At 37.4% G+C, this 72,089-nt stretch overlaps 1 protein-coding gene across 1 annotated transcript; it reads right to left on the reverse strand.

Annotated features, from left to right (window-relative positions):
• Positions 1-10,334: 10,334 nt before the first annotated feature.
• On the reverse strand, positions 10,335-37,410 carry LOC149779241 (uncharacterized). Its single transcript, XM_089939821.1, has 6 exons — positions 37,320-37,410; positions 34,009-34,131; positions 28,933-28,981; positions 23,607-24,582; positions 23,051-23,083; positions 10,335-17,591 (listed from the first exon to the last, which is right to left on the reverse strand). Exons 4-6 carry the CDS (start codon positions 23,959-23,961, stop codon positions 14,608-14,610), a joined length of 3,372 nt encoding a protein of 1,123 aa, XP_089795947.1. The 5' UTR covers positions 23,962-24,582; positions 28,933-28,981; positions 34,009-34,131; positions 37,320-37,410; the 3' UTR covers positions 10,335-14,607.
• Between the last annotated feature and the right edge of the window lie 34,679 nt (positions 37,411-72,089).

A 72,089-nucleotide genomic window follows, 5' to 3' on the forward strand; every position in this document is an offset into this window, starting at 1 on the left:
GATGTCGGCAGGAAAATATTTGAGACGCTCAGAATGCTTGGAAACATCGAAGTGGAAGATGGGATACAAATTAGTGAAATCTTCCAGTGAAATCTGCCTGCATCAATGTCCTGATACTTCTGCATGGCTTTGATCAACATCATGTACGCGCAATAAAACTTTTTATACCTACATCGAAGTTGCATTTGAGCTCTTTCTTTCTAGATATTATCTGGAGTTGATGTGGATGTTAATGCGAGACAGATTACGATGTTAGAACACATGCTTGTTTCCTTCTTTATCTCTGCGCTGATCTCTTGGCCGGCATCTGTGAGAACATGTCGAGCTGCGAATCCTACGTTGTAGGTAGAGGTACGTGCCTGTGTCAGCGTGGATTACATAGCGTTTCTCACCGCAGTCGATCATGCAGAGTTTGCTCTCGTATCAGCCAAAAGATACATATCTGCGCAGGCTGCCGCTGGTCTGTACGCGATAATAATAGCGGTTTCTGCCTCTGTCAGGGCAGCGACATTGACTGGTGGTGTACCAGTGCGAAATGCGTTACTCACATCAGCTCCCGTGTTGGTATCTCTGAACAAACACGTGCTGCAGGCGCACGTTTGCACGTAGTCATCGCTGAAGATCATAAGATTTAGGATCGTGCTGGTTTGGGGTAAGTAGCCATTGATTTATTCCACGGTTTGATTAGTCAGCCGGTACTGCATATATTTGAATAACGACGACCCGTTTTGTTGCTGCGTGATTTGTGCACTTGTTATATAGTTTCCACTTGGCGTAGGTTATATTTTCTTACGGGTTTCCAGAAAGGCTTTATAAAGAAGCACGTGCACTTCTTTGTCACGCGTCTATAATTTTTAATGCTTGATCGCATTGAGATTGGTGATGTTCGGGTCCTGGTATTCGATATACTCGTACTCGGTGGTAGAATTGTCCTAAGGGGTGTCATCGTTCAGCCGAAGGTAATTGGAAGTAAAACTCGAAAATATCACGTCCCTATGCTATAATGGTGTTATGATGTTGTTACAAAAAAAAAACGCTCTTATTAAAAATCGTTCTATTATTTTTGCCCAAAAATGTTTTGAGAATACTTTTTAAAATGTCTTACCATAATCTTTCAAAATCCATAACCGGACATGATGGCGCCAAGAGATGGTATTGTCAGTGTACGTCAAGATCCTTTAAATTCATTCTGATTTTGTTCTGTGTACCGTCGCAATTTTCTTAAGAGCATGTTTGTCCTGCTTAGAAAGATCGGACATCTGAGTTTCCTGCACAGTCACTGCAGGAATGATTTTGTTGATGGATATTTTTTGTCCCTCTCTCGTTTCAGCGGCGGAGACCACACCAGTTTCTTCAGTCTATACCGCTTTGAAGGCAAATGGAATTGCTTTCGCTGCAATACCGGGAAGAGCTGCTCGCACCAAGGAAAACAGCGTGGATAAAAATCCGCCCATGATTTTACGTCGTTGTAAGCATGGTCACCTCATTGCTACTATTTTATCTGTGAATATTTTTTGTCATAGATTTAAGGTGGCGCTCGGTGTCGACGGTTTCAAGATGCCTTAAGACGAACGCGAAGGTAATAGGTGATTATTTCTTTGTTATTATCGTCAGCATTACCAGACTGATCTGTGAGCCACACAGTAATTTACGATATGCTTACTTGTTTAAGATTGTTATTTTAAATGCTGTGGAGTAAATCATGTTGGAAGCCAAACCTACCGACAACAACGATCCATGAAAAATCGAACAGTTGATAAGGAGACAGTTCACGTCAGTGATGTTGACGGGAAGATCATCCTCGTACGTTTCTTGCCGCTTAAGACAATGCCTGCTGAAAACCATAGAATCGATATGATTGTATTAGGAATGTCAAAACCCACGCGATAACCGCTAGAGAGAGTGATTCTGGTTCTCAGCGTGGAACAGTTAGGTTCAAACTGTAGCCACTTTAAATCGGGTCCTCGTACAGAATCAGTTAATGATCCGACGTTACCAGTTAGTTCTCCAAAAGATGATTGAGGATATCCACCATCTCGTTATTGATCTCCACTCAGATATTTCCCGCTTGTTTGGAAGCAATCAGCAATTTTATAAGCTAGACGATCTCGGCTGGATTTTTGTAGTAGCGGATGTTGTTAGTAAGAGCGACACCGATTCCGCTTGCTTCTGTTTCAGGTTCATCCTCTTCCCTTGGTCCTTTGAGCCATGATTTAAGTCTATCTGTTACACCTGCTCGTTGTTGTTGTGATTTTTGTGCAGGCTGGTGTTGTTCAAAAAAGATCTATACTTATTTTTTCTGAAATCAAGATTACCTTGAAGATCTTTGTTTAATTTATTTAATAATCAACCAATGTACTCGCTCTAATTACTTCCTCCTCATCTTCATCTTCATTCTTAAGGTTTGCAATAAGTCTGCCATAACTATTTACTTTAGTTAATGTTAAACTGCTGCGTGCCGCCAAAATGTCGAAACAAGATTTATTAGTATTTACTTGCCTTTTTAAATATTTTGTCATGGTTGGAGCATTTTCATGATGGAAATCAACTAGACATTTTAATGTCGAATCAATGAATAGCCAATGTCATTCGTAATTGTCTTCAAAGCTTCTTCAGGCATATCATGTCAAAAAGTGCTTTGCTTGATAATGCTTTCCTCCTCCTCGTACAACATTCTTAATATTTCCTTGGTCGCTTCATCCTCTTTATACATTTCCGTTAACTTTGATTCATAAGTTTCTCTTGTTTCCTTATCTTCTCAACTGTGTGTTTCTTCTTGCTTGTTTCTTCATTTCCATCAGTCTGGCTTCGTCCCTTTTTTCATTTCCTACAGTCATGCTTCTTTCTCTTTTTTTCTTCTTCTCTAGTATGGCTTTAAATTTCTCCTCTTTCTTTACATCTTTTCTTTCTTCACTATCTTCTTCTTCCTACTTGTTTTAGTTTTAGGTTTGTGTACAATTCACCTGAGTCGATCTTATCTGCAAACCATGTGTTACACTTCCTTCGGTACGCTCATCAGGTCAAGCAGCAGCTATTCTGGGAATCAGGGTGAGCTGGACAAAAAGGCATACCGAGCCGATTACCTTGTACAGAACGACATCGATGGAAAACGAAAACTTTTACTAACTTCTCATCACATGCCCGATCACATAAAACACAGGCGATATCGTACTCACAGTTGAACTCGTTTGGTGGCACAAAGTTATCTACCACTGGAGGAATGCTCACTTGAAGTCTAACCGTGATGACTGGAAATAAAATTGTAGTGAAGGATTATCCACCGACAACAAACAACGAGATAGCCACAATAATGTACTGGGATGCGCGCTGTTCGATATACAGTCCTGGGCACATTTCAACATTCACACGAAATAATGGAAACCGGTGTTTAGTTTCTGTATCAGCATCATAAAAAGTTTCAGGCTATCACCAGGTTTATTATGTTTTCTCCAATCACCTGGTGGGCCACGACTGGAGAAACATCCAAATTTTTCGCTTCAGGTTCAGTTACCTGCTGCATGAGCCATCTCGAAATTTCAAGTGCGTGGGCGCAGCTCTGCAACACAGCGCATTCTCACTTGGATGTTAGATGTAGTAAAACCGGATAGCACTGCTAATGCAGTTTACGACGGTACCTGTCCCATTGATGCCACAAGGCTTGAATTTTACATATCAGCAACAAACATGAAGTATTCCCAGTTTAAATTTACTGCACTCACGGCAGAACCTTCTAATCATGGGTTAAATTTTTATCAAATGTTTACACTGGATGATCTAAGTCGATTATTTTAGCAGTATCCAGCTAATATATGTTTCACCATAGCAGAAATTGTCCGAGTAGCTATTAAAATTTACCAGTTATTGTTCAAAGATTCTTATAGGCAGGATGCGTGGTATGCTGGCAGTGACAATCACGGGCTCAAGCAGACCAGGGGATTTATGCAGACATCAACCAGGTGAGAAATATGTGTACGTTATCAGTAGAAAATGCATACGAACAGTCGAAACACAATGAGATAAAACTGTCTCCTATTTTAGTTGGACATTTGCAACAATAGCAGCCCATAGATGCAATAGACAAGCATTTTGCCGTATACAAATTTTGTAACGATATAGAATCTGGCAAAAAGCTTAGAAGGAATTGTTGAAACGATTATCCAGGAACTACATCCAAGTATCATTGATACTTTTGTGGAAACCGAATACATTAAACGACGACGATTTGGTCCAAACGAGACAATAAAGCACACAGAAAATTATGTAATGCCATCGACAAAATAAATAAAAAAAGTTTCAAGATGCTGGAAAAGAGTACGAGAACGTCGAGGTGATCATGAATGTGTTGGCGTTCGACGACAAAGATGCTACTGATGATGAAGCGGCATCTGCTACACCTGTGTTAGATAAGAAAAAGGCAATAAAGGCGTTATTTTATATGATGATATACGTCGAACATGGTAAAGTTGATTCAAATCTGGCTGTTAAGGCATACAATCACCGTGACAATTTTCAGCAGGAAGAGATTAAAAACAAACTGGAGAATGTTTTCAGGGAGGGTGATGCCATTCCCAGAGGGAAAATTATTAATCCATCAGTGGCATCTCAGGAGCTGCTTGACAACATTATTGATCAAAAAACCTACCTGCGTAAGTATAGGTCTATGCTTGTGTCTACTTGTCTGCTTTATGCTATTGCTCCTGAGATTATAATAACTTACGAAAAAGTTAACAGAAACGTGGACTAAATAGCTACTGCTTTTTATCACCTTTACAAATACCACGGTGATGCCATATATGATCACCCAGGTTTCTCCTATGTATTTGTGGGTAGATCGCATAGGTATTTAGGGCATGTTAACCCGGAAGCGACTCCCGACATGTCAGCAGACCTTGTTAAATTATGAGTGAAACAAAAACGATACAGTGATCATGGCACAGCTTAAACCAGATCACCTAAAAGAGCTCCCGAACAGAACTATTAAAGTAGATCAAACGCACATACAATTTTCAAACGAGCATCTTTCACTGCTTGAACTGCTACGGCATAGTTTAGTCGACGCACAGGCATAGAAAGTTAAAACGAATCATCGACTTCAATCACATCAACGAGAAATTGTCGGTGGAACAGCGTCACGAGCTAGAATCTGATTATCGCTGTTACCATCAAAACGTGTATGTGTACAAGCACGCATAACGATGACACAAGCGCCTACTGAGATCCATCTCATTGACACCAATCCTCGCGACCATCGCCGCTTTAGTCTCCATGGGTGCGATGACCAATCCGATGATGCTAATTCTGTCCTGAGCCGGACTGGCCTTACAAACGTTGATAAAACGCATCGAGCCACGACTGGAAACTAAAATCTATACCACCAAGCAGGCCATGCTGTCATATCAGACAATGATTGATAAAATAAGCTCGTTTCTTTGTGGACCCCCTTTGGCATGCAATTGCTCATCGGCGAGATGAGAACCGTCGGCTATCTCATCGTGGACATGATGAGAAACCAGTGCAGGTTGACATCGCTGAGCCGATTGGAAAAAGTCTACGATAAAAGGTATGTCTATGCTTACTTGAAGAGTTCAAGAACTGTGTCTATACTGACATTGAAACACTATTTTGACGAGCAAACGATCGAAACCTTGGAAAATGCTGATCGTACTTACGAGCATTCTTTAGCTCATAACGTTTCTTTTGTAAATAAGTCTTCCAATCAGCAGTCTTCTGGCAGAAAAGTATTTCAGCCCAATACAAGCCCTTCTAAATCTCAGACTGGCACAACTTTTAAAAATCAAAATTCAGATAAGATTTATCAAAAGTCCTTATCTCTTCCTACGTGTAACTATTGGAAGAAGAAAGGACACGTTATTTCTGTTTACTACAAATTGAAAAATAAGCATCAGAATCAAGACAGACCAATTATAAATGCTCTTATTTCTAAGAGCTCAAGGTCATGTATTGAAAGCAATACATTTGTCTGGTTTAATAAACCTCAGTCTGGTTTTATTATGGAGAATTATGAACCGTTCATGTCGAAGGGTTCTATACCACTCTTGGGTGATTCGGCCAATCCCATCCCTATTAAAATTTTAAGGAACACAGGAGCTTCTCAGAGCCTTTAAATTATCAGGTACTTTGCCTATTTCCGAGAAGTCTTCTTCTAATGACAGTGTTCCTATTCATGGAGTAGAGTGAGGCTTTGTTAATGTTTCTTTCCATTGTGTTAATTTGTCATTAGCAATAGTCTCAGAAACCGTGAAAGTAGGAAAAGTGTCTGCTTTACCCGTTAAGGGCATCCATTTATTACAAGGCAACGACCTAGCTGGAGATAAGGTTATGGTTAATCCACTTGTAACTGACAAATCTTGTTTGGATCAAAAGGTTGATCCTATTGAAAAAGAATACTCTAATGAATACCCATCTTGTGCAATTACTAGAGCGATGGTAATGAAAACAGTTGAGAATGATGTTGATAAGGAAAGTATTGCTTTAGTTGACGCATGTTTTTGTCAAGCTTTTGATGAGGTCACTTCTTGTTTGCATCAATCAAAAGGTATTGATCACAGTATTCCTCTTTTAACTACTCATTCTCTTGATTCTAATCAAGGTGACAAATGACAATCATTTCTCGTTCAAAGAGGAAACAGTCTCCTATTTGTCTGAAAGGGTCATTAGTGAAACTGAAGCCACTGAAATACCTGTCTGTTATTTCATTAAAAATGGAATTCATATGAGAAAATGGAGACCTCACTTTATACCTGCTGGTACGAGTGGTCAGTGAACTATCAAACTGCAGTGTCAAATCATACAGACAAGAAAGTCTTAGTCTGGCCCTTGCAACTCCTTTGGCTGGTCGTTTAGGGATTAATAAGACTTATCACAAGATCTTGACTCACTTCTACCAGCCAGATAGGAAAAGTGATGTTTGTAAATACTGTAGATCTTGTCATACTTGTCAAATGGTAGGAAAACCCAATCAAAAGATACCGAAGGCTCATCTGCAAAATATTCATGCATTTGACGAACCATTTAGCAGAATAATGATAGCATGTGTTGGTCCCTTACCTAAGACCATGTCAGATGACCAATACCTGCTGACCATAATGTGTGCGTCGACAAGGTTTCCAGAGGCATTTCCTTTGAGGAATATTAAATCTAAAACAATAGTAAAAGCTTTCATAAAGTTTTTTACTCAATTTGGCCTTCCCAAATCTGTCCAATCTGATAAAGGGTCAAATTTCATGTCTGGAATAATCCAGGAAGTTTTGTACGAGTCACCCGCAGAGCCAAGGGGCTTAAGAAAGATTTCATCAGGCTTTGAAAAATATGATTCGATCATATTGTTTTGATTCGGGTAAAGATTGGAATGAAGGCATTAATTTACTAATGTTTGCTGTGAAGGAATCAGTTCAAAAATCTTTAAGATTCAATCCCTTTGAACTTGTTTTTGGATTCAGTGTGCGTGGACCGTTGAAGTTGTTGAAAGAGAAACTTTTTTCCAATGAAGATACTGAAATTTAATCTTCTCGATTATGTTTCCAATTTTAAGTACAGGTTGTCAAAGGCTTGTGAGGTTGGAAGAGCAAATGTGAAAATCCACTCAATAAACAGTGAAATTTATTTATGATAAAAACTCAAAGGAAAGGAGTTTCAGCATGGTGATAGAGCTCTTGCCCAGACCACAAAATCTTCTTCAGGACAAGGAACATAGTCCCTACACTGTTGAAAAGAAAGTAAATGATTTAAATTGCATCACAAATACTCCTGCGAGGCAAAAACAAATACAACTTTGCTACACAAACATGTTTAAATAGTATATTGAGAGAGATAGCTAGGATAAACATGCAATTATTTTAGTTGTACCTGTCCCACTCAGTGAAGATTTAAGTGAAGGAATACCATCGGACACTACTGATATTGGAGTGACAAATCTTCGGAATTCAGAACTTATGAATGATCTGGATCAGAAATTCAGTATTTGCTGGAAAATAATTTCATAGCGCCCATTGAAAGTGATTGGAGTTCACCATGTTCTGAAACCAGATAAAACTTTCCGTATGTGCACTGATTATAGAAAGGTGAACAGTGTGATTAAAACGGATTCATTTCCATTGCCAAGAAACGATGACTGCATTGATACATTCGAAAATGACAAGTGTATCACTAAATTTGACCTTCTGAAATGATTTTAGCAAATTCCACTGACGGAAAGAGCAAAGGAAATTACGGCATTCGTGACTCCATATGGACTTTATCAATATAAAGTGATGCCGTTTATGATGAAAGGTTCGCCTAGTACTTTTCAACATTGAATGAACATGATTATATCTGGTCTAGATAATTGTGATGCTTATACGTCGATCATGTCCTCATCTACAACGACACCTGGAAATATCATTTAGCGACAATTCGGAAATTCATTGACAGACTCACTGATGCAAGTTTTACAATTAATTTATCTGTGAGTGAGTTCGGCCGTGCTTGTGTAAAATTTCTAGGACATATTGTGTGACATGGGCATACTAAGCTCAAGGCTATCTCTGAATTCCCTGTGCCTGTTAGTAAAATGGGACTGATGCGATTCTTAGGTATGGTTGGATGCTATCGGGAATTTTGTTTCAATTTTTCCCTAATTGCTGAACCCCTGATAAATTTGTTGAGCGAGAGAAACAAGTTTCTTTGGACTGAAAAATGTCAGGAGGCTTTTGATAAGCTAAAAGCGTGCCAGTTCTTACAACTCCTAATTTCTACCAATAATTTAAATTGTCTGTTGATGCAAGTGATGTTGGGGTTGGAGCAGTATTAATTCAAGACGACGAAAATGGTGTTCATTATCCAGTGTGCTATTTTTCAAAGAAATTTAATCAGCGCTAAAAATTATTCAACAATCGAGAAGGAATGTTTGGCTTTGATATTATCATTACAAAATTTTGAAGTTTACATTAGTTCAGCTCATTCTTCGATTATTGTGTTTAGTGATCACAACCCCGTTACTTTCATCGGCAAGACGAAAAATGAAAATCAAAGACTACTAAGATAAAGTTTGCTGTTACAGGAATATAATATTGACATCAGGAACATCATGGTGAAGGATAATTTAATGCCAGATACACTTTACTAGCAGATGCACTTTCCCGTGTATAGAAATGTATTAATTCATGTATATTTTATTTAATTCATAAGAGTTCATCTTATGTTTTTCTTTAAACCTCATATATAACTAATCTATGGTAAAAAGAAACCTTTACTATATAAATCTTTCTTTTTCTTTATGGGGGAATTGTTATGTATATTTGATTTAATTTATCTTTGATTTAAATTAATTATTTGTTTGTAAGTTCTAAAATAAAATTATTCCATTACATGCTATTGTAATGTAATTTTATTTACTGAATTTTTTTTTCGTAAACACATAATATATACTAATAATAGAAACTTTTGTATCTAATGCTGACCTAATTCCTGACCTTTATTAATAAATCAGTGAGTTGAAGTAAACAACTTTTTATAAAAAATTTTCCCACAGGAAAAATCATTAGTTTTAGTTGAGGCCATACTGAGAGTACGTGATGTTATGCACGTAAAAAGCTTATATATTGTTCTATAAACATGATCATGTGACCCTCAAACTTGAATCTGTTTTGCGCCCTAAATTAGTGTTGAACTAGTTTCTGTAGACAATTTAGTGAGTTGGCCTATACATTATTGACACTTAAGGTGTTTTCTTGTGACCAGTTTGAGTTGAAATTCTGTTGTATGGAATTATTAATTTTTTTTCCTGGAAATATTTAAGTGCCCATACAGAATTCGTGGAGAAAGACATTTATTGCAATTTTATTCGGAATTTAAAACTGGAATAATATTTTCTGTGGTTCAACAAGGAACTGCTGACACATCAGGACAACACTCACTATTGCATACGTCATCGTCTTCCCTCTTAAATTTTTTATCAGGACTGAAACTCAGATTCATTTCGAACATTTTATTACTAGGACTTCTATTTTGTTAATTATTGGATTATTTTTCGATATGATTCATAATACCATAAGTTTTTTTTGTTCTCATTTTTACCTTGTTTTTCTAGGTAAATAAATTGTTTGTTAAATTTTACAAAGCTTGTTGTTTCACTCTTTTTGTGTTACTTTTTCAAAGAGCCTAAAACGTAACTATCAGGAAAAGCAAGCCAAATGTGTCAAAAGCCTATCACCGGTCAAATCTCCAATATGGAACACTACAGTCACTACAATGATATCTACGCTACTGTAACGTAATCGAGCTAACACACTTTGGGACTGAATTGGTACTTAAGAAATAAAAAACACGTATGCAAGTGACAATAAAAACAGGTATTATTCTCTCACACTAAAGATGAAGTAACATAACATCAAAATAAATACAAAGGTACATAATATGGATCCAATGAAAAACTGTGATGAAGAACAGATAATAATTTGAAATGTTCAGTAATTATAAAGTTGTCTCAGATAATTAAACACTACTATGCTTTCTGTCCCTATGGTCAACCAATATACTGACCTTTCCCTATAAAGTCAAACCCTAATGGCGTTCTTATAGTCAAACACTATAATGAAATTATCTTAGTCAAACACTATGACCTTAAAGTCAAACACTATAATGACATTTCTCTTAGTCAAACACTACGACCTTCTTATAGACAAACACTATAATGAAATTCTTATAGTCAAACACTATAATGACATTTCTCTTAGTCAAACACTATGACCCTCTTATAGTCAAACTATAATGACATTCTTATAGTCAAACACTATAATGACATTTCTCTTGTATGACCAATGTTTACTTGACATTTCATATGCCCATTTAAATCACTCCCCGGCTCGGTCACTTCAACCATCCAGACTTCTCGCGCACATATACGTTGGCACTTTAATGGCGGTCTTTCATGACTATTGCTGAGGCCTCTGGCTACACCTAGTCAGTCCGCACACAGTTGTCCATACCTAGACACTCATACCTAGTTATCCACAACTAGTAATCCACGCCTAGTTATCCACACCTAGTTGGCTGAATATGAAAAGAAACAACTTTCCAAATAGTCTGCTTTATGTGTATCGAGATTAAAATATCTGAGCATTTCAAATGGATTAATACTAACACACTCAAATATTCCTTATGTACGACTATGACGTTCGAATGGCATACAAAAAATAGAAATATGATATACTAAAACTAATACATACATAATACGTCTTCAATATTAGTTATAATAATAGCGACAAGATGACCTACCAACAGGAGTATTGCATATATGTTCAAATCCCTTTTAATAATCCGAATCGTACCATCTCTAGCTACCAAATTACATAAGCCATACACTCTTGATGAATTAAACTACAAGTACGATAAAACAACGCAAACGTATAATACAACATTGAACGTGTTTTGCGAAACTGAACATTAATTAAAAAGAGTTGATTAAAAATAATATAACTCGCCCAACTCGTTGGCTCAAACTAAGACCTAATGGCGATCCCGCCCCGACAGCTAAATACATAAAGAGCTTCCCTCTAATGGCTGTGTCAGTCAAGATCCCTAAGTAATATATGTAAAGTCGGACGCGTTAACATATAGTACGCACGTGCCGTGCAAGTAATGATGGCGTCATGCAATGCAAAGAAAAAGTATATTTACAAAATACTATGGCGCGCGAAACACGTCAAATACTGAAATTTATGGTGGTCTAAGCAAGCCATATCAGGTATTTCGTAACAGCTACTACTCCATGAGAACTTTACGATCACAACATCGCATATCTACCATGTTCATCAATAAAAATAGGACTTTCTTGCATTGATGATTAGCGTTACTCCACCGATGGTATTCACACACTCGCACACGGACAGTATCACGCGAAAAAGTAAACCACATACAAGGAAACACTCTTTATCACGCAGTGAGTCAGAAAGCCCAGCATTATATAGACTAAGTTAATATGGGTCAGTGCGCAACATGATACACAACCACATTATCATGAAACTAATTATCATATTATCATGTCTCTCTAGCACTAGCCGAATTTCTAACTCAAGTCATGACATAACCAGACCTCCTAGACAAACTACATCATCCCAATGTGTGCTGTAAATAACAAGATGAACAATGTCGGTCGACGCAAGCAGATTGTCTCAGTTAAATGAATTTACAACTTATTACACAAATGAAAAGACATCACGTCATGTCTTAACAACATTACTTGCAAACTAGCGATTCACTGACAGACATAAAAAATCAATTCTTAGTGTACATGATACACATTATTTAAGACAGATAAATTAGTTCTCACAATTTATATCACAGTAATGTATGCAATTCCTACAACACGTGATTTCTATTACATACAATGACTAAATTTGAACACATTCATATCAATGAAATATTGTATGAAATTCTTGCAATAAATGATTCATATAACATTTAAGACCAATGAATGCAAAATTAACTTCTGAACTCAAAATTATTTCTTAATTTCCTTGGAGTCCTTCAGATATCCCTTTTGGCAGAAAAAAACCTTGGACTGCAGAATTTCACAAGGGAAATTACTGATAACATTGAATTTCGCCTGGGAAATAGCCTCTCCCAGCTTAGCCAATCAGGATTAATTTTCTCTAGCTGCCAAAATTTCAACACTTCCATGGAAGCCAGAATAATTCTCTCTAGTCCATCTTTATTAATAACTATTCCTGGAGAATTTCATTCAATGACAACTTTTTCAAATGGCTCAAGATTGTTTCTGGCTAGTCTCAACTTTGTCATTTTCCGCTACATAATCTCATTTTAACAGTGGCTTCTTCTATTTGTCTGATCGTTATCCGAATGAACTCTAATTAAAAGTCAATCATGCCCCCAACCAAAAGAGATTAACCATCTGAAACTATCAATTTGTTGTGAAACTAGCCCATAATCAATCGTAATAGTTACAAGTTATGCTGACCAAGAAAAAAATGTGTTGCAAATCTACAATATGTTGCACATTTTGCAATAAATATAACTTATTTAATTCAAGGTTTATGTCAAATAACAGCCACAGTCTGGCTGAAAAATACTGTGCAATATATTTTGATGTATCTTAACATAATTTATAAACAATATTTTACTTGTTTGTGTCTACAGGCATTGTCAAAAGATACTGTATCACGTTGACAAAAGTAAAGTTTCATGGAGTGTATATCACAATATAAAAGAGAATAGCAATACAGGCTTCAGAATTTGTGTTCGACTTTGATGACCATGAAATTTCAGCAAGGACAATATCTCTCATTAGATCAAAGCGAACATAACAAACATGGTTACACAATTACTGTCTACTACATTGGCATATATATTCAATCTATTACATACATGCTTTTTCTAAGAAGCTACTAAGTGTAAAGGTGTTAACAATGCTATAACACTACTATTGCATTGGACAATATTCTATTTTAGCGAAAAAGCTGGTGTAATTTACCCCTCACCCACAAATTAATCTTACCCTTGTTGATTCTATTACATCTTTGACCTTTGATGATTATTAGGACTGCCATTTGAGTCCCTTATCAGCAATTGCTAATTATGGTGATGATGCAAATGAAAATGCAACAGAATACAACAGATTAATCTTCTATTTGTCATTGGCACAGTGCAACTTTTGAAATGTATACTTGCAGAAATCCTTCACTACTGCTTTATGTTGAACAAATGATAGTTCAAGAACGTGTCCTGCGCTTGTTATTTGATACCAATGACATATCCATGACTGTTAATTCTGTCACATCGTGAGATTTAACATACTAAGTATACTAAGTTTCTACAATTTAGAACAGTGTGTCATCTTACACTTGTGGAGTTCTGTATTGTACATCTTAAGAGCATAGTAATCAAACGATTTCCTCCAACTTCTTAAGTCTCCCATTTTGATAAGCATCTCTGTATCAAGAATGGGATGGTGCAGTTATAAATAGACTCGGTTAATATATATATATATATATATATATATATATATATATATATATATATATATATATATATATATATATATATATATATATATATATATATATATATATATATATATATATATATATATATAAAGGATTCCACAACTTGAGTGTAAAACATGTAAAGAAAATAATTGTTTTTATCATGTACGTTTGACCAAGTGCCAAGGTTTGAGAAGATTTATTAGACTCATATACCATTCTCTGTGCCAGTTAACTGAATACAATATCAAAACAATAACTGAACATTGTTACTCCGGTAATATTCAAGACTATTGGTTTATTCACAGCAGAAAGATCTAATAGACAGGTGTGGAGGCTTGTTTTGCTCATCGTAAGTTTCCAACGTCGTAGATTGTGTCTGTGTATTGCCCAAATGATTGCAATTACTGGACAGCATCACCTCTGACTAATCATGGACTAGTTAAGGGGAAATGGCAACGTGTAGGCGATAGAGGTAAGGAACGGAATATATAGTTGAATATGAATGCTGCTATGTGCATTGTGCACATAGTGTGTAAGTGTATCATGTTTGTACAAATACACATGTTCCGTTATGTGAGCATCTCAAAGGAGATTAGTTCTTCAGTTAATTATGCCACCATCTTAAGATATAGTAAAATAGTATTAGTATTGCCATCACGATAAATAGTAATATGAGCAACACAGGTCTATCAAGCATTGCTGGTAACATCAAAATCAACATAGACGGTAGCAGTAGTGGCCATATTGGCATAGCTCCGACTTGACATCGGCACGAAATCGCAACATAACTGTCACTCAAGGTAAATATACGTCTCCTCAGCGGACTGAATATTCTCTCCCAAATACCGGACCCTGACATATCCAGTTCTGTTAGTTCTGTCATATTAGAAATATCTAATTGACAATTGTGGAGGTATGTGTTGCATATCTTAAGTGTCTTCAGCTTGGTACAGTTTGTCAGCGTCCTGCGTAACACACCACAACACCTACTGGACAGTTTTACCACTGACATGTCCAAGATCATTAGTTCTGTCATGTTAGAGAGATCTAACAGACAGTTGTGGAGATCTGCATGGTGTATCATAAGTCTCTCGAGTTTTGTACATTGTGTCAGCGTACTGAATAAAACATCACAACACATACTGGTCAGCGTTACCTCTGAAATGTTCAAGACTCTTAGTTCTATCATATTAGAAATATCTAAACGACAATTGTAGATGTTTGTATTATGTATCTTGAGTGTCTCTAGCTTTGTACAGTTTACCAGCGTAGTACCTAATACATCACAGCACCTACTGGACAGTGTTACCTTTAACATGTCCAGGACTGTTAGTTCTGTCATCTTAGATATATCAAACAGACAGTTGTGCAGGTTTGTCTTATGTATCTTGAGTGTCTTCAGCTTTGTACAGTTTACCAGCGTAGTACCTAACACATCACAGCACCTACTGGACAATGTTACTTTTAACATGTCCAGGATTGTCAGTTCTGTTATATTAGAGAGATCTAACATACAATTGTGGAGGTCTGTTTCGTAGATAGTGAGTTTCTTCAGATTAGTGCATTTCGTCAGGGTACTGCCTAATACATCACAGCAACAACTGGACAGTGTTACCTTTAACATGTCAAGGACTGTAAGTTGTGTCATATTTGAGAGATCTAAAAGACAGTTGTGGAGATCTGTGTGGCATATGCTAAGTCTATCTAGCATAGGACAGTGTGTCAGCGTCCTGCCTAATACATCACAACAACTACTTGACAATGTTACTGCTTTCATAATTAAGACAAGCAGAGAACCTGATTCCGGCAAGTACAATTCAGTACAGTTTATACATTGTAGACTGACATGTATCAACCCTGTAAGTCCTCTTAGGTCTACCCTGTCATTTGTAAATGGATCCCCCGTTAGATTCAAACTACGTAGGAAGGCTGGATTCCAACAGTCTAGGTCAAAGTCATTTTGTTGTAGACATAAACCCGACACATTCAAAAGCACATCTTCTCCAAGGACTTCTAACTTACATCTGATGTACATTTTGTTAATATCAGATAATCTATGACTGTACATGTCCGGTCCCTCTCCACTCCTCAACATCTCCCAATCTGCACGGCATATATCATTCACTTTTTCGAGCACGCCGTTACCAAGCTTAGGCATCAGGCCAACAAGGAATATAATGATATTTTCATGTTGTTGCACATCATTTAAATTTGCTATTGAGGAAATAAAATTGGCCAATTTGTCTGGGTTGATAATGAAGTAGAGAGCTGTGAAGAACTCTTGCATTGTTTTATGCAGGAAACTCACACTAGTTCTTCTCTTAAGATACGACACAGAATCAGAGACTGACAGTACACCCAGGTTCAAAGCCACATCCAGTTTTTCCTTTCCCTTATCCCCAAGGGCTTTCAGTAATTTGGTCTCTTCAAATACATGTGAATTTTCCTTGTCACTTCTGAGCAGGAAATGGTGAGCAATTTCACAAAGTGCAAGCAGAAACCCTTCTCCAAAATTTACTACTAGACAAGTTTCAGATATTTTAATAGGAAATGGAGACCAACTAGCACCTAGTGTAAATCTCATCTGTCTGTGATTAGGATCTTTCTTGTATTTTTCCTTCATTCGATCTGCCATCAGGTTGAGGAACAAAATATATAGCTCATGAAGCTTACTTGGTAATGACCTTTCATTTTCATACCACACATGTGCCAGAAAAAGAAGGAGAAGGGGCACATGTATTAGCTGTTTAGCTAACTTATTATCCTCTATATTCTTTACAAATTGTTTACTTGCATTCCCATCTTTGTAGCAGTTCTCAAACAGATTCTTTGCAAATTTGTTGGCATTTTTTCGACTTAGGCCTTGTAGATAGAGAAGCCGGTCTATTTCCTTTCCCTCGTGTAACTCCATCTGGGAAATTTTCCAAGGTCTTGAAGAAACCAGAAAACAGCACTTTGAATAGACCCTACGAGTCAAAACATTGTCAATGAATCCTGCCTTTCCAATCATCTCATCTAGGCCATCTAGAATAAACAATACTTTCTCTCCATTAAGCTTCAACAGGGTTCCCAGGAGGTTTTTATTAGGTACTTCCTCCAAGGGAAACTGAGCACATATGACCTCAATAAAAGTTTTCTCTGTCGAAATATCTCTAAGATTAATATAAAACAAGAGGTCAAATAGCTGCAAAGTAGCTTCATCCTGAAATGAACCATCTTGGGCAACTACTCTTCCTTCATGAGCATTGCACCATGCATGAAGAACCTTCCTGCAAAAAGTGGTTTTCCCTAACCCTCCTTTTCCATGCAAATAAACACGTTTGAACTTTGAACCCCTCTCATCCAGGAATATTTGTTTATAACTGGTCACCTCAATTCTCTTTTTGGAGTGAGACTGATGAATCTCATTTTGCTTGGAGACATTTTGTCTTTGCCCTGTTGTGCTTCTGCTGTCTTGTTTCTCTTCAATGACTATGTCAACATAGATGTTATCAATGTCACATCTCATCTTTTCAAATATCGGGGACATCTGTACACATCTCAAAATTCTATATGCTTCAATTAGATCTTCTCGAAGCTTGCAGATGTCTGTAAAGAGAATTTAATATGTTATGTTTTTAAATTGCTAATATATTCCTACATCCTATACTGTAAAACTTAAGTGGTGTAAACGTGATGCAAAATAAGAATAGGTAACAAGCAAACGGACAAACACTACCAATGGCTGGCATTTGAGATCAAATTTGATAGGCCTTCATGCCAAGATGCTTTCATCAAAGCTGGTTATGTTCTGTTTCGTGACTTTTGACAGGAAGTCGTTTTAATGCTTTTCTATTGCAGAAATAGAAATCTTATGAACGATTGATAACACTTGTATTAAATGCAAAGACCTTGATGCCAAAATGCGCCTGCAAAATTTGTTTTAAATTGGTAATGTTGTTTTTGCCAAGACTGAAGTAGCAAATGAAAACAGACGGGTTGCAACCACTGCACAATGGAAGTCATACCATAAGCTAATGTAGCTTTACATCTATGTATCAGCTAATGAATGTCGCTTGATATCGCCTAACTGGTTTACATAACTGTAACAGGATCATATATTTTATAATTTTATATATTCATGTTTTAATTAGACAGAAGTAGGTATTTTGTTATTTTATGTAATTAATGTTCATTGGTGAGTGAAATAAAGTCGTCAATTGTAATAATTGTATTATTCTCACTTTACACATATTTAGCTATTTAGGCAACCTCGAACCAGGATTACCTGTTCGAGTTTTATTCACTCTGCTCGAGCAATGAAGCTACCCTGATTGCTGTTCATGCTGGGTTGTTCTATTGTATGACAAGTGGTAAGTAACTTTCGGATTAGTTAATTTGCTGCTTGTCTGTATAAACAATATAGCATGAACAGCATATTAGTGGTGGTCATTCCATTGGAGCTTCTGAAAGTTGCTGGTCATGGGATTGCAGTAAGAAAAGTGTCTGATGATTCTTTTGCTTCAAGGAAAATGTGACTTGAACTTTGTCCCAGATGACAAGGTAAATAGATTTATAATATGGTTAATGTAATAGTTTATTATACATTTACTCTGTATATTTCTCTGAAATGAATGTTGATGTATTTTAGTACCTTTAATAGGTTATCAACCTGCATATTCTTTTCTGAGCCTTTCATTCTGTCCATACGTTTGTCTGTCTATTTGTCTGTCTGTCTGTTCTCTGCTTTGCTCTACACACTGATTGTTGTGTTTAGGTTTATTTGGTCCACTATCTCTCTAGATGGATAAATAATAAATATATGGGGTAGTAAGTCATTCATATAGTAAACAGAATCAATGTATACATGCAGAACAATAATGCACTGATGACGGTATTATTTATAGTTGTATTAAATATATTTTTATTGTATTTGCAGTGTGTAACAAAGCTGGAGAAATGTAATTATCTCCATTTACCAACCTCGTGCACAATAAAACCCAATTTCTTATGTAATATTCTAAGTCAAAATCCATGTAAACTATGTTCCGCACTTTATATCATCTAAAGTTTACTTCTTTAACCATAGTATGTTATACATTCATTCTAAAGATAAAGGTATTAACATGAATTCGATTGCTCACAAATGATGTCATGCAAGATTTTGATGACATAAACATTATATCAAGGTTTTATTGGAATTAGATGAGATATATCATATATCATCTCTAGATCTACCTTGGTACATACAACAATCTCAACCAAAATATTCAAGATATAAGTATATCTCACTTATTATAAAGTTGCAGAATAAAGTAGCAGCAACCCTGTGGGGGTGAAGCAGCTCAACAGAGGCGCCTGTGGATAAAGAAAGACCTTGCCTCAATTTCGTTGCTTTGTATACAGTCTCCCACTTGATCGCCAATGGCGATGTAGATTCAGCCTTCAAAAGAACCAAAAATAGATTTTGCATGTGAGACAACAGTGATGAAATTCCCACTTGTAATGCCCCAACTTCCAAGGGTGGGGACATAAGAGGCCAAGACAGAGAATGGACCCTATAACAGAAGGCAGACACCGGTGGTCGAAGCGTAGCAGGAACTGGGGGAGGGGGCAGTAGATAAACCGCCCCTTGTACTGCCTGGCTAGCTATTGTCCTAATGAAAACGTACATGTCAGCTCAAGAACAAACGTGGAATGTGGGAGCAACAAACGTTGTGGGCACGAAGATACTGAGTGTACAGATTTCGTCTATTCCTAGCCTCCAACACAGGGCCTGAGAGGTGATACGATGTTGAGGGCTGATATGGAAGGAAAGAAACCATCGTCATTGGATCCTTATAGAACATTTTTGAGCGCGCCATTATTGAGAGCTGTCCTGATATCGCTCCTGTCTCTCCTATTGTTCCTATGTGGAGAGAACGATGTGGAAGTAGGGTTGTTTTCGTCCCAAAGATCCTCGTGGAGGGTGATGGGATTGACCCTACAATTGTTCATTATCAGACAATGAACACGTTTCTCATATCTCTAAAAATATTCTAGGTGGAGAGTAAAGTCTTCCCTCATTGTCTTTGGTCCCGTATAAACAAGACAACATAGTTCCGCAACCTGTAAAGTCTGCCCCACCCTGGAAGGGGCCTCCATGGCGCCATGAGGGGAAAGAAGGCACGCTTCCTGAAAAAGGTTGTCTTCATATTATGTGGGAATAAAAAGGACACAATGGAAATGGTTGATGCTGATACGATCCCCATCCCTAGAACGATGAGTAAAGGCCGGCTCCCTAGACGCATCTGGATCCATGACTAACACAGCAAAGGTGTTGGTGGTGGGAGATATCTAAACAATGCCTGTCCACAGACCTATGGCGGGGGTATTAGCCAAATCCATTTCCCCAGACCTACAAGGTACAACATTGACCGATGACCACATATTGAAGTCATGCGAATGGTACTAAATGACCGATCACTGAACAATGAACAAGTCCAGAGACAATGATCAGATGTAAGCAATCAAATCATATTATTAGAATTATCTGAATGAAAATACTTCTCATTCCTTTGAATAAAGAGTGACTCGCTTGTCCACTTCAATGGACCATTTCATCAAGGGGAGAGGCACTCTTGTATGTTTCCTCCCTTGGGATGGACCCTCGATCAATCCCTCATTGGCACTGATCACATCGGATCGAGTGTCGGGGATCATTGGGCCTTATGAAACTTACGACCATGACATCTTAGAACAGTCTTGTTCCAGATGAGTATTATTTTCATTATTCTCTCGGGAAAAGAACTAGATTCTTAACTGGTATGGAAGTGATTGTTCAAAGAAGACAAGGAACACAGATGTTTCTTCCTCCATTTGCATGTAGGAAACTTTCCGCCAAGTCCCCATTTCATCAGACCACAGACAGATTGGACAACCATCCATGCCCTGTGCACAAATAAGAAACTAGGCAGTTGTAGATTTACAAACAGTAAAAATCAAGTAACAAACACAATCTTCACACAATGTTTAAATATCAGCAAGATTATCACTCACTCGCTCTGCAGAGATTTTTCCTTTCCACAATCACTACAGACTAACACAGAGTAGTATGCATGCAAGGGGCTGTTTGACCTTTTCAATACCATATGGGGACATGGACAGCTGTACAAGACTCTAACCCCCATGACTGACACACTCGCATCACTTGGGTGTTTACACCTCTAGCAACTCCTCAACAAAAACGTAATCAAACACCTCTGGGTCGCATGGGGGGTAGCTTGTCATGGGGGTTAGAGGCGAGGACGGGTGGATGGGGACTTGTATGGTAGCGAATCAGGCAATAGCCCCATTTCAGTACTACTACCGATCTTTTCTTTTTAAGATTTTACTGCCTAAACTGCAAGATACCCTGATACCAGTGTGTGTAATTTAGTTATGTTGACTAATGATTGGCGATGTTTAAATTGTGCTTCACATATTACACATTGGCAATACATTTTTCTGTGTAGCTTTCATATACCAATGTGATTGCATCATAATTTATGACATGATAAAAAGCCAAGGCAGCATACTGAGGTCAGTGTTTTCCTCAAAAGAGAGGAATGTTCCAACATTTTGACTGTGAGGCCAGAACATCTAAGTTCATATGGGAGGAAATATAATAAATTATGTTATGATCATACATCCATACATTAATCATATCTGTTTTTTTAACAAAACATTGGTCACACTTGTTGATAATTCTATACATCAATCATATATATGTTGTTTGTAAATTCCACAGGTTGATCATACCTATTGAAGATGCATATATATCAGTCAAACATGTTAAGTTCCATATAATAATAATATATATTAATTTTGACTGATATACCGGATCTGTGAATGTTTTGACTGTAGCCATGGACGAATGCTATAATCATTTTGTTATATCTGTTGTTGAATCAAGTGGCATTAATACTGTGTCAGATTCATTCATCATTAAATTGTAAATAAACATTTCATTCATGTGTTTGTGTTAGATGTTTTTGCTAGATCCAATTCCACTGGGCCTAATCATGTTACAATAGTGCAAAACTAGTTTTTTAATTAGCCTAGTCACGCTTTCATTTGTCAATAACTCCTTGTTAAAGGCAATTACAAAACTGATGCGAACAAGGCAAACAATAAAAATAAATAAAATCATTATATTTACAGAACTTTACATGACCATTAGTACTAAAAAAATCTAATAGAAGTGCTATTTCAAAATTGTGAATATGGTGCCTAAATGATCTTTGCATTATACAAGTGCCTCTTTTATTATGTATTTGTATACCTAGTTACCACTGTTCCATATGAGTATGTATTCTTTGAAGTCGCTAAAAGTGGTCTGCAGTTACAACTTTTGTGTTATTCCTTTAGCCTTAATTCTTAATAACATTCCATTATCCCATCCTTCTATCAAGTATATGTATATCATCCAGTGAGCATTTAAGTCTATAAATGTTCAACTTGCTATTTCAGTCTTTGATTCAATTATCTGTCTCATACATCTTATTGTTCTTCCCACAATATACAAACACTTACCCATACAATGAGCATTCGGCACTGCCAATTTGTAGTTCAGCCTATTAAAAAATGCATAGAGTGGACAAGAAACATTACATAATTATATAACTATGACTTTCCAATAGGTTAATAAAAGTTAATTTGTCCACTATATGCAATATATGGACAGTCATGACCACAACTACATTAGCCCCATTATAGATGCAGCATGGTCAAATGAAATGTCCACTGCAGAGGTGTGGATGTTCTAAAATTCACATAGTTTGGATGTGTAGTCTGTTAGGTATGGTTTACTGTATATTCTGCACTTTGTTTTTTCACTGTAATAAGTGAAATAAATATGGTTAAAACTCAGACATTTTCTGTCAAATCACTTTACAAAAACTACCCTGAAATCCATGAAAAACATTAACTGAGTGCTCACTCAAATACGTTGATACATGCACATTTTATTGCTTTAATAATCTTCAGAGTTGAAGATGTTATTAAGTTTTCCACGTGCCAAAAATTATACAGATAGAACTTTACTATACCTTCAGGTTTGATTGACGACATGGTCACAGTTTCTGAAATGATAAATTATGTGTCTTTAATATTAGTAATCTATGTTATTTTGGTACATGTGGGTTGGAAGGAAAATGCATTAGCATGACTTACATGTAGCTTAAGACTTGAATAATGAAGAAATATGGCATTACCTATTTGGCAGACAATGTTGTTTTGTAGTAGTGATCGTTAGATATCTTAGGCGTCCTAAGCTTTAATTGGTTTAGCGACTTGTTAACTACAGATATGCAAACTGGCTCAATTTAATGAGTGCGTTTTGTGTGCAAAGAAAGAGTACAATATATTCATAATAATGTAAACATTTTATTTAATATCCTGGGTTTTTTTCTTCAGTTTATAGTGTACTTTTCTTAGTTATTCTTTTTGTCTAATACCAAACTCACACTCATGAATTTTCTGTACAAAGGCTTGCTTTTCTTTCTCCAGATGTAAATACTTGGTTCATGGATGTATTATGTTCCTACTGGATGAGAGACAGACAGACATACGCACAGAGAGGGAAAGAGAAAGAGAGTCAGCTACCGATATTAGATGAACCGCAAGCCATAGGATCATCACTGTAACTCCGTTTTCTCATTTGTCTAGTTATGTATTTTTCCTCATCCTTTAATACATTCAGTATGTTTATATATTCACTAGATCTCAGTGCATTCCTCAAAGCGTGATATTTCCCTACTTTCAAAATCCCTTTCTCCTCCATCAGAGTAAATACATCTGTCGGATTTTCCTGTACCCTCGACAACCTTCCCTTAGGGATGTAAGATTGCAAGCAGAAGATGAAATTTTTGTATGTCAGATCATCAGGATTCATCATATCACTCAATTTTATCAGAAGAGATCTGTGTCGTTGGTCAACCTCCCTTGAAAATGATGCCATGCTGTATAAGAGGCCTTATATTTGTTCCAGGTGATGACTAATAAGTTTCATCGTAAATAACATAGTTATCTAACCTTCTAGTATGAAAATTAAATTTCTCTAGATTGATATGAGTTTCCTTCGTGATGATTGGAAGCCTTACATCTGAATTAGTTCTTAAAATATTGATCATGTTTTACAACATATATTCTGCAACTTAAACATTTTCACAACATTCATAGTAAAGATTTATATTAAATAATTTCTATGTAATTGAGTCTGTGTCAATGGAAAATGAAATTGATCAGTCAAGGTAGTCTTCATCTTGTATGATGCTGTGCATTGTTTGTACTTGTAGATATCCAGGCAATGCTCTACATATATTATTAATCCACATCGGGACAAGCAGCTTTAACTATCAGAGTGTGAGCTTTCATTGGCATATTGTAAATCACCGTACATGTATTGGTAAATATACTACTCATGAGTACAAATGAAACTAGTTTACCAGTCAAATCATTTTTAATGAAAAGTTTTTCCAGTATAGTGTTTTTGTACGGTTCTCACATATTGCTCCCTATTAGCTGCTTATATCATCTTGACCGAGCCTGAAGTCTTCATATGTGGTGCCTCTCTCAAGTACTGAAATGAGTAATGAATGTGATAATAGTTCAATTAGTTATACAGGTTTGTGTAGTACCCATGACGAGTTACTGTAAATTCTCATTGTTTACTAAAGTACCCAGACTTGTGGATTTCGTGGCTGCTTACAACCAAGAGATTTAAAGCCAAATCGTCATTGATCATTCTGTCAGTATAAAAATGATTCACCATTTAAAAGCACATAATTATTTAAGTACCTTTGAAAATGTAATTGAATCACATGTAATGACCATATAAGTTTTACAGAAACCAAGTCTGTAAAGGACAGATAAAAACTATTATCAGCTTTGAGTTGACGGTTATGAGTCAAAGATGATATTGGAATATGTGTGATTGTGATTTGAATTTTAAACGTAGCTTGTCCAGTCATATCGCGACGATGTCTGCAGTGTGGCAAGTTATAGTGATGTTCGGCAATGGCGCCACTTGCCATAAACATGTAGCATGATGTCCCACTAAGTTATATTCTCCTGACATCAGGCCGACCAGTCCTAACACTAACCCCTTAATGCTGAGCGACAAATGAAGCAGCTACCAGTACCATTTTTGTAAATCTTTGGTATGACTTGGCCAGGCCCTTGATCTCCCGCATCTGAGGCAGACCCTCTTATCACTTAGGCCACATGAGTGGTTGATATTAAAATATAGCTATATATACAAAAAAATATTATAAGTTTGTTTTTATTTTCAGGGTCAATACGCTCTTGAGATTATGCTTTAATAAACACCTACTTGGAAGTATATATATTGGCACCAATTAAGATATGAATGAATCTGGTATGCTACAAATATCATCAGTCCAAAAGGCTGGCAATGTGCTATTGTGAATGGACTAGACTTGGCACTATGATGTTTGAAGAGACACATTATGGATAGAGAGCAAGTTATGTTCATATCTATCTATAATAGGATAAGCCCAATAAACAAAATTAACCCACGTGAAATGGATGATGTCGTTCAACGTTTATATGACATGTTACATACAATATTGGACAATAAATATTCAAACAGACAAGATGCCTCTTTGGCAGGCATGAAAATCTTAAATTAACCATAGAAAAAATCCAGTCATTCAAAGGAAATCAATATATAGATTTGCCTCTATTTGACAAACAAAAGCTTCTATCAATGGATGATAGATGTTTACCTTTTGCTGTATGATCTATATTAAGTATACTAAACGATTATGTAGATATACCATTCAAGAACAATTTGGATACGTATAATAATTAGTTCAGAAGGTAAATATTATCGCTTTGCCTTTTGCAAGCATTTGATTGAAGTGCCAACACTGTTGCATAGTCTTTTATGTTTGGATACCATTGGTTCTTATGTATTTAACAAATTCAAGCGTATATTTCAGATACATTTCAGTCTGTGGTGCTAGTTCATATATATATATATATATATATATATATATATATATATATATATATATATATATATAATATATATATATATATATATATATATATATATATATATATATATATATATATATATATATATATATATATATATATATATATATATAAAATCCCATTAAAATGTTAAAATTTAATATACAGTATCTATAAATGTGTGGCACAAAATCGAAGGGGAGTCATGGTCTGGATGTCCATGATGAGAAAGAAACCACTTTAGAAACTGAATAAATGCGACAACAAAAGTAATGTTAACATGCTGAACATAATTATTGCAGGTATATCAGACACTTCTACTCCTCTGGTTGTTATGAAATATGGAATATGCCCGTAAGTTTGAAGAATACAGATTTATCACATTTCGTTTCATCACCGATAAACTAGAGTCACAGACTGAAATATATCTGCAAAATATGCTTGAATTCGTTAAATACATAAGACAAAGAGGTATTCACAACTGAACTGAAAGTATCAGATATAAATTGTAAAACAATTGTGTCCAATGGAATAAAATGCTTGAAATAATATAAAATATTGCCTATATATGTGATAACATGAAACAACATTCTGCCATTTTAATATGGCAATACCACTGTACAGTGTGTAGTAGAGGCTTTATTTCTTTTGTTGTGCGAAAGGGTTACCTAGTTTGTATAGGATAAACCAGTTTAAAAGATATAATACAGCAAATTTATTCCCAACATTTCTATAGTTTATATGCTCAACATATTTGCTTTTGTTCTTCATGTTTTCATACTTTCATATTTTCAGCAGCTTACAAATTATTCAGATTAGTTGACAAGATACATTATTGTCCTAATTTGTATAGACTGTTTTATTAAAAGTTATGCCACCTGTATTCCAATCTTCTTTTGATAATGTCCTAATAGTTTTCCAAGGATTAATATTGGTACAAACCTATAGCTCAAGAGATGTGTAATCTCAACATCCTCTACTTTTTCTGTCAATGTGACAAAGAAACCTTGGATTTAACTCATCGTCATTGAGAACTGTGTTCTGATGTACTATCATTCACATGGAACAATATGTAGGCAGAAGGATAAATCACAATTGAAACATTCTTGATCTTTATTGTTTTAATCTATGCGGTACACTTCGACAGAGGTTAATCATCAAACAACACTAAAGTGATACGTATACCTACTTCACAGATTAATTTATGACATAATATAAATAGCCTAGCAATGTCCTAATCCAGCAAACATGATCAAAGGCTACTTCCCTTGTTTTAATAGTCACACTGCTTTCTATATCTTATAATGCCAGGAATTTTTGTTGATGTTTCGGTATCGTCTGTGTAATTTAGAAACCATATATGGAGGTATATTTTCTGTAAATCTTACTAAAATTTAATTTAGCAGTGTTAGATAAGTAATTTAAAAAACAATATATCATTCCAGGAAAGCATATTTTGTAAATGTTTATAAGGTATTTACGCCATGACACTTTCTGTCATGTTTATTTTAATTATGGTCAAGTGCTTTGGAGAAAGAAAAAGAACTTGTTATAAGTTTATTATTTTTATATTTGCAGCATTGTAGCAGTAATTTTCTAACTTTAGTATTGGAGGCAAAATTTCAAGGCATATCGGGATCATTTGAAAAACACTTGAAAGGCCTTTCTGCCATAATGATTTATCTTTCTTCCAATTTTGTCAAATTCTCTTCAGCAGTTTTTAAGAAGTCATTTAAATGGTTTTTGGTTGTACAGCATCACAGTTTTCTTTCATTGAGTTTTCAATGAATAAAATGTTTTCGTACAGAAACTGAAATTTCTCAGTATACCCTCTTGTTATGATAGCCTTAATAGGCACTAAATTAGAAGCAAAAGACATAACTTTGACACTTCAAGAATGGGATGACCAGTTGCAATAATCCTTTGAATAAGCCAATTTTAACTAACTAAATGTTATTTTTTTATTATGCATTTATTTTATTTTATTTATCTCTTATGGAAAAAATTAAGAACAAAATTATGATAAATAAATGATGCTGACTTTTTAAACTTTAAACCTTTTACATTTCCGTCATTCAAAAGTATTTATTTATAGGAAATGTTGGAACATTTTTCACGAAATTGAAAGACATTTCAAGGATTAAAAAATTTCAAATTCAGGTCTTTAAAGAAACTCATTTTAAAGATTTTTTAGGACTTAAGACACGTGGCTTTTTCGTTTAGTAACAGCAATACCTGATGACATATTGGCATCATTTACTTAATCATGAAAGCCATTGGTGTCAGGATGCTCTACAGCATATTCGATCACAATAAGTCCAATGGTTTCTGAGAAATGTAAAATAGCAAATGTTGATGCATGATGGACGCATAACGACGCCTCAGCATCACTTGACCCTCTGACAGGCAAGTTAAAAATGACTAGCATTATCAGCTTATTACAAAAGTTTAGCATGTTTATTTTAATCTTAAAAATATCATTATACAGCATAATTGTGCTGTGCAAACTTCAATCATATCCTGAACAATCCGAACATTTATGATATTCTAGAGACCAATCATTCATGGAGGTACTGACTGGAATCAAATATTTTACAAATTAATGGGAAGAATATAACAAAACTGCATAGAACGAATTAAGGCCAAGAATGAAAAACCTGAACCATTCACAGAGGGTGATGAGAAACATTGTAAATCAAAACTAGATACCATATATACGATACAAATATTTTAAAGACAAATTTAGAGACTATATCATAACCTCTAAATATAGGGGTTCTACAAATGAAATTTAAATTTTCCTATGCCCGAAATGTATTGATTTTTTCCCTCATTATTTGTCCAATTAGTACTGTCATCTATTTTGAAGACACCTTGAACAAAAATGATCCATACGATGAATTGAGACTTAACAGAAAAATATACATACTTTAGCAAGGATGTCATACTTCAGCAAGGATGTCATAGTCTACGGGTACCTGGAAGAGAGTAAATAATTAAGCCCACATGCCATATCTAGAGCAGTCGGTAAAATATTTAAGTAATGACAATTTCACAATGAAATTGTTCCAATGTATCCAACCTAAATTTATGAGAAACGACATCTACCTATATGAATGTATAATAGCTTGCAAATGTCTAATGTAGTTCAAACGTTCTGACTGGCAACACACAGCAATCACAGGATATTCCAATATATCATTATCTCAAATTTTAATTGATTCTTTGTCCATAAATCTGTGTAATAAATATCTTAATGAAGTAGAATTCAAATGTTGATAAGACTTGTTTACATACTGATTATTTATGGAACACTACATAAAGATAATACTGATTAAACTGCATTAAAAAGGGACAATGTCTAGTTAATGTATTCTGTCTTTGTAGTACAATCAACAAAGGTGTGATCGACAACGCTTGTGACAGCAGCAATGACTGAAGAGCGTATTGCTCACATTTATCTGGTCAAACACTGAGAACAGCAGCTTCCTTTGGTGAATAATAGTTCGGTAAGTTTACAAAAGATTGTTTTCTAAGGATATATTTTTTTAATCTAAAGATACTGTTTTGTGTTGGTTTGTTCTTTTAAACAAACTTGATAGGCTCATATATGTGTATCAATCTTCGTTTACTGATTAATAATAATAATAAAGCACCATGGAATCATAAGCATTATAAAATGAAAACTGCAAACCTAATCAGAATGCTATGCTTATAAAAGAAAGTTGTTATTCCCTTGGTTGTGAGAGCTGCCTCATTGCTCTAATATATGAACTGTATCAAAATCAACAGTCAACTTTGTATTGCCTGCTTCGTTTGACGTAGGAATTCTGTATTGGTGCAGAATGCTGAATGTAATGACCACATAGAATCATTGAAAGCCAAAGGATAACAAAAGTGTGACATTGTTAAATAAAGGACCCTTAACTCTCCATACCTAGAATGGCAGAGACATTACGCCCAATTCACGGGAGCATTATATGACATCATACAAATTGTTCTTGCTCCACATTTGCCGTATATTATAATGAAGCTGCATGTTGCTGGATTTATAACGTCGAGGAAAGCTCGGAACCAGTTATTTTTTTTGGTACAGCCACATGTGACAGGGGTCATTTCAAAGGTTCAGAACTGAAGCAATCTTCTCATGTAACAGTGATTTGCTAGACAATGCATTGCTTTTGAAGATCATTTATGCAAATGTATATGCAAGATTCCACGGCAAAGAGACTGATAATCCATTCACTATGTGTTAGTCTAGCTCTTTCCTGAAAATGTTAGTGACCTGCCACATGGTGGCAATGATGACGCAAATACTTTGATCGCTCATTACAGCCAACCAAGAGAAAATAATAATTTAATCATTTTCAGAAGTGAAGGCGTATGAATTCTCATGATTGTTTACAACAGTGCTGAGAATTGTCAGATGCCAAATTATTGACAAAACTAGTTTGAATGAAATGAGAGTTCCTGGATGTGTGTTGTTTCATAGGAATCGAAGGAACGTCAGTGTCAAAGGTGGAGTGTACGCATCCGCTATTTTTGCACCAGCATTTGATCAACATAAAGTTCAGTGCATCCTGAGTGTTGACACTCTTCATGAACTTATGATAATAAATCTTGTTGGTGTTGATGTAGAAGACTTCGATTCCATGCTAGCAGTCAGGAAGTGGAAGGAATATCAATATCAAAAAGACGTCATTATCAACACAATAAAGAGAACACTTGTGCCAAACGGATGCACTTTAAGTGAGTGACTTACTATAGAAAAATACGGAAATGTCATGATCGGTGATAGGGACAGCGTAAAAATATGTTGTTTTTTTAAATACATTCACACCTGTTGTTTGGAAATCCGTGACAAAGTCATAGGGATGAACTCATCGTTTCCTGCTACCAGCTTGGAGACATATGGGGACTTCAAAACAGTTACTTTTAAAGAATATATATATATATATATATATATATATATATATATATATATATATATATATATATATATATATATATATATATATATATATATATATTGCAATCTTTAGAATTATGTGTGACTAAAACGTACATCAAGAAAATTTAAGGATCTCCGAACAATACATAACAAATGATGTATAGCAGTAAGTACCTGATGTGTAGTCACAATTCAACATTTAAACCATTTGGTGATCTACATGACTGTCGCAGGAAAAAACCTTTGAAAAAGTCTTTAGTGTCTTTTTTAAGAATGTAAAATATTAGGTGATTTACATGACTTCAATGCAAAACAAAAGATGTATGAGTGTTGGGGGACATTTCTAAGAACTTCAAACATCAGGTGATCTACATGAATAGTACATGCAAAATGATACTTTAGTATTGAATTAAACTTTTGAAGAATTTAAGTTGTTCGTATGGAGAACTATAAAATTAGACCATTCATATTGTTTTAAACGTAACAACTTGTAGTGCACCATTAAAAATATGTGTTCAATAAGCAATCTGAACAGAAAATATGACATGTGACTGCAAGTGGAATTTATGTCTAAATGGATATGATACTGTATAGGCATGCCAATGTAAACCACGAATTATAGGAATTCTCGGTTTGCTTTAGGATGTCCTTCTGGTATCATCATCTACATCAAACGATGGTTGATGTTAAAGATGCCTTTGTGGTATCATCATCTACACAGAATTCATGTTTGCCTTTATCATGCCTAAAATGGTATTGTCATCTACGTGGAATCGGTTTTTTCATGTGGATGATTATACCACAAATGCATTCTAAAGCCAACCGTTAATTCCGTGTACATGATGGTATCCTATTAGCATGCTGATATCGATGAATTTATGCAGATTATGATACCACATAGCATCCTAAGGCTAACCATGACTTATGTGCAGATAATGATACCGCATACTCATGCTTGAGGTAACAATGAATTATATGCAAATGATGTTGCTACACTTAAGCATCCGAAAGTCAACCATGTAATCCATGCTCTGCACAGATGATGATACTTGACAGATATACTTAAGCCCCCATAAATTATATGATGATACTGCATAGTCATTCTTTCAATGCTATATAGATGGTACTTCAAATAAATGCTACACATAATGATAAACTCTATGCAGACAATGATACCACATGGATTTGCTAATGTCAGCCATGAATTATATGCAGATGATTCAGAAGAAAATCATATATGTTATACTGGAAGTAATCGTTAATGCTAACATATCATCTGCACAAAATATTAAAAGGCCAAACGGATGAATATGTTTAATGTCATGAATTGTATACCAGCCTGGGGAGAATAACTTCTTTCTAGAGATCCAGGCTGTACTGTAGTATTATGGATTAGTAATGTTATTTTTAAGAAATATTTCATTTTTATGTGTATGCAGTTCATGACCTGCTTTGCAGCAGTGATGTATAGATACTATAACAGTGCTATCACCCAAAATGTATCCTGAATTTGTGTTGCAATGGAATCTAAAAGTCAGTCTCCAATCCAGGATTCCTAAATTAATCAGGAAGTGTTATATATTTACAAATCTAAAACTTTACATAATCATGCTAATCAGTTTGATATATTACTTGTAGGAGAACAGTTTCGCTCTCAGTGTCGTAAGATGGATGTATCTCTCTATCATTCAAAAAATTAAGTCATAAACATTTCCTTCAGGGCATCAGTTTTTCAGGGTTTCCTAAACGTGACGTAGACATCACCTTCACCACACTAATTAAAAAGATACTGATGGAAATTATTGTACTCTGAAATACACACCCTGTAACAATTAGTAATGTAAAATGTACATCTGAATAGAAAAAATACACCTTAAGCTACAGACAAGGAATTCATCATAAGCATCACGGTATTTAATTGGTGGAGGTGGGGATAAATTACTTTTAATTATGCAACACTTATCTATTAGTTACTGAGGTGGCCATAATGAGGGTCAGTCATCTTTTTTAGGACCACCAAGACACCATAACAACTTTCCTGACTCCCAGATGTCACAATGACTCTACGTTTAAGAAGAATATTGGCAAATGACTATTCGATGTCACATCAGGACAATTTAATTTAAGACCACGAAGACATCCCAAGAAATCTTTCAGTAAAAGCCATTCTGATATAAACATCCAATCAGAAGTACTAAGAATTAACAAAATGTTCAAGGTGGATGCCATGGCAGCTATAACTAATATCAGATTGATACAATAATTATGTTACTGTAAATTCATGTTGATAGGACCAACTGGACCTAAAAAAAGGTTTTACTAAAAGTCAATGTTGAAAAGATTACCACGTATTCGGTAGAACTGCTATGGTAGCCATATTGAATGTCATATCAGCACCATATTCATTTATAGTGAAGATATCATATTACGTTTTCTGTAAATATATCATGCTCATATGTTCATCCAATCGGAAGAAATAGCAATAACAATATTTTCAAAAAGGCCACTGTCTCTCCAATATTATACGCCTGACCGATGCAACTTTCACTTGAAACCCAACTATACATAATGAGAAGTCTTTAAGTGTAAACCCCATGTCAATATGATTTTCTATTTAAGAGGAATAAGGGTTGCAAAATGTTTAAAATAGCTACTGTGGCAGCCGTATTTGATGTCAGATCGGCACACTTTCCTTTCGGATAAGCATAAGAAGTCTTTTAGTTCAACCATCGTGTTGATATGATCATTCATTAAGAAGGAGTACATATGGCAAAATTTTGAAAAGAGCATCTATGACAGACATATAGACTGTCCAAGCAGGAATATGTTGATTTGGGACCAACTAAACTAAAGCATAAATGTGTGAAACGTTTAATGGTAATCCTCCATGTAACTTAGATGGAGTAGCAATAACTTGTGATAATAGACAAATAACATACACTCTTATAAACTAGTCTGGCCAATGACCACTAGAGATAACAAAAATTAGATATAAATGAGTTCTTTTCCAAAGTCCCAAACCTGTTTTCCCCATTCAAAACAGTACTAGCTTACCTGTAATTATCTTTGTGGACTGCATACACATATAGACAGTATCCTTCTGATGTAGTGCTTTCATCATATTTTGTCATATACTGGTGCTACAATCCCAAGGGTGCTCTTTATCCATGGCAGAGCCTTAAAAAATAAATAAATAAATAACTCAGTGACGCCGAGTCGAAGAATAATAATGTCCATTTACTACAGACGACAGAATAGCACCTGAATACACATGTATCTACCTTTGAATTTTTGATTCATGGTATTCTTGAAGTATGTCCATCTTCATTAATTCCGGATTTAGTTTATTTAACAAATCATAAGTGACCTTTCAAGTGTTAATTCATGTGTGTTAAGTTGAAACAAAATACTAGCCATAACTCAAACTCAAAGGTTTTGTGGTCCATGGCTCTAATTGAGCAAACAACCGGATTTTTGTTTATACCCACCAATAACATTTAAAAACAGAGGACTTAATGGTAAACACTAAAACAATAAAATGTCAATTCTCCTGACACATATGGATGTACAAGTTGTTTTGCAACTTGTTTCTTTGGATTACTAATATACACCAGCAGAATGACATGCGATATTGGGGTGTAACGCAATAAAAGTTTCCAAATTAATTATGTCCATATATTTGACGTTGTACAATAGTGATCTTACTGAAATATAAAGAGCACTTACTACCAGGGAAATATTAATCCCTATTAAATGTTCGGTCTTGCAGAGATATCAACTCTTAAATTTCAAACAATCTTATTATATTAATTTCGAAACATAAATGTTAGCTGACGACAGTTTTTCACGGATATAGTTATCAAATACTGATGTCATCTATGAAATAAATATGAAATAGTTGACAAAATGAAGAAAATGCCTTTTAACATATGGATATGCTGTTTTTATAGCCATGCATTTCCTGGTGACTAGTTCTGAAACAAGCTTCCTCGTTACATACAACAAGATACATGGTTAAAGGGAGCTAATACCTAAAGAACAAACTCATTATTGGACCTTCAGAGCAAAGAATCTGCACCCACTCATTAAACATTTCTGCATTTCTTCCTCAGACAGCGACTTCTAAATATGATTTTTTTAAAACTGAACATTGAGCAATCCCCATAAACAATTTAATTATAGTCATGCAATATTTATTTACCTGAAGAGAGACTTGGCCGATCTTTAAGAAAATTGTAAGGATTTCAACAATCTGTTTTCCTAAAATAAAATCTATACATGTGTCATATTTTAAAAGCGATTTCGCATTATTACTACCAGCTGTAACTGAATATCTCAAGCAAGAAAATGGAAATTCTGAACTCCTAGAGATGCAGCCATTTGTTAGAAAAAAGAGTTCCTCTCCACACAGATTAAAGTATGCATGAACATCTAATTTTGCCTAAATCTTCGAAAAGGTATACCCATGTAAATAAATTCACAGAATGCAATTTTTAATAGCACTAATTATCTAAACTGTGACAACTAGTTTGTGACGGAAGCGTGAAATAAATTCAATCTCTGACTTCTCTGAAAAGGGTCATTCAGTACTTAGCTTAAAATATAGATGGCATCATCACATTTTTAATAACTCAAACAACATTCAGATAAATGGAGCAACTCAAAACAATGCTTCCCTGTTGCTGCAACCCGCAACAACTAGAAACAATGGCAAAATAGAAAGAAACAAATAATGCTGGCCCTTTCGCATTAACAAATGATGATCTTTCCAGAATCTACAACAAAATTTACTTTCTAGACATATTAAACAAGGTGAAAAGCATATCTAACTCGCAGACTTGAAAATTATATAATGTGCTTTCAAATAATGCGGTCTTGGCGCATTTATGCATTTCATTGACATATACTTTTCGACCGGAACAGTCTTCATTGGAATGAATGACTGTTTGCTGTTGTTAATGCTCATTTGAACTGTTACAGTTGTGTAGCATTTTATCAAACTTGTTTGTCTGAAAGTTAGGCTTACTAAAAACGATATGATATAATTGTCTGCGTGGTGTCAAAGATGGAAATCAATTCAGTATGACCCCACTTATTACATCATGCATTATGTATTGGATTATTTTACAATATCTTACTTTCCATCTTAAGTTTTTGCTCCATCCATCACAATCAGACCCGTCATTTTAAAGGTTTACTTAACTCATTATTTACTTTAAATAAACCTTTTTATTTTCACCGAAATTTAATTTTTTCCTCTTATCTTCAGTAAGTAGTAACTTTAAGGAAATGATCTTTATTCTTTTCTCTGTCATTAATCTTTAATACCTTACTGTCTTTCATTTTATTTCTGCATTATCTAATTATTCACCGAATACTTTAATGAAAATAAATCTGACTTAGAAATAAGTGAAATACGTTGGGATTTTCGAAAGCTTTACTCTGCCCGTTTGTCAACTAACTTCACTGACATACATCAGCACCACCCACCTACCCCCAAATGCTTATTGAGTTGTAAAAACCGGCGGAAGCCAAACTATAGTGTTGTAAAGAATTACCCCGTTAAACTATGTATGGATTTTAGTGTTCTGACCGGTATTGAGAGACCATGCTTTTTTGGAAGACAATCCGTTTTCTTAAAGACAGGTTCTGTTTTAAAGATAAAATGAAGGTGCAGTGCTCCCCCATTTATGAAGGGCTATCCCTTGATGAGATGTCACCTTGCCGAGACAAAATAGCATATTTTTATTCGTGTGCATCCTTACAGAGAAATCATCTGCTTTTAAGGGTAGCTGTTCAGTGCACATGGTGTGGTCTAATAAGAAGATGATTAATCCACCAAATATTTGAAAATGCTTTAACCAAACAAATGATTCTTTTAAATTAGAATGAATTATGTTATTTTCATAAAACATTTGTCTTGAAACGAATATGATTTTCGCTATGCATTATCCAAGTCGTTATGTAATGATATCGATTTTGCCCTAACTATTAGCAAAATCAAAAATCACCCAAAAGTATATGTACGTGTAACAACTGGTAATGACATAGAAAAAGTCGATGTTATATGTAATAATAATAATAATAATAATAATAAGGGTGTTTAATTATATATATATATATATATATATATATATATATATATATATATATATATATATATATATATATATATATATATATATATATATACGTATATTTTGTTAGCGAAAATCACGCCTAAACCTAACTCTGGACTGATATATATGCAATAAGCAAATTGGTACCGAGCACGCTTAAGTCATGAAATAACAGAAAACGGCTGTGACAGCAGAACAAGAAAGTTGAATATTCTAAAGAACGTTAATAGAGAAAATTATACTCACAAGTATATTTTGGGCTTTCGTTTTAGTCTGTTCATTTTAGATAGATAACTTCGCAATTTTAGCTCAATTATACGTTCACTAGACAAGGAAGTTTAGAACTGACACGTACACAAAAGATAACGACCTAATGGAAAGACTATTGTACACTTCAAACTCTCAAATGTAGCAACTCACGTCATATTCGCGATTCCGGAAAACTGCATATTAATAATAATAATAATAATTATTATTATTATTATTATTATTATTATCATTATTATTGCTTTATTTGTTGTTGTTGCTGTTGTGGGGTTTAACGCCGTTTTTCAGCACATGATAGGCTATGCATGGCGGCCACTATTAATGGTGGAGGACGAACCCTGAAAAACCCCGGAAAGAGCCACCGACCCACGAGAAGCTACTGGCAAGCTTTCTTACATACCCACATTGGCCAAATCCTAGACTCGAACCCACGCAAACAGAGGTGAGATGGCAGTGATCCGTTACGGAGAGCGCTTTAGACCACTCGGCCACTCGGGGCCCCTTTATTTGTTGTAGTTTTACAGATAATATATACAAATTCTTTATCGTGTTTAAAGTAATTATTTTACTATCTCAGTGATAATATTCGAAAAGTGTATATATATATATAAATGTCAGTCATTTGGGAACAAATGCTACTGACAAGAAAAGCTGTTTTGTTTGTGATTGTAAAATATGAATCTAAAACATATGACCCATATATACAGAGATTGAGCCATTCATAATGATCCATGTGTATCAAGCTTTGTCTTAACAAATCTTCGAGATAAAGTAACCATGCATGGATAACAAAGTAAAGGTCTTATGTTCTTGCTTTTGGTTTGGTACTCCCACGATCCAATACCCTAAAATATAAAATATGTATCAGGAAAGAAATTGTTTGAGGATAAAAGCTTGAAAACTGCAAATTTTAAGGTAAACAAATAAATAAATACTAAATACGATTACTAAAAGACTCGACAGGAGAATATATATTGATACTCTTAGCTCAGCCGACCTAGTGCTATCTTTTCACTGAGTACAGAGTTGTGTTAAATTTTGAAATTTTTCAAGAGATTAAATAAATATTCAAGGAGCTAAACATAATAGAGACTATGTTGCTGGGAGGGGATAATGTGTAGATGCTTTAACGTTTCCATTAGAAAAAGTGTTGTCAAAGCTAGACGTGTTACAAACTATCACAAAAAAATAATAAAAACGTTTTATTTAAAACAAATTATACTAAAATGCCAGGATATGCAGAAATAGAATTTTCTAATTATCCGAGTTTCATATTAACTGGAGATTTAAAAGATTTGAATTGGTGAAAGAGGATTAGGTCCGGGAAAGAGATGCATGCTCCAAGAAACGGTATAATGGACCCACACATCCTTTATAATATCTTACCAGACCCCTCAAAAACGTGCTTGGGTAAAACTTGGACGATGAATACATGGCAGTAGAAGGCACAATACCCTTGGGTCTCCCCTTCCTAGGTAATTAGGAGAAGGGAATAGAATGTTCCCTCTGGCCTTTGCAGCTGCTTCCTCTATCAAGAAATGTTCAAACCACATGGTTACAACTGGGATTGTTGGGGCAGCAGCCTCTTGCGAAAATATTGAGACGATTTCCATACAAAGTCTAGATAAGCACACTTCTTGGTCTACTTAAACGGGCCAGAAGAAACAGCAAGGGACCCTCAAATTGGTCCCTCAAATCTTCTGAAACCACTAAGGGAATGAAATAGTATCTCTGCCACCAGTGGGGCGGCCATTCAAAGGTTCTGCGATTTAGCAATAAGTCTCCAGTACAACATCCCTGTGCAGGTGAAGAAGATTTGACGATATTTCAGTGAACATGGTCAAGGCATGCCTCAATGTTTAAGCTATATCATCCTGTAAATGCCGAAGAGCCAGTAGAAACAAAGACCGAATAAGGCTGCGAAAAACGATGAGTCTGCAAAACCAGGGTTACAAACATATGACATTTAGGATTATCATCCCTAAGGTTTTGACCACAATATGAACCCAGATGAACCCAGGACCCTGCTGAAATCGCAACTTGTAATACACCAGCATCCAGAGGGCATGGATTGTTTGAGGGGACGAGCAGGAAAGGGAGGAATAGCCACTTCCATTTAGTCTGACTCCACCTGAGCTGACAGAAAAGTTCCATATCCTGCAACATCTAAGCTGTATTGAGGCCACGGCATCCATGTACTATGATAAGGAAAGACGATTCCCGTTTTTGGATATCGCTACCACCACATCCAATAGGGACTGAATATGAAAATAGGAAAAGAGGAATGCCTACCTGATCTTCTTCACTGGTTGCTCTAGTTACCATATATCTACTGAGATTGAATGAGAACACAGAGATTATTTATCAACAAGATCCTTGTACCTAGGCCGATGATAAGAGTCCAATTACTGTTGAATGGCCAAAGACCAGTCTGGTAAAAATGATCTGATGTACAAGGTCACGTCAGAAAATATAGTGCAAGATTGATCGTTGTTCTCCCTTCCCTGGGAGGTGAAATCTTCTCATTCACCCTGAGAGAACACTGTCCCACCCTAACCCCAGGAAGAGGCGTGAATCATTTTCGTTGAGTATTACGTTTCATCTGAAAGAGACGTAGAATCAACAAAATCAGTCCCTATCAGACACTAACTGCATTGTGATGATCATCAGCAACCATTGGGCTCTATTTCAAGTCCAGAATGACATATAATATTCCTTACTTCCCCAAAATAGTTTTCTTGAATGAAGAAGAAGATTCCACTTCCTGCTCTTACAGGCATGATGTATGATCTAAGACTATTAAACCACAGACAGCAAAATGGACAACCTTTACCCATGCACACACATTCACGACACAGGATAAGAGTTAAGGATACATTCAGTGTTGCACCCCCTGCTAACTATGTCTCATCAAACTCCTGAAACCTCTCAATAGAACTAAAATAATAATCACAATTTGCAAACACTGAGGCAATTATCACTTGCCAAATATGGAAAATAAAATTGAAATGCTACAATAAAGATCACTACAATGTTCCATTAGCACAAAGCGCATTTTGTAGTATGCTCGTCCAAGTAAAAGAGGAGAAGATATCCGCATGTGCTTATGAACTAGTAATCAACAAGACCCAAAGTTCTGTCCGTTCTATGCAATCTAGGCATTCTAGAATGTTCCATACTAATCGGATAAATGAATGATTCGCCCTGACGTTTGTCCTGAAGGCATGACCATATCAACAGGTCATGCATTAATGTTAATAAAAGAGATTTTCAAATCCATTAACCATTCATTGACCCACATTTTCCAATTCCTACTGTCTGTGCATTTTGTTTTAATTCATTATGTATGCCATTTTTATCTCACCGCTAAAACAGAGTCTTTATTATGATAAAATATATATCAACCATAATAAACTCATTGGATATCTGAATGACCTAATCCAATTTAATAAAGCTTGATAGACAACTAATCAATAATTGATAATCACTATAATGTTGAGATGTCCAACCAATCAGATGATACATCATCTCATTATGATGCATGGACCTAACTAATTCTTGATGATTTTATTATATTTATCAAGTTTATTTGATACCAAATTTGAATAAAAAGGTTACTAGACCAGTAATAAGTAACAATAGCATGTCCAACCAATCACATGCAGCATCAGCTCATTGATATATAATAATAATAATAATAATAATAATAATAATGAGGACTTTGTATAGCGCCTAATCTATAGAAGCTCTAAGCGCTTTACAACATTGGACAAGACCTATAAGATAAAAACATACATAATGATATGATTACAAAACCAAACAGCATGAAATTAGAAAACATATAAAACATGCTGAGAATATTTAAGGTAGGAAACATTATTAGGTCTTTAAGTTTGTACTTGCAGTCGAAATAAGTGAGTATTGAGAGCACTCTTGAATGGAATCACCGTGTCTTTGTGTCTAAGTTCAGTGGGCAATTCATTCCATGTTGCTGGGCCCTGATATGCAAAAGAACGCTGTTCATATGACTTTGTTTTCATAGTGAGAATATGAGTACACGATTGTCAGAAGAGGAGCCTAAGTATCTTGATGGTGTATACACAATGATGAGGTCGGAATGGATGTTGGACTAGAGTCGGTCAGTGAAACGTAGCACAGAGAATAAATTTTGTTTCTGATTCTGGATCTAATGGATAGCCAGTGTAGGGTACAGAGCAGCGGGGAGGTGTGCTCTGATCGTGGTACTCTAAGTATGATCCAAGCAGCTGTGTTTTGAACGTTTTCAAGTTTATGTAGTAGATATTGATATGAACCAGACATAAATGAGTAACAACAGTCCATTCTTGAAAGTAGTAATGAACACACAAGTGCTTTAGTGGCATCAACTGAAAGATATTTGCGAATTGAGCTGATGCGTCTCAGCTCAACATATGCAGCCTTGCATATGTTCATGACATGCTGGTGCAATGTGAGACTACTGTCCAGAGTAACAACTAGGTTTCGTACTGATTGTGTGAATTTTATGTTGATATTGCTGATAGTTATTGCTTGAGGTAAAGGATGTGAATGAGAAAGTCTTTGTGTTGTGATCAGAATGGCCTCAGTTTTTTCATTATTCATCTGCAGCTTGTTACATATCATCCATGATTTCACATCAGAAATGCACCTCTCTACGCCTTGGATGGTAGCATCAACTTCAGGTGGGTGGCTTGATTTGTATATTTGGATGTCATCAGCGTACAATTAGTGAGACACTGGATGATGATCTATGCCACTTTAGAGTTTTTTCATTATTCATCTGCAGCTTGTTACATATCATCCATGATTTCACATCAGAAATGCACCTCTCTACGCCTTGGATGGTAGCATCAACTTCAGGTGGGTGGCTTGATTTGTATATTTGGATGTCATCAGCGTACAATTAGTGAGACACTGGATGATGATCTATGCCACTTTAGAGCAACTGAGTGTACAGAATGAAGAGAACAGGTCCACGAACAGACCCCTGTGGAACACCACAACTTAGATCAACTGGGCTGGAGTGTATTCCATTTGCAGACACAATTTGTGTCCTGTTGACCAAGTAGGACTTGAACCACAGTAAGGCTGCACCATGAATGCCAAATACATGCTGGAGATGGTGAAGTAATATATCATGGGCTATTGTGTCAAATACTGCATTATGAGCATTATTCAACTCATGCAAGATGATGATCTAAACCCAACAAGTATAATCAAAAGCAGATCAGAAACATGTTTTACACCGATATAGCAAACTCATATAAGCAGAGGCAAGATCATTCCATTCATATCCATGACTTTTGTCACTTATTAAACCTACATGATGATGACATAAACGCATATTCCACATTTGATCAAACATTAGATCTGAAATATGGTATTCAGAGTGGCAAAGAACTTAGTCACTCAGATACAAGCTATACTCCGCGTCTGAGCAAAACTGTTAGAGAGATATTTTCTCCTGAGCTGACAGATAGATGATGGATCCAGTGACATACCGTAAGCTCATTGGTCCCTTGAGTGAGCTAAACACCTGAAGTATTGACATGTATAATGCTGCAGATTATTCTCAACAAGATCCTCATTAATATTCATCCATTATGAAAAAAGGCTAACCTAGGCAATTCAGCAAACAAACCGTCAAACAACAATGAACGTCATTCGCTAGAATGTAATTAAAATCAGACTGTCAAGGTATGCACATCAACATAAAATCAGACTGTCAAAGTACCACCACTTACAACACCATGAAAAACTCGGAAGAACAAAGAACCAATATACAAGGTGCTGAAGTAGTTCATGTACCGCCTGCTAAAACTAATTTTCATCATATATTAATCTAATTTATATGAGAATTTGTCCTAGTATTTGAAACCTTTATTATCTATGTTCTTATCTGCGAATGTACTTTACGTGCAGTAACTCTTCATGATACTGGTATTTTTGTATTCTATTAATCTTTAACTGGGGGTATCTTAACGTTTTCTGTGTCTTACGTACTTGTTTAGTCTCGAGCAAACAGTATCTAAAGAAAGAGTGAAAACAACAAGCTTTGAAAAATTTAACAAAAAATTTATTTCCCTGGAAATATCTATGTTAAAATGAAATATTAAGGACTTACAGTTTTAAGAATCAAATCCAAATATAATCCAAGAATAATAATTCACGAATCAAATTTTAGAAGTCCTAATAAAGACATGTTCTAATGAATTGAAGTTCGAGTCCCGACGAAAAATCCAAGATGAGAGACAATGACGTATACTGTATCCTTTGCGGTGTTGCAAAGTCTACAGTTCTGTGTTATTCACTAACAATAGTACGTTGTTTGAATTTTCCAATAAAATTTAACGAAATGTCGTTGTCCAAGAATTCTGTATGAGCACTCATATACTTCCAGGAAAAGAATTATCCTTTAAAATTCAAATAATTCGAATAAACATTAAAATGTAATTCTACAAACTGGTCTCAAACAAACGAACACTTGACATCAAGTGTTTTAAGCCCAGACTTGGAAAAATCTCTATAAACAATGATTATACAGCAACACGAAACGCAAACCAAATGCCCGGATGAGGGTCAACTTTCCAGAACCTTCGATAAGTATTTACGTATAAAAGCGTGTAGTCCCAGTGTGACCTACCAAAAACCAATCATTTTGCTCTAAGAATAGGATAAAAAATAAAATGTTGTTTATTTGTCTCAGTGATTTTTTAAATCAAGGTCGGAACTAGGTCAGCTTTAAGTGTTTACAACTGAAGAATCGAGGTCAAACTATGTTCAGAAAAAATGTCGAGTTCCTAGCAAACAAACCTACATTATTTTGTCATGTAATGAAATTAAAAATAAAACTTAAAAACGATTAAATTAAATAAAATATACGTAACATGTGATTTCATGCAGATGAACACATGCAAAACACGCAAGTTGCAGTAATTGTGACATGAAAATTATTATTATTATTATTATTATTATTATTATCAGGTAAACCTGGCAGGTATTGAAACCAAGGTTAATCATGTTAATAAATACACATTACAAAAAAGTACACGCTTATCAATATGTATGCTTAGACATTATTATCATTTTTCACTTCCGACCATAATCGTCATACTGATTTTAAGGTGGGCAGATGTGAAAATTATTTATTAACTTGACCATGATAAGAATATAGATAAGTTATGAGTCAGAATTAGAAGACTAGTTTGGCAGTTCTTGTACTAAGTGTTTGTTGTACATGAACAATGCCATAAATAAAGTTTCATTCTTTTAAGGAAATCATTGCTAAATCAACAAACGAAACTGGTTCCTTATTTTCATGAGCAGTCCCTCATCATGACATATCTAAACAATCCATTAATTTCGTAGTTTGTTTTTCTTCAAAGATGAAATGTGTTGTATCAAGAGTCTTTATAGATTTAAACATTTCCACTACACGATGGAACACAACACATATTTTAAACAGTTTTGCTTCTAGAATAGTACGCATCGATGATGCAATTGCTAGTGCATTCACCCGGCTTAGCCTTGTTATACACCTAATGACCTGGGGTTATGTAAGTACATGACACAAATCTAAGAAGGGTCATTATAATCTCAAAGGGCCTGATGTTTTACCAACCAAACCAATTTTGTAGGAACCCATTCTGAAAAACACCAAACTACCAAGTTTGGTACAATAACCATAATTTCTTCTATATTTATTTTAATGTCTTAAAATACAAACATTTGGTCCCAGTTTGTGCTGTCAAAATAATGCTATTATGCAGGAAATAGTTTTCATCTTTCAGTGAAAGTAGCTTTAACTTTTTACCTTCCGACGCCAGCTCTTCAGTCATCCTTAACGCACATGCAAGCCATCCAGTATAATGAATGTTCTGATATGGATAAGAACTTGCCTGTACTTTTAGTATCTCCTTATGAAGTTTGTTTAACATTTTCTGGACCTGAAAAAATGTTTAAGATAATATGGTCACAAGTGAATCAATCTGTTGACATTTTGCATCCAAATCCCCAAACCTTTCTTTGTTTTGCCTGGCATGGTTGTCAAACTGATATTGAGGTTGTTTAATTCATTTGTCAAAACTTCCACGGTTACTTATATATCTTTATTGGGAATTCTCAGCTCTTGTCTACACTCTCCTTCAGAGCCTTCATCTCAGAGTCAAGGTTAAGGAATAATCAAAAGAATCTTCATTTATCTGCAATGAACAATACATGTCAAACATGACAGCTAAAAAGATGATTTTAATTTGATTCCGTTTCAAAAACGCAGTGATTAAGTAATAATAAAAATTAAATTATTGATGACATAGATTGAATGATGTTCAGGTAATACCAAATAATATATCTCTGTTAATAAGTCGGCTTGTATCACCCCAATAACCAATTTAAATATCAGCTGGTTAATAATGCCAGTTTTAGAAAGTTGATTCCTGCCAATAATGTATAATTCTGTTTGATACTCTGTGCGAAATAGTCATTTAAATATGTTTATTATTTCATGAATCAAGTCATCTGTGATTGTGCAGTTCTAACTTGTTCAAAGCAATTATATTGCGAGCAACAGTGGCGTACTAAATAATACATATGTATCATATGTTGATATTGGTAAGCACTGATGTAAAAAAAAAAATTTCTATTCAATGCTGAAATTCTTTTTTTATACAGTGTTTAACTGGAGCCATTTAAAATATGTCTACTAATAGTAATAAATTACTGTAACACTAAAGTGGAAATGGAGTCTTAAAAAGCCTTCATGCAGCTGCGTTATACTGCACATGGTCAGATAACATCGATCACATATATACGCACACGTGAGGAACGATAATAGATACTAGAACTTAAAACTCATGGGGATTTTGGCCTTAAATAAAAAAAATCTAACCTTCCTGTTCAGTCTTATCAAAATTAGCCTGTAACTACATTTGCACCCGTCGAAACTTTAGCGCAAATATCTACCCAAATATTTTCATTTTTTGACATTATTGTCTTTATTATTATCATTATTATTATTATTATTATTATTATTATTATTATTATTATTAATTTGTGTTCTTATTATTAATTTGTGACCTAGTTGTTGGAGCGTCTGCCTTGAATGTGGGAGGTCGCGGTTTCGAATCCCAACCAAGTCATACCCAAGAGTTTTAAAATGGTACCAGCAGCTGCCTCGTTTGGCGCTCAGCATTAAGATGTTAGTGTTACGATTTGCCGGCCGGGTGTCAGGATAATGTGACTGGATGGGACATCATGCTACATGTCTGCGGCATGATATCCCAGTGCGAGAAATCACTATAAACTGCCTCACTGCTGACATCGTAGCGATATGACTGAACACTTTTTTAAAGCTAAGTTAAAAAACCCAAATCACACCCACGCATTACACATACACTTATGTTTGTTTAATTCAATATAAAATGTAACATTGTATGTTGAACTTGACCGTGTCCAAAATCAAGCTAATTCTCTACCTGACCTGAATCATTTTTTGAGAGTGTTTTGTAATAAACATTTTCCTTTCAATCTGAGTTTAGAACTTTGGGAATTTCCCATGAATACCCTAGTCTAGCTGTAGTTTGCTACACATTTTACTTTACAGTTTTAGTAATAGACTTCTAATTATAACCAAGTTTTTATTTTGTACCTTATAGAATTAAACATTCCATTAGGTAATAGTTTTTATTTAAAAAATGCTAATTGTGTTCTGAGGTCAGGCCGAGAACTATATAATATTGTTTTTTCTAGACATTAACTTTTTGTGCTACAAGATCTTGAGGCAGAATTAGTGGTATTATTTTTGTGTACTGCAGTTAATTTGGGATCGAATTATAGTTATTCAAACTATTTAGTTCAAGGGATTCCTCTTTGGAAATATAAAATGTTATCAAAAATAACATGTGGAAAGACATACTTGAATTTATACTAAAATTTCATAAAAGGATTTAATTTTTGCATTGCATTATTTAGTTCCGACAAAGGACTGTTTTCACATAATCATTATATTGGCCACACCTTCTGCGTTGGATTCGATTTTGGATTATCACTAAAGTATGTTCAGAACTTTTATCATTAGGACTTGTGTTTGTAATTCTTGGACTATTTGGGATTTAATTTGAAAATCAGTCCCTTTTCGTTTAAATTTTCACTTTGTGTTCTAGTGATATAAATTATTTGTTGAATTGTATAACGCTTGTTGCTTCTCAATCTTCGCTATTATTTTCAGAATCTAGAGTCATATTATTATTATTATTATTATTATTCACGTCCATTATCTCCACAAATAATTATCATAAAATCTTTCCTTCAGAACCTAGCATATCTCTACCAGGATATAATTTCTTTAACAAATCCTGCAGATGGCGCTGATCTGTTGATGTGCTGTGTTTCAATCCGTTGTTCATCACTTAGAATTAAGTGAAAACATATTAGTTTTCAATGTAATAGATGCAAAACCCACTCATCTATTATTTTTCGATAACTTTGTATTATATCTCTTGTTGTAATTTACCCTACGTAATTTTAACATGTAGGTATCAATAAATTTGCATCGACTGCGTGTTGTTAAGTATTTGTTTTGCATATGTAAGTGTTAATCGGGAATGACTGTGTAGATAAATTAGTGCATATAACAACGATTAAGTTGCATCATTTTTTGTTGATGTGTGGTTCGTCGTGATGGAATATTGGCTCTAGTGTGCAAGTAAGGCAAAGGGTTTCGTTTACCCGCGGACCTGGGTTCGAATCTCTGTAGAGTACGATTCAAAAATTCTCTAACCCTTTTGATAGTGTTATTTGTGTTAAATATTAATTCTGCCTACTATTATCAAACATTCTTTTACAGACTCCAGGGATAGCACTTTCCATTCTGTCTGGTGTATGTTTATAAATCTCTCTCTCTCTCTCTCCATATATATATATATATATATATATATATATATATATATATATATATATATATATATATATATATATATATATATATATATATATATATATAGGCTATTGCCTCCAATTTGGTTTGCCTACAGAACGGTGGAGGATGCATCTACACAGCAAACGCCGTTTTTTCTTGTTATGGCAGACACGCGAGTTTACCTGTTGAACTTCATACACAGTTTCTGAGAAGGAATGGACGATTGGCTTTTAAGCGAAGATGCGACACCTTCATGCAGTTATTGTGTGACAGGGAAACTGCTGCAGACAGTATCAAGTCTGCCAATGCATAACAGAAGAAATACCATGATGCAAAGATAAAGATTGACGTTTTCATGGATGGCGACAAAGTGTTATTACACAATTAAATAAAAGCAACACCGAAGGGGACAAGATGACGTTTAACTGGGCTGGACCTTTTAAAATAACCTAGATAAGGAACAAGGAAACATTCACTTTGCTACATATAAAGACCTCGACACACAGGAATAGGCTGAACAAAACTATACGAACAGAAAGGAAGCGATGTTGACCAGAACATATTCTCGAAGACCGAAGAAATATCGGCCGAGAGTATTCCAGTAAACAAACTGCCCTTGAACAAAATAATGGTTGAATAAGAACCTTAATATATGGTTGATCAAGACCGTAACGTAAATGTAGGCAGTATAGCAGCACCCAATGCAATTAATTTTTCGACCTGTTGACAGCAAATGGCAGAGTGATAAATGAAAACTATTTCATGAGAGGATTAAAAACAATCATAAGAAAATGCATTTATAAGGTTCTCGTAATATTTTAAAACTACTTTTCTTTGCAACAATCACAAAACAAACAAGTTCTTGCAATGTTACGAATCTGTATCTTTAAAAAAGTAACATATAGAAAGTAAAGCAAATATTCAAATCAATTAATTTCTATGTTATAAACTATAAATTTAAGAAACACGTACAGTATTATGAATTAAATTTCAGATAATCCTAAAGGTCCATAGCATAGAATGTTCGAATGAATTAAAATAGCTTTGAATGACCTTTTGTGCCACATCGATGTCATCCAGAATGTTTTAAATAAGTCCATAATAATCTATTTAGTAGTGTATATAATTCCAAGTAGTGAATGTGATCTTAAATAGTTCCACTGAATAATTTCACTAAATAATTCCTCTCAAATTATATCTGAATACAACAGCAAAATGTGATCATAGGTTCCTAAAGACTGATATGAAACAGGAATCTAACTTTGTTTACAAAGGGCTTGTTTATGGCTACCACGATATATTGCCTCGGACGAGGATGGAATCTGGATAACGTTGGGTTAAGCGAGTGATCTACCACTACGATAATCGGACAGCTAACTCTTTGAAACTGCAGCATAGTTCCAAGGTAAATAGATAAAACAATAATAAAAATCAATAGTGATAATTTGTATTCATTAGCATCATTTTTGTTATGATCGCGCAACCATATATGTTCTGTAATAACTGGACATACAAAAATAATTAACTGAACCATGAATTGTGGCTTAATCTAACTTTATTAATGGAAAATAACTCATAGAGATCGTGGAGACTGGTGATAGTCAACGGTATACTAACTTAGCTTATTCCAATCAATTTATATGTTTGACCCCAATACAGAGCAACATATTACCTGATGCCCGACTGTAATGAAGGTGAGATGAAACATTCTGGATTTTACGAATCGTTGTAATCAGTTGAATATATCGAAGCATTTTTTATAATCGGCAAATCAGTTCTACATTTGTTTTATTATTTGTAATGTATTTGTGACTGTTTCGAGCACAAAAGAAAAGAAAACAGAAATACATTATTGATCAATCTAATGAACAACATAATGGTATCGCACTAAATTACTTCCCAATGAACATATTTAAAAAGCATTGAAAACTCATCTGCTATCGTTGGTGAACAATCATAACTAACTTTTCAGAATTTAAACTATAGAGTACTACATAAAGTTGGATATTGCACAATACATGTCAACATTTACGAATTAACTAAATAACCCTGAAATGAAAGAATACACAGTTTCAAAGAATCGTCTAATCCATGATAAATATTGTTAGATAATTTGACAGTGTCTTGTTCAATACTGAATTTCATGGGACGAATCCGAAGCTGGGAGCCCTGCTGAACAAACAAAAATTACAGCGCTATCTTCCTCAACTTGGCAAACACTGTAACTGTATTTTTTTTCTCAAATGCATGAAATGGCCAATTATTTGTGACAATATTTTACGAGAAACCCGTAAAAAGACTGATGAGATTTATTTTCAGGTAAATTGTTTTTGTAGGGTTTAACGCCATTTCTCAACACACGATAAGCTATACATGGCTACCAGTATTAATGGTGGAGGAAGAACCCGGGAAATCCCCGGAAAGAACCACCGACCCTCGAGAAGCTACTGGGCAAGCCTTCTCACATACACACATTGGCCGAATCCGAGATTCAAACCCACACAGACTGAGGTGAGATGGCAGTGATCCGTTACGGAGAGCGCTTTAGACTACTCGGCCACTCGAGGCCCCCATTTTCGGGATATAAATCTGCTAGAGATTTTCTTAGAGTGTTTTTCCGCATGAACAGATTTTTATCCAAATATTGAAACACCTTAAGTCCAAAAGTCTCAATTACGTATTACCCTTAATCAAACGAAAAGTCCCACAAAAAAGACCTGCAGAATGTAATCCCTGTTTGTGCTGTTATTTGCAGACTACAAAAGGTATGTAAATAATTACTGTAACGCTTTTCCTCCGAAAAATTGATAATATGTTGTTGTTATCCTGACATTCTAAGTATATCAAATGGATTATAATAAATGAAGCACTAATCAGATATGTAAGTTTGACTCATGTTTCAATACCTATAGTCTTTGATTCCAGTTAGATTGAACAGGCCGGTATAGTTGTTGGAACCAAACGCAAATCATTCAATTTTTTATAAATATATTTGCTGTTCGTTGAAAGGAAAAAGTTCAAGTTTGAATGAAAATGTTCTTTGAAAGGAAAAGGTTCAAGCTTGAATAAAAATTAACAGAATACATGTGTATTATTCATTAGATTATGCTAAACGAAAGTTCTAAATTTAAATTAGCTACATTGGCCCGTTTTAGCAATAATAGCTGGTTATGAAATAAGCATGTTCTTAAACTTATATAATGCGTGTTTTCAGTATTTAAGCCGGATAAAGGCTTAATTGATTAACGAACATCACATTTCAAGCTAATTATGTAATATTTACAAATTACGTGTTGGTCACTAGAGGCATGATCAACTTCTATATGGTCATTCTCATCTGATGTTCTTGTATTCGTATGTGATAATTAAAACGCAGTGGAGTGTGATATTCGCATGGATATGATTTCAGTATCAAGCCTTTCAATATTATCATCAGTTAACAATTTGAAACTTTTAGGATGTAAATATACAATACCTGAAATTATATTTTTGTCGTGATTTGCAATTACGTTTGATATTTGGTAATCACGTTATATTGTTACCTAAGTGTATGTACCTAAACAACCATTAAGCTGATTGTCATAAACAGTATTATGCCACCAGATTTTCAACAATATTTTGGCGGTCATCAGGCATGGCAAGAAAGCTGCTAACATTTCTATATCTGTCTGTAGTATATCCGACAGCCCTCCTCTGAACTACCCTTTTATTGTTCATCAAGTCTAAGTTTCCAAACGGTCGAGGAGCAATCATGGCGAGGTCGCACAAGTGATAAGTATGCTGAACTCTTGACTCTCGCTGCCGATTAGAAAGAAGGTTACGCGAAGGAAACCAAGGATGATGTTCCCATTTTCACATTACTGTCTAAAAGGAATTTCTAAGAGCAATCTTTACATAATTTCAAGCCCAAGATACTTTGTTGTACACCACTTAATGGTGTAGTTGAACACGATTGATGATGTCTTCCGGTAAACTCTAAGAATGTTTCATTTTTATGGATGGAATGGCTTAATCTAAACTCTTTTCAAAGAGCCGGTGGTTCAGAACTTCTATCGGAATCTTGCTGACTTTAGGGGAGCTGGTTTCCAGGTAGATTATGCAATCGTCTGCATATGCCTTGTTTTGAACTGAACGCTAGATAGTAAATCATTGATGAGTATCAGGAAGAGGAAGGGACCCAAAACACGTCCTAGAGGTGCACCGATAACATCCGGTTCTGGGTCTGATTATGCACAATATGATAGACTTATGTGACCTCTCTATCAGAAAATGTCTGATCCAATACTGAGCATTACCCTTGATGCCATAATCATCCAAGGTACAACGAGTCCTTCGTGGGAGACCAGGTCGAAATTCTTACTAAAGTCCGGACCGCAGGGTCATACCGCTTTCCTCTAAGAATTTCGAAAGCTTATCTACAAGGATAAAGACTTGTGTTTCACAGCTTTGTTTGGCACGAAAACTTTGTTGGCCATCGGTGAGTGATCCAGATGATGCGATATGTTGTTATGATGTGTTCAACCATCTTAACAGCATATAGAGCCTTACTGGTGGTTGCCGGCCTTGAAGATTTCCACATTGGTGTACGATAGCTATGACATTTGATGTTTTCCACACATAAGAATTCGAACCTATTGAGAGGCACTTCTGGTAAATATGGTTCAAATATGATGCGCACTGTTCTGTTCGATCCGGTGACGTTCTGTGGGTTAGATTTTGTGCAATACGCTGTATATGCCTGAACTGGTAAATTGAATATCAGACCTAGATCGGTAAGTATCTCCATATTGGCTTGGCAGGTTACTCTTGTCCTCTCGTGTAAAGTCATACTGGTACTGTCATTTCTGTATGTTAGCCTCGTCGGATGCCTATGAATGTAGTTTCCTGTGTTCTGGGGGTGGGGGATAGCACAGTTGCCTCTTGTACTTCCTAATGTAGTTCCAAATTATTGTTTGCTTGACTGGTTGGTGGTCTTCATCGGAATGTCCAATTTATATCTGGATTCAGTATATCTCCAGTGGGCCTGTCATTCTAAGCGTTGGAATCTTGATTGTGTTTCTTGGTAAAGTTTTCTATCTAATGACGTTCTTTTCGTTTTGTGTCATGCAATCAGTTTGTGTCGTCTTCTGTGTTGGGCTTTAGTAGTACTGTCTATCCCAGGCTAGTTCCATTTGTTTCCAGATTAGGTGCTAGATGGTATGAGTTTGTCCAGTAATCATTTGATCTTCTAAATAGGTTTCCATGTGTCGTTTGCAGAATGGTTATATGACTAACTTATGAATGTATCTTGCTATGATTTCAGTATCTGGCCATCGTCTGTCTTCCTGTACGAGGAACTTTCTTCCCTTTCATTGGTCATTGGCTGTAAACTACTTCATGGTCGGACCGCTCCGGTGGCCTAAGTATTAACGCGTCCGCCTTGGATTCGGGAGGTCGCGGGTTCGAATTCCGGATGAGAAATATCAGACTTACAAAAAATGGTTGTAGTAGCTACCTCGATAGGCGCTCAGTATTAAGAGGTTAGTGTTAGGACATTTCTGCGCCATGATGTCCCAGTGCTAGACATCACTATAAACTGTCATACTGCAGATATCGTAGCGATATGACTGGAAAATTGTTAAAGTTACGTTAAAAATGTAAATCACACACAGACACAGACACACACCACATGGTCAGCATTTCCTGGTATGAAATCGTATTTGTTGATTAAAGTTTTATCGTTTGTGAAGAACAGGTCGATAGGAATTCTGGAACATTCAGTGATCCATCTAAAAGGTGTTCCAGGAAAGCGTCTTCTATTACAGTGGCTATAGCACGGGCATAGTTTTCTGCTTGTGGCAGTTGACACTCGGTTTTCCAGGAGTGTCCAGCAGGTTGAAGTCTGCTTCTAGCAAATCGGGAGCACCACGTGTGATTCTGGTAAAGATTACTGAATATGTTCTATGTTGTTTTAGTCAATTTTTATAGAACGTGCCTACATATAGGTCGTTTGATCCTTTAACATTGATCTTGGACCAAACTATCTGATTTATCGTCTGCCTCAAATTCGTTTTTATTCGCAGTTGGCAAAATATGCAAATACACTGACCCACGCCTCATCCATCTGTGTGATTTATATGATCTATACACTGAACATTCATAGATAGACATTCTGGCCTCTGATGATCATAATCTCTCTTATATTTTAAATTATGACCGATTTGCCATTTTATGATACGTTTCCAGTATGTTCAAATCATGTAAGACGTACTGCTGTAAGTATCAAAATTAAAATACTTAAATGAAAGTTTGTTTTGCTTTTTATTATTATTAAAACAATTACAAATCATATTGGTGTACACACACACACACACACACACACACACATACATATATATATATATATATATATATATATATATATATATATATATATATATATATATATATATATATATATATATATCTGTGTGTGTGTCTTTAGGTTTTTAAGCACATTTTGGTTTTTCTTGTAACTGACTCAAAGTATATGTAGCCAGAACTAGCCGAAAAACTACCAAAAGTACCCAAAACAATATATTTTGATGTCATCCAAATCAAAATATCAGAGCCAAAAATTATGCTGTATATAACTCCTAGGATTAATACAGGTAGCTCGATCATATCAAAGAAGAACACTGCATCGGTGCGGTGAAACTTGTATAATCATAATGCATGTAGTTGGATATAATCAGAGATGTCTTTAGTTAACTTGTGTTAGCAATAGATGGTTGCTCCTTTGTAGTGTCATAGCCCATTAGCAGTATTTTATTAATTTTGAGTTTGTTTGCCTCTGGCACTAAAGAGTATCTGTGTAGAACAACAGACCCTCTGAATGCTACTGACAAAGTTTCTCAATTACTAGTCATGATGACTACTCATTCAGAACTTCAATACACTGCTAAGCAAAAACATGAATACAACAGTTAAACAAAAATCTATGTAGTGTAGTTTGGTATGAGAATTATAGCTGGGTAAAACTTTATACTAAGGACAGAAAATGTACTCCTTTAATTTTAAATTAAATCAGAAATTAATTGTCACTAATAATCTTTAAAGAAACTTAACGTTTTAGACAATAACAAATGTACGTTCTGTTAAAAATGAGAATGAATATTTTAACATATGTTCTGTGACTGTAATATTACTTCAAAAGTTAGATACTTTTTAACTAAATGTTTTGCACATCTGCTCAAACAAGAAATATTTTAGGAAGTGAACAACTGTGCATTTTGTGCGTTCTAGTTCTTATTTTTTGTAAATGTTAAAATTACATTTGCAGGGTCAATTTAAAAACTCCATCTATTTATTCTCTTAAGCAAATAGTTCCTTCAATTTATGCTTGTAAAATACATAGTTGAAATACATAAGAACACTGAAAAATATACTTCTAAGTTAAGTAAAAATGGGGATCAATATTTTTTTCATGGGCCTCAATCACGAGCAGGTAACTTATGCAATTCAGTAAAGAGAGTGGCCAACCTATTATAGGGATAATAAAAAAGGCAAACTATCTAATATCTACGTGAGTAGTGAAGGGGGACACTTTACGTATAATGGGAATTAGCATTAAAAACACCCTTGGGACACTTTACGTATAAGGGAAATTTAACATGGAGAAAAATCGTGGGACACTTTACGTATAAGGGGAATTAACATGGAGAAAATCGTGGGACCCTTTACGTACAAGGGGAATTGAACATGGAGAAAAATCGTGGGACACTTTACGTACAAGGGGAATTGAACATGGGATTTTTTTAAAAAAAGTTTTTTTAAAATTTAAATTTAAATTTAAAAAAGGGGTAGGCAATTCAAAGACTATCTCTTTTCGAGAAATATGGCTGGCCCTGAAAAGGGCCTTTGGGTTTTATGTTAATGTATTCATTAACATAAATGGCACCGCATTGGTCTTCTTCTTGTCTTTAGGCTGCGTCTTACTGTTGGTCCGTACATCAGCACTCTTTTCAGGCATCCTTGTCTTTCGACGTAGATCCTACGTATCCACAGGCTGGTGTTGGTCCTGTGGACAACGGTCCACTTGGATCGGACATACATGAGCAAGTCTGTCCGAAACATCATGGAAGACACAAGGGTGGATGACTCAACTGTAGTCCACATCTTGAAGCGACGAGAACAGGTGAATCAATGCAGTCAATGGCGCTTATTTATAGGGACAGAAAGGATTGAAACGGATTGAGTTCATTCACCAATCCGAACACGCGTTACAGAATTCAGTCAGCCCGCATCCAATCCGAAGAGAGCAGTCTGTGACGTCACGTAGTCAATATAGATCTGCTAGCGCTTGTGTGCAGTCAATCTATGCGACAGTCATTCAACATGACGGAAACTCAGAAAACGATCCAGTGGGGTGCACCAGCAGGGGAGACCGCCCAAGGGAACCCGGACTTACTTTCAGAAGAGGTGAATTGGGATTTTGTGGATTTTCTCTCCTCGCAAGAATTTGTTCCGGAACCTGCGTTACCTTCTTCATTACCGCAAGTGGAAAATTTTAGACAGAGACAAAAAGAAGAATTGGAGAAATTTATACAACGACAAAAGGAAGCGGAACAGGCTTTTCTCCTACAGCAACAGCAACAAGAAGAAGAGGTAAGAAAAAAACAACAGCAGCAACAGCAAGAAGAAGTAGCAGCAAAGAAACAAGAGGGTGAAAATCAAACGGTCACGGTACTGTTGGACATTTTAGCGGAGTTAAGAAGTCTGAAACAAATGTATCAGACTTCTTTATCACGACCGAAGAGAATACGACCTTCCCGAGCCAAACACGTCAACCCTGTGACTAAGCCTACCGTACCACCCTTAGTGATTTCAACCCAATCATTATCATCATTACGCAGTCCAGAAGTAGGCCTTGGCCGTGGCAAAGGCTTAAGGCAGTTAAAATTGATTGCTTAAACTCACCCCTGCACCATGAAGAAAAAGGCCCTTTTCAGGGCCACCCACATTTCTCGAAAAGAAATACAATTTCAATTTGCCAATAGCTCAAAAAACTCACCCATGTTACCCTTATGGTACGTGTCTGTGTATGAGTGCGTGAGTGTAGCTTCTTATTTTAAAATCACAACTCAAAGACACTTACCTTATATCATTCATTTATTCTTTTCTCCATTTTTTACAATTCAATTCACAACACATCACTTTAATGAAAAGTTCATTGATTTCTTCTTTTCTCCTGGTTTAGTCTCTCTGTTTTTTGAATTTTTTCACCGTCACACTCTTTTCCTCTTCTTCCTCCTCACTTTCTTCCCTTCTTCTTTTCTTCTCCTGTTTCTTTTTCTTCACCTGTCTGCTTTCTTCCTCAGAAGAATCCCTCTCTTCTTTCAAAGAATCCCTTTCTTCTGAAGAATCCCTCTTTTCTTCTGACTCCTCTTGTTTCTTTTTTGGGCAATCTGGAGACCAATGTCCTTTTTCTTTACAATAATAACAGGTATCTTGACTTTTGTCTTTTTTATCCCCTGTTTTTTTTCGTTTTTCACGGTCTGGACACTCTGAAGACCAATGCCCTTTCTTCTGACAGATATAGCAAGTATCTTGACTTTTATCTCTAAAGGAAGGAGAGTAGTCCGTAGGCTGGTCTGAAGAGAATTTTCTAATAACCCCTCGCAAAGCTCTGACGAAACGTTCCATCTGGTTAGTCTCTTCCATCGTTGTGCTCGGCTTGAGAGTGAAATGAATAGTGAAAGGACAAGACACACACCCTTTTATATACGCTGGTCTGCCATGACTATAATGTAGTTTATGGTGTTTGAACTTGAGTCATTTGACTTTTTGCTTTCAAGATGAAACGATCCCATTCATTCGAGAAGAAAGAAGAAGAAAGAAGTAAGAGGCAGAAACGTGATCTATCGCCTCGTACCAGGGCTGAAATCTTGGCACAAATTCATGCCAGTGATTTTGAAGAGGACATGAGTGAACCAGAATCCGAACCCTCTAAACCAAGTTCACCACCCTTAGTCAACCCTGAAAAGTACTATTCCATTCGAGAGACCGAAAAGCGCTCCTCTAGAAAATTTAGAACCACGGCTTACAAATACACGGTGAAGTTTAAAGATTTCAAGGCTGAAGTACCGTTAGAGAAAGCAGAAGGGTTCATCACCGGAGTGTGGGATTCTTTGCTCACCTCACTCAAGCGACAATGTCAACCCAAAGAAGACGATCGCTTGAGACTTTCCATACAACACGACGGTTTGAAATCCCCTGTTTGGATCGAGTTTAGCACCCCTGCAGAACTGACTGCTTCCAAAGTCATGGACAAGATTCAACACGTACAACAATCTAATGATCAGTTTGACATCACCGATGGTAAAGCCACACTGGACATGACCCACGTCTCTCCTCCTCAAGGGACAGGACGCAAAAAGATGTTATTGGTGGACGACCTTCGCAACACCAAAAAGAGTCTCGTCCGAATTAACAACTCTCATGACCAGATGTGTTTAGCCCGTGCCATCGTGGTGGGACGAACCTATGCCGATAAGAACGACACGGTAGAATGGAAAAGAACCTGGAACACTATTCAACGTTCCCATCTAGCCAAACAACGAAACGAAGCAGAACTCCTGTTGCAACAAGCTGGCCTGTCCAAAGACACACCCTGTGGTATTCCTGAGATGCAAAAATTGCAAGATACCCTAGCTCCACGCTACACCTTGAAAGTGCACCCTCAAGAAGTACGCGGACCTCTGTTGTTTCGAGGCCAAGACTTTAAGGACGGAAAATACATTCATCTTTATCATCACGATGAACATTTCGATACCATTACCAGTATCACCGGATTCCTGAAATACGGTTATTACTGTGAGAAATGTGACCATGGTTATAACAATCGAGAGCAACACAAGCATTGTGGATCGAAATGCACAGGATGTTTGGCCTCTTCACCCTGTCTGAGCGAAGAACCAGTGCCTTGTTCAACTTGTCTGCGCACGTTTGTCAGCCCTACCTGTTACCAACAACATCTGAAAACGCAAGGTTCACAGCAGAAATGCGCTTGTCAACTGCTGAGATTGTGCTCTACGTGTGAACAAGTCATACGTACCAATAATACCAAGGCACACGTATGTTCAGGAAAGAAAAAATGTCACATTTGTCACCACATCGTGGACTTGGAACACCAATGTTACGTGCAAAAATACCAACCCCCACCAGAGAAAGAGGACGGTCACAAGAAGAAAGGCAATTTCATCTTTTTCGATTTCGAATGCATGCAAGAAACCGGCATTCACATTCCTAATTTCTGCGTGGCTCATCGAGCGTGCGAGAAGTGCATTCAAGAACCTATCTTCAGTCATTGCCCTCACTGCAGCAAGATTCCTGGAGGACGTGAAAAAATCTTTCGGGGACCCAACACGCTAGCCGATTTTGCCCAATGGGTCTTAGACCCCATCGACAAGACGTGGAGCCAAGAGGACATCGAACGTTACGGAGATTGTCATCGTCATGCCACGGTGATGGCTCACAATTTCTCCGGATACGATGGACAGTTTCTTTTGAGGTACTATACGGAACAAGGCACCGAGCGTCCTAAAGTCACTTTGAACGGAGCCAAAATCATTTTCATGCAAGTGGGACAAGTGCAGTTTAAAGATTCGATGAGCTATTTGGCCATGCCTTTGAGTCGAATGCCTAAAACGTTTGGAATGACAGAAATGGCTAAAGGGTACTTTCCACACTTTTTCAATACGGAAGCCAATCAACACGCCGTTCTACCCCATTTACCCGAGGCTCACTATTACGAACCCGACAACATGCGTACCGAACAACGAGAAGCTTTCTACGCTTGGTACCAGATTCACGCCTCGGACCCTTTCGACTTTCAGGAAGAAATGCTAAAGTATTGTCGTTCCGACGTGGACATTTTACGGCGTTGCTGTGGAAAATTTCGAGAACTGTTCATGGAACACGGAGGGGTCGATCCTTTGAAAGAAGCTTGCACCATTGCCAAAGCGTGTTCCTTAGTGTACCGCCAACGATTCATGCCTGAAAACACCGTGGCTGTCATCAGTCCTCAAACGACCCACTATGTCAAGCGTCAATACTCGGTCAAAGCCCTACGTTGGTTACATTACTTGTGCGACAAGGAAGACAAGTGGATTCAGCATGCCCGCAACGGAGGGGGCGAAAAGACCATCGCAACGTATTCGGTCGATGGCTGGGACTTAGAAAACCCCAAGATCGTGTACGAGTTTAACGGTTGCTTATTTCACGGATGTCCCGTCTGTTACCCTGACCGTGGCACTAAAAATCAGTTTTTGCAACGAACCATGGAAGACTTGTACCAGGACACTTGTCAGCGACGCCTAAAGTTAGAACAGCAAGGATACCAAGTGGTGGAAATGTGGGAACACGAGTTCGATCACCGTATGAAAACCGATCCCGAGTTTAAACGCCTCGTGGAAAGTTACCAGTTCATGGACCCGCTGAACCCGAGGGATAGTTTGTACGGAGGAAGAACCAATGCCACCTGTTTGCTGTACCAAGCCGACGAAGAGATAGGAGAAGAAATCAAATACTTGGACGTGTGTTCGCTGTATCCCTACGTGTGCAAATATTGTCGCTTTCCTGTAGGGCACCCGCAATTGCTGACGGAACACATCGACCTGGTCAACATTCGACAATACGAAGGCTTGATCAAGTGCAAAGTTTTGCCTCCCACGAACCTCTACCATCCCGTCTTACCTCACCATTGTCAAGGCAAACTGATGTTTCCCTTGTGCCGTACTTGTGCCGAAACGTGCAACCAAGACCAACCTTGCCATCACAGCCAGGAAGAACGGGCCTTGACGGGAACTTGGGTCAGCGTAGAATTGTTCAAAGCTCTGGACATGGGATACCAACTGTTAGAAGTGTACGAAATTTGCCACTTTCCCAAGACACAACAGTACCGCAAGGGTGACCCCACGCAGAAAGGCATTTTCGCAGACTACGTGGATGCCTTTTTGAAACTGAAGCAAGAAGCCAGCGGCTATCCTTCCTGGTGTCACACTCCCGAAGACCAAATACAATTCAAAGAGAAATACTACGAACAAGAAGGCATCACTTTAGACCACATCGAGAAAAACGAAGGCAGGCGATCGTTTGCCAAAGTGATGTTAAATTGCTTGTGGGGTAAAATGGCACAACGACCGTGTTTACCCAAGACGGAATATTTGACAGAACCTTCCCGCTACTTCCAGATGATTCACGACAAAACCAAATACATGAAACACGTGGACGTCGTTCGAGAGAATTTGATCTTGGTCAATTACGAAGAAGATCTGGACTTTGTACAAGACGACCCTTTTGGAAATGTCATCATTGCGGCTTACGTGACAGCCCATGCTCGCTTAAAATTGTACGAAGCTTTAGAACTGTTAGGGGAACGCGTCCTGTACTTTGACACGGACAGTTGCATTTACATCCATCACCCGATTCAACATCACCCTAACATCGAAGGAGACCATTTAGGAGCCTGGACAGACGAACATCCCGACGACAAGATTCTAAGTTTCGTCAGTGGCGGTCCCAAAAATTACGGTTACGAATACCGGGACAAACAAGGAGAAGTGCACACGACGTGCAAAGTGAAAGGACTGACTCTGAATTATCGTACCAGTCGAGTGGTCAACTTTGGGGTATTGAAAGAAGCCTTGCAATCGGGAGAGGATGGAAACTTTAAAGTGACCACCTACCAACCGAACAAAATTGTACGTTTACCCACTCACCACATCGTCAGTCGACCTTTGGAAAAAGTCTATCAAATCGTGTACCAGAAGCGAGTTCGACTTCCCAATCATTTCACCTTACCGTATGGACACGTTGGTATAAAACATTGGTTGTAAGAGGATAGTTACCCCGCCAGAAAGATGACTTCGCCACAGCAAGAATCGAGTGAGAAACCCGATGAGAACTCCAAGTTCAAACCCTACCATTTTCCAGTCTTCTTACCTGACTATTGTGATTGTGCCCGTCGATTGGACACGTTTCAGAAATGGCCTACGGATAGGGAAGGATTACCTTCTTCGCATGTTTTAGCTAGAACAGGATTTGTCTACTTGGGACCTGAGTCAGGATTGGGATACGAGGTACAGTGTTTCGCTTGCGGACTGAAGTTACGAATGGATCTATGTATCTATAAAGATTCAGCTTTTCTGGAACATACTCGATGGTCTCCGCACTGCCCTTACCTTTCTATGGCCTTTCCACCCATCACACTACGGTACAATGTTGACGGTACCTTAGTGACGGTACCTTCCAGAACAGGACATAAAAAACGTAAAAAAGGAAAGATGTACAAACTGGAGACTGCATTGCGACTAGTATAAAAAGGGGGCTATGGTCAAGATCGATAGTTCATTGTGACTACCAAGACCGAGCAAACAAGATGAATACTTTCAGAGAAACACAGAACAAGTTGTTTAGAAGGGCACAATTCAAGTGTGAGGCTTCGGAAGTGGAATGCGATTGTGAGCCTTGCGATGGGACCGATGCTGTACCTTGTGACCTGAGCGATGCCGTAAAGCATCATGGGAACTTTAGTGCCCCTACCCCTATCATGGAAAGTGATGCTGTGCGTGTCAAACCTGAGGGATGCGAAAGCGATGCTGCTCGTCTTCTTGGACATTTTACTGGGTTTCGTTTTAAAGGGGAATGTCGACCTTCACGTTTACCTCCCTACGGATGTCATCCAGCCCTGAGCAAACTCCTGCCCATTTCACTCAACCCTCATCGAAACGAACCTGTGAAAAACGAATATTCGTTTCCTGTGCGTTCGTCGGAATACTGCGACTTTGAAAATCGTCTTCAATCGTTCAAAGGAAAATGGCCTAAGTATCTGGGAGGACCGACCCCCGAAGAATTAGCCAGAGCCGGATTTTTCTACTTGGGCGAAGGAGATAAAGTCAAGTGCTTCAGTTGCGGTGTGTCACTTCACCACTGGGAACCGCAAGATTCGGCCTACGTTGAACATGCTCGATGGTCACCGAATTGTCATTACTTACCTTTAGTGGGACCGAGACATTGAAGTAACTTTTTACCATAATCATCTGTTCATGGATACTTTACAAGAGAACATTCGTGCTTTGCCTGTGGAGTTGAGAGAACGCATTTATCGAGAACTGGTCAAAATACAAGTGAAACGTAAAGAACAATTGCATCCGATACGTCACCGGTGTTTGAACCACTGGTACCTGAAGGCTATACAAGGACTGATTCAATTGAAAGTGTTCCATTGGACAGACATTGATCAACGACCTCCTGGTTATAAAAAGGAATGGTTTGGTATTGACGATTCTATCTACTACATTGTAAATGTACTGCATCGAATTCCAGAGGAAGAGTTAACGAATTACCAACATCTTTCACACAATGTCAACTTGGTGAAAGAGGAAACTTCTGAACGAATTGTAATGTGTAGATTAGTGACTCAACGATTTAAATTCGACACTGAAGTGAAACCATGTTTGTGCAAAGAGTACATTTCTTGTGTCAGACCAAAGAGGATTTAGTATGACCTATTCATGGATACTTTACAAGAGAACATTCGTGCTTTGCCTGTGGAGTTGAGAGAACGCATTTACCGAGAGCTGGTGAAAATACAAGTGAAACGTAAAGAACAATTGCATCCGATACGTCACCAGATCTTTAACCACTGGTACTTGAATGGTATAAGAGAACTGATTCGTCAGAAATTCTTTCAATGGTCAGACATTGTTCAAAACTTTGAGGTCGCTAATGATCGACATGTTCATGATTATGGTTACTTCGAGATTCACCTACAGCAATACATTGAGGAAGACAAGTTAAAGGATTACCAACATATTTTACGCGGAATCTACTTAGAGGAAGAGGAAACACCTAAACGAAGTCTGACGTTTCGGTTACAGTATGCAAGATTTAGATTCCCTACTGGAGAACGAAGATTTCTGGCTAGAAAGTACGTCTATTGCATCCGAAAAAAAGAGAATATAAAAACAGGTTGCCATGCCACGGTTTATGTCACATGTCATCCAACAGATTCCGTGGAAGGAACTCAATGACCATATTCAAACCGTGGATCATTACCATCAATTATTACAAGAACTGTATCCATTCAATTTGGGACGACAAGTGGTGTGTGTCTTAGTGACTTGTTTTCTGGGATTTCGTTTACCAGCCGATTCTTTGTGGACTCTTTACGATCAGTACTTACCACCTCCATGGCCTTAAATGGTCACGAAAAACTCCTTTTGTTCAACGCCTTGCGTTTTCATCTGGATACTTCTCGACCTCAACAGGAAAAAAAGATTCGTCAACTTTTAGCGACCCAAGACGTGTATGACGATGTGTGTGTAGCTTGTGACTTACACCCTCATTGGACAGATGTTCGTGATTGGAAAAAAGGGGGTTTTGAGGCTTGGACCCAAGAAGTGGCCCAGTATGCACAAGAGTTGTTCAAGGAAAAAAGTTACTTTTCAACCTGTGTTAGTGACGGTGCCAGAAGAACCCGTCACCGAGAACAACCACTCGCTTCAGGACAGGACTGTCATGGACATGCCTGAAAGGTCATTCCGGGAGGACACTTGTGTGACAATACCTCATGTAGAGACTGTAAGAACATTACACACTGTCCCTAGGACATCTTGGTTACCCAAAACATGTTGTACAGACACTTGTTTATATTTCACTTTGATTGTTATGATGTGTTTTTTATTCCTGTACATCACTATTTGGGTTGTATGTATTTTTCTCTTTCGTGTTCATATTTGAAACATTCAATAAACGTGTTCTGAAAAAGTATATAAACTCTTGTCTTGTTTGTTTTTCGTGTCACAAGTGACATTTCTCATACCATGGCTACCTCTGCTGTCTCTGCTTCCTCTTCCTCCACTGTCAAAGTCATCGACGAACACTTAGATCGTGCCAGTTGGGAGGCTTTGTATCTTCGCCATCCCTTTAACATGCTCATTGCTGGACCTAGCGGTTCAGGCAAAACCGAATTCGTCAAACGTTTGATCGAACATAAACATCATTTGATCGATCGGCCCCCTCAACGGATCGTGTGGTGTTACAAAGAGTGGCAATCGGCGTACAGCCTCTTGCGAGAAAGTCAAGGCGATTCCATCGTGTTTGTGGAAGGCATTCCTAAAGAAGACGATGGCATCGTCTCTGACTCCCGTCTAACCCATTTGGTCATTTTCGACGACATGTTAGGAGAAGACGAAGAAGAAATTAAATTGTGGTTCACGCGCAAAGGGCATCACCGTAATGCCAGTGTCGTTTACATCACCCAAAATTTGTTTCAACAAAGTAAAGCCCATCGCACCATCAGTCTCAATGCGCATTACGTGGTCTTGTTTAAAAGTCCTCGAGATAAATCGCAAGTGCAAGTCTTAGCCAAACAGTTAGGAACGCCTTGGCTGACTCAGGCGTACGACGATGCCACTCAAACGCCACACGCCTATTTACTCGTCGATTTGAAACCTACGACCCCCGAGGATTTGCGATTTCGTACCCACTTGTTTCACCACTGGTGCCAAGACGGAGGGCCTGTCCTGTACACGTCTCCGTCCTCGACTTCATTTCACTCCCCATGAAAAAAAATCTATAAAAACCTCAGACCCTTTTTCGTCTGTCTCACACAGTGTGAACATGACGTCCCTTCAGTCTCATCTTCCCGTCAAATTGATTCGTGCCTTGTATGGCATCAGCCGAGAAAAAGATCCACAAACACGAGCCCGTGTCTTAGAAGCTAGTCTCAAAGAAGTCTTACGATGGTTCACGGTGACGGCACGTCAATTACTCCAAGGAATCATTCAGATTCCTCATCAAACCCAACGCTTTTTCGATCGAAACAAAGTCGCTTTGGTCCAACTGGCCGATCCCCGCATCGACACTCAAACCAAAAAACAAATCATTTTGAAACCTGGAGGGAGCGGTACTCTAGGAGGGGTCATCATTCGCTCACTCTTAAGATGGGATCCTAATGCCCCCAAAGTTATCCCCAAGACAAAAGTTCAACGAAGCCCCAAGAAGAAAAAGAAAAAGACCAAGTCCCCAAGAAGAATAACTTCTCCAGTGGCGGGACCCTCCTCTTACCAGACACCACCACCATCACCCCGGAAAAAGAAAAGAAGCCCCCAAAAAAAGAAACAGAGAAAAAGTCCTCAGAAAAAGAAAAGTCCACAGAAGAAGAAAACTAGTCGCAAGAGAGGCACTTCGGCCAGGACACAACCTTACACTCGCAAGCCACGACCTGCCACAGCGTCTCCGGCAGCCTCACGTTTGTCCACTTCTCCGTTGATGTCACCAGGAACTGAAGAGTACTTGGAGACGTTGATTACACCAAGAACTTCTCCGTTGATGACCCCCAAAAGAACTTCCCCAGTGGCAGGACCTTCCCATTTAGCGGCAGTGGCTGCTGCTCACAAAGTGCCTTCTCCAAAATCAAAGTTCAAGAAAGATCGGGCATGTTACAAAGTTTACTGGATTTGTCCAAGCAAGAACTGGCTCGATTTAGTCCGTTACGTACCCCTGCACGACGTGTCATGCCTGTCCTCAAACTGATAAAACGTAAAGACAATCAGTGGCGACGCGTTCCAGTATAAAAAAGGCCTGTGACCGAGTAGGGTATCAGTGTTTTTAGGTGCTCCTAAAGACTCAAAGATGTCACCCTCCAGAAAACCCCAAGGAAAGAAAAGGAAAGGACTACCACCACATTTAGCCAAACATGGGGACCTGTTATCTGTCCTGTCCAAAGCTTCTCCACCCCTACGAAAAAAACTCATTCAAACGGCCTCCAAAGAGGTCATCGATACCGTGTGCGAATGTTGTTTGAACGTTTTGAAAGGCACGATCCCTTTGTCCAAACACCAGAAACAATGCTTAGGCAAACATCGTCACGTTCTTCGGAAAATGGTTCAAAAGAAAATTCCCATTCGTCAAAAAAAGAAGATGTTGGTCCAACGTGGAGGCATTTTACCTCTCTTGTTAGGCCCCATACTGAAAGGAGTCTTGGGAACCATGTTGGGAGGACTGGTGGGAGCAAGATAAAAAGGCCTTCGGAAGTCCCAAGATCTCAGAATTCACCCCTGACAACCCCATGGAAGGACGAAAACTAGCTTTAGTGCCTTACAAACGATGGATGGAATACCATCGGTGGCAAGAACAACGGACCCCGCATTTACCTCCCAATCCCAATTTGAGCGAAATGTCCCAGTTACAACACGAATTACAGTCCTTGATGGATCGCCAAGATTTGTCCGAAACAGAAAAATCGCAAAAGTACGGTCAACTCTTGCAACGACTGCAACTCTTTCACCAGAAAGCTTTAGACGAAACAGCTCTACCCACTCTGAAAGATTTTAAGACCTTGATGAAAAGTCCAGCACCATCACCAGTACCAGTACCAGTACCACCAGTACCCGTGACCAAGACAGAAAAAGGAAAAGGAGAAGAAGAAGAGGAAGGGTTTCAAACTCCACCAGAAAAAGTACGCAAGTTAACAACACCACCTACCTCCAGAATTGGATGGATTAAAAAGATGATGGCCACCCCTTCTTCCTCACAAGAGAAAAAGAAAGTGAAGACAGAAGTGAAACAAGAACCAATATCCCCCGCTCAGACATCCTCCTCCTCTTCAACACCTATTGCTGGCCGCACACGCAAAGCATTGCAATCCAAGAAAATACCCCAAGAGAAAAAGAGTAGCCTCTTCCAAGAGTGGGTGCCTTATTAACACACAAAAAATGGAAAAAGTCTTAGCCAGCATTTACTACGATCCCTCGCATCCTGCAGGTTACGCAGGAGTTCAAAAATTGTATCGTGCTGCCAAAACGCAACTGAAAAGTCTCCGTTTACCTCAAGTGCAACGATGGTTACAAGAACAAGCTACCTACACTTTACACAAACCCATTCGACGCAAGTTTGCCAGAAGTCGCACCCGAGTGGAAGGTATCGATCATCAATGGCAAGCCGATTTAGCCGATGTCTCTCATTTGGCCAGCTACAATCGTGGTTACAAATATTTGTTTTGTGTCATCGACGTCTTTTCCAAATTTGCCTGGGTCGTGCCTTTGACTTCCAAATCCAGCAGCGAGTTAGTGCGAGCCCTGCAACGGGTGTTGAAACAAAGCGGTCGTCGCCCTCTTCGATGGCAAACGGACAAAGGCACCGAATTTCTGAACCAAGCTTTCCAAAAAGAATTAAAGAAACGTGACATTCATTTTTTTACCACCGAGAATCCCGAAACCAAAGCCAGCATCGTGGAACGTTTTCAACGCACTTTGAAAGAACGCATGTGGAAATATTTTACGCATCACCACACTCTGAAGTACATCGACATCTTACCGCACCTGGTGCAAGCGTACAACCAATCTTACCATCGAAGCATCGGACGTGCCCCGCAAGACGTGACTCCCGACAATGAAGTGTTGGTGTTTGAGCGCCTGTTCGGTACGTCCCCGACGAGGGCTGTCCCCAAGAAAAGTGGAGAGTTGACCGTAGGAGATTGGGTGCGCATTGGCAAAACCAAACGCACTTTCGACAAAGGTTACTTACCTAACTGGACGACCGAATTGTTTCGCGTCACTGGACGAGTGCATGGTCGTCATCCTGCCGTCTATAAATTGGAAGACATGAACGGAGAAGTACTCAAAGGAACATTTTATTTGCCCGAGTTACAACGTGTCACCAAAAAAGAAGACGACGTGTACGACATCGAAAGCATTCTCGAACGCAGAACCCGTAAAGTGGGCAAACGACGTGTCAAAGAAGTCAAAGTACGTTGGAAAGGATATCCACCCAGTTTCGATTCTTGGATCGACGCTTCGCAAGTCATCGACTATAAAAAGAAGAAGTGACCATCATGCCCTTTCACACATCAGACGCAGCTACGTCGACCACTCCTTCTTCCCCTAGTTCTTCTGTGCAAGATTTACAAAAACAACCCTTGTGGGTGTGGTGTGGAGAACGTGTGCCTAAAACGCAAATCGTCTTTTTCTGCCAAATCTTCGTGGTGTATTGTGTCATCGGGGCAGCCATCGCCAATTTGAGTTTGCAACAAGGAGACAAACAATTGTGGACCATTTTGTTGAGCAGTTGCATCGGTTACCTGCTTCCCAACCCCTCCCTGAAATTCTCCTCGAACGGGAACGTTGTGTCCAGTGCCAGTGTCAGTCACCACTCCAACAACAACCACAACCAGAACCCCATTTTGGGCGGAGACACACCTCTGACGTCCAGTAATATCCCCTCGGACAGCCACAGAACTCTGGAATTATGAGTCACCAAAACCAATTTTACTTAACCTTACCCAGTGACAGTTCCATGGAGGTGTTTCCCCACAACAAGTTGTGCTGTTACACAGCCAAATTACCTCAAGCCATCCCCTTAGATCACGAAGCCCATTGGGAAGTGGCTTTAGTGGAAATGATTCACCCGACCCAAGTCCTCAATGTCCTTCCCAATCAAAATTTTTTTACGGTGGAAGTTCTTGACGATCATCTGCAACAGGAGTTGGATAAGAGAACCATATCTGACATTAAAACCTATAATGAGAAAACTAAAACGACCACCTACCACTTGTCCATTCTCCCAGGCTATTATTTCAGTGGTCAACATTTGGTCAACACCATAGCTGCCAAGTTTAATGGCGTGTTTGGGAAAGCTTTTGACATTGTCAAGAACAAAAGTGTCACCATGGAGTACCACAAAGTAGCTCGTCGCTTCTTAATAAAATTTGAACGGACTAAAATCGTGTCCATTTTATTTTGTCCTGAATTGTTTGACATGTTGGGCGGAGACATGAACATGAGAATGACCATACTCAAGAACAACGAATTACCCAGCGTTTACGACAACGAGTCTTTTAGCAAGTTATTTCGTACCCCAGTAGAACTGAACCAAGGACTGAATTTGATGTTCGTGTACTCCGATGTGGTGGAGTACAACGTGGTGGGACACACCTCCGTGCCGTTACTGCGTGTCATTCCTTTCAAAGTGGATTCTGCCGCGAACGCTGACGAGGAAGGTGGAAACACTTACCACGTTCACCGCGAATTTGTCCATCCTCACTATTTGCCGGTCAGCAAGTCGTATTTGGACACGGTCAACATTACTATAAAAGGAGATTTGGGACAAGATATTCCATTCACCAAAGGAAAAGTCACGGTGAAACTCCATTTTCGAAAACGGTTCTCTCACGACTCTTAAGTCATGTATCCAGTGTACCGAGGGGTTGCTCGACAGCGAGGACACGGTTTAGGAGACATGTTAAAATCGGCCTTTCGTTCGGTGGCCCCAGTCTTGAAACCGATGGTGACACGCGGATTGCACGCCTTGAAAGATGCGGCACTGACGCAAGGCAAAGAATTTCTCCAAAATGTCATCATCGACAAACAAAACCCTAAAGAAGCCTTCATGAGGGCAGGCAAAAATGTCTTGCTGCAAACGGGTAAAGACATTTTGGGCCGACGAGACACACCTATAAATGCCCTGCACGCTACCGAGTCAGGCATTCAGCAAGGACAAGGCAGAAAGAGACGACGAAGAAGAAAACACCCTTTCACCAGACTTCAAGCGAGAAAGGCCAAGAAAAGAAGAACCGTTCGAGACTTAGACGTTTTCGATTATTGAAACACAAAACAAAATGATGCACCGAGAGTCTTGCGCCTGTTCCAAGACGGAACTGGATCTGTTTGCCATGCCCCCCACCATGATGACCATGCAAGAATCCCAATGGGTGGAATTTAATCCCATCTCCTCATTGTCCGATTCCGCTCCCATCGAGTTTGAAATCAAGGGGCAGCCCGAAGATTACATCGATCTGAATAGCAGTTACTTGTACTTGAAAGTCCAAGTTGTAGATAAGGATGGTAATGAAGTAAAAGACGATGACGAAATAGGTCCCGTCAACAATTTCATGCATTCCTTGTTCAGCTCAGTGGATTTGTACTTGAATAACAAACTGGTCAGCAGCAGCATGGATACATACCCTTACCGTGCCTACTTGGAAAATCTCTTGACGTACGGAACAGATGCCAAGGATAGTCATCTCAATGCCTGTGTGCTGTGGGTAGCTGACGAAGCGGGCAAGTTAGAAAAAACAGATACATCCAATTCCAGCTTTGAGGCAAGAGCAGACAAAATCATAAACAAGAAAATTTTAGAACTGATGGATCGTTTGCATTTGGACATGTGGTTGCAAGAGAAATATTTGCTGAACGGAGTCAATGTCCGCTTGAGACTGAATCGCAGCAGTGCCGCTTTCCATTTGATGGCTGCTGATCTTGCTAAGGCTCCTAAAAGCATAATCCAAGAAGCCAAACTCTACGTACGACGCGTAGAAGTGTTACCTAAAGTGGCAAACGAAATCAGTCAAACGTTGAGCAGAACGACTGCCAAGTATCCCATCCGACGTGTGGAAGTGAAAACGTTCACCATTCCCACTAACCTTCAATCCATAACCGAAGATCATCTGTTTCAAGGACAGTTACCCAAGCGTTTAATCCTTGGTATGGTCACGAATTCAGCCTTCAACGGAGCCTTCAAAGAAAATCCTTTCAACTTTCAACACTTTTTAGTGAAGAAAATCGAAGTCAGTCGTGATGGCAAGACCTTGTGTACCCGACCTTTCGAACCTGACTTTACTGACAAGAACAGAAATTACTTGAGATCGTACTTGTCCCTGTACGAAGCCACCGGTCAGTTAGGAACCAACACCAGTCACGGCATTGAGTATGACGAATATGACAAAGGTTATGCTTTGTGGGCTTTCGATTTCACTCCAGACCAAGGCAGCGACGAGGGACATTTCCACCCTATAA

The sequence above is a fragment of the Sinohyriopsis cumingii genome, chromosome 17 (genome assembly GCF_028554795.1).
Source record: "Sinohyriopsis cumingii isolate HCF-2022 chromosome 17, ASM2855479v2, whole genome shotgun sequence".
NCBI lineage: Eukaryota > Metazoa > Mollusca > Bivalvia > Unionida > Unionidae > Sinohyriopsis > Sinohyriopsis cumingii.

Coding starts and splice junctions, on each gene's coding strand:
- LOC149779241 (XM_089939821.1), bottom strand. CDS start 23,961: ATGGCATCATTTTCAAGGGAGGTTGACCAACGACACAGATCTCTTCTG. Junction 23,084..23,606: donor TTGCGGTTCATCTAATATCG/GTAGCTGACTCT, acceptor TTATCATTTCAG/AAACTGTGACCATGTCGTCA. Junction 17,592..23,050: donor GTCGTCAATCAAACCTGAAG/GTATAGTAAAGT, acceptor TTCTCTTTACAG/ACATCTGCAAGCTTCGAGAA.